At 44.1% G+C, this 72,089-nt stretch overlaps 2 protein-coding genes across 5 annotated transcripts in view; both read left to right on the forward strand.

Moving 5' to 3' along the window:
* The first annotated feature begins 3,168 nt into the window (after nt 1-3,168).
* LOC143296370 (antiviral innate immune response receptor RIG-I-like) lies at nt 3,169-42,511 on the forward strand. 4 transcript variants are annotated; one of them, XM_076608246.1, is made up of 18 exons: nt 3,169-3,323; nt 7,296-7,448; nt 12,394-12,540; nt 15,631-15,987; nt 17,464-17,601; nt 17,984-18,151; nt 19,309-19,503; nt 20,927-21,018; nt 24,065-24,313; nt 25,459-25,624; nt 26,173-26,381; nt 27,931-28,041; nt 29,582-29,729; nt 31,898-32,149; nt 34,970-35,137; nt 36,547-36,704; nt 39,500-39,796; nt 41,479-42,511. In XM_076608246.1, the coding sequence occupies exons 2-18, from the start codon at nt 7,322-7,324 to the stop codon at nt 41,632-41,634; spliced, it is 3,138 nt and encodes a 1,045-aa protein (XP_076464361.1). In that variant the 5' UTR covers nt 3,169-3,323; nt 7,296-7,321; the 3' UTR covers nt 41,635-42,511. The 4 variants fall into 4 exon arrangements, with proteins under 4 accessions (XP_076464361.1, XP_076464368.1, XP_076464377.1 ...); XM_076608253.1 differs by lacking the exon at nt 3,169-3,323 and adding an exon at nt 9,148-9,244 and having other exon boundaries at nt 7,312-7,448; XM_076608262.1 differs by lacking the exon at nt 3,169-3,323 and adding an exon at nt 9,148-9,205 and having other exon boundaries at nt 7,312-7,448.
* Nucleotides 42,512-47,802: 5,291 nt separating this feature from the next.
* The window catches only part of LOC143296389 (eukaryotic peptide chain release factor subunit 1-like), a 25,560-nt gene continuing 1,273 nt past the window's right edge, over nt 47,803-72,089 (forward strand). The window contains exons 1-11 of the mRNA XM_076608283.1: nt 47,803-48,174; nt 54,515-54,690; nt 56,130-56,269; nt 57,402-57,540; nt 58,114-58,304; nt 59,735-59,864; nt 65,074-65,229; nt 66,596-66,660; nt 68,919-68,991; nt 70,404-70,478; nt 71,763-72,089. The exon at nt 71,763-72,089 is cut by the window's right edge and continues 1,273 nt beyond it. Coding sequence (XP_076464398.1) covers nt 48,077-48,174; nt 54,515-54,690; nt 56,130-56,269; nt 57,402-57,540; nt 58,114-58,304; nt 59,735-59,864; nt 65,074-65,229; nt 66,596-66,660; nt 68,919-68,991; nt 70,404-70,478; nt 71,763-71,845 — 1,326 coding nt within the window. The 5' untranslated portion in view covers nt 47,803-48,076 and the 3' untranslated portion in view covers nt 71,846-72,089. The remainder of the gene's footprint in view (nt 48,175-54,514; nt 54,691-56,129; nt 56,270-57,401; nt 57,541-58,113; nt 58,305-59,734; nt 59,865-65,073; nt 65,230-66,595; nt 66,661-68,918; nt 68,992-70,403; nt 70,479-71,762) is intronic.

Below are 72,089 nucleotides of genomic sequence, written 5' to 3' on the forward strand. Positions count from 1 at the left end.
TTTGTCGTCTGTCTGTCGATCTGTCTCTGGCTCCTCTCAGTAGTGAATTTTTTGTTTGTTTGTTTGTTTGTTTTTGTTTTGTTTTTGTTTGTTTTTTAATTCTGTACAAATGCAGTGTAAGGACTTAAGAACACCGGTACTACGTGTGTATATGCTTCCGTCGTAGTAATGCCTTATCTTGACTTCAGTCTCCGTCTGGAGCTCTAAAGAACTTGTTTCGACCATTTTACTTTCGCCAATTTTTGAAGACGCATCTGATTGTTATCTTATGTTGAAAATGTTTTTTTGTGTGTGTCGTCTTTTTTTGTTCTATACAATGATTTCTTACAGATGAAGAGCACTTTTTTCTTTATTTTTTTATTTCTTTATTTTTATTTATTTTTTGTTGTTGTTGTTTGTTTGTTTGTTGTTGTTGTTTGCTACTATAAGTATATCAGTAGATGTGTTAGATTCTGGAATGCTTCATGGTTATATAGATATACAGGCTGCAATTTGAAGCAAAAAGAAAAGACAGGATCTAGGAAGCTTAAAACTCACAACTGTTTGAAAATTTATTTTATTACTTGTTTAGGAATGTGTTATTCTCGTAATTTTGCTCACCAGAACACTTCAGTTCAAGTGCACTGCAGTTTCAAGGCCTGACTAGAAACTGTTGGGTTACGCTGCTGGTCAGGCATCTGCTTGGCAGATGTGGTGTAGCGTATATGGATTTATCCGAACGCAGTGACACCTCCTTGAGCTACTGAAACTGAAACTGCAGTTTCAGTTCCATCTTTGCGGCAAACCCCATAATTATCAGGAAAACCGGGTCGGTTGGAAAACTCAACAGCTCTTCTGCACTAGCTGGTGACGTCACCTCGGCCCCGCGAGCAGTCCGTCCACACCCATGCAGGTGCAGTGTGAACATAGATTTCTTGCTCTCACATATGAGTTCGACCGACAAAGAGAGTGATCAGTGGTAAGGATTTGATTTGAATGTTCAAATCAAATCACTGAATAAATCAAATCAAAAAACGCTTTATTAATCCACATGCATGAAAGTTAACCTGTGCAATCATATAGGGTCGTTATAGCAAGAACACAGACATAATATCGTGTGATCATGTACACCATAAAAAGGAATTAATTCTAGTCACACATAAAATCTACACCTGTCGATCATTATACTGACTCGCGGTAAAAATAACACCGGGACCGTGGCTGAACAACAACCTGACAACAGCAACAACAACATTGCAACCACACACACACACACACACACACACACACATGCACGCACGCACTGACGTGCGCATTCACGCACGCATGTTCGTTCACTTCTTTAATTTCGACGTCTTTCCACTCAGTCTCAGTAGCCGCGTCAGTGTCAGTGCATGCGCGTCAGTGCGCGTGCGCGCGCGCGCGCGTTTGTGTGTAAAAAAAAACAGAAGTGTATTTGTATTTTATGTGTATTTGACTGCGCTTTCATATCTGTGAGTGTGTGTGTGTGGCGGTGTATGTGTGTGTTGGGGGCTCATGTACGTTTATGTGTATTTGACTGTGCTTTCATATCTGTGAAACTGCATGTTTGGTGCATAGGCCTATCTGTTATGCATATGTGTGTGTGTGTGTGTGTGTGTGAATGTGTGTCTGAATTTTTTACATTTATTTGCTTATTTATCATCATTGTTGTCTTTTTTAATTTTTTTTAATTTATTTATTTATTTATTTATTATTTATTGAATTATATTATTATTATTTAGTTATTTTCTTTTTGTTTTGTTTTTTGTATGCTTATAGTTGACTTCATCAAGTTTTTGCGCCTATACATATTATTATTAGTAGTAGTAGTTCTTTTTTTATGTATTTATTTCTTTATTTTTCTCAAGGCCTGACTAAGCGCGTCAGTTGGGTTACGCTGCTGGTCAGGCATCTGCTTGGCAGATGTGGTGTAGCGTATATGGATTTGTCCGAACGCAGTGACGCCTTGAGCTACCGAAACTGAAAGTGAAGACGTGAAAGTTCCCGTGGGAAAACCTGGCGGTAAAGAAGAACAGCAATATTTATAGACCTGTCGTCACCACTGGCATGCAAGTCTTCCTTCCAGCTGGACGTGATTCCCCACGTCTGCTGAACCACACATTTCCCTCCCTTGTCAGTGGTCTGCGCTGACATCATGATTATAGAACTTTTACGGTACCACACACACACACACACACACACACACATACACACGCTCGTACGCACGCCCCCCACCGACCACCCTCCCGGCTCACCCACACACACACACACACACACGCACACACGTAACACTGACATGCACACTGCACGCACACCGGGACACTTCAGTGACACGCACACACACATACGCACACACACACACGTACATGCACACACACACTGACACACACACACACACACACGCGCGCGCGCGCGCGCGCGCACGCACACACACACACACACACACACGTAAGATCGTGAGAAACATCTCACTGACTATTTAAAAGACTCGATGGACAGTAATGCTACTCGCCTGTTGTCTATTAATCTACTGCTTCATTTATAGTATTCAAGTAATGTTGTGTGCATTCTTGCGTTGGCTGTGTAGGTATACTTGTGGTATACGGGTAAATACTATGACGTCCGGTGTTTGCAAAACGTTTTCTTTCTCAGTCTTCCCTTTTTTTTCAGATTCACCTATTTCTTTGCTCGGATGGCTTGATGCTTAAGAGAGAGAGAGAGAGAGAAGTAGCTACTACTTATTCAATGTACGTTGCATTATCCAATAAAATTTTTACTTACACACACACACACACACACACACACACACAGCCAGAGAGAGAGAGGGAATGTGGAGAAAAAAAAAGTAGTGCTAGCTGACTGCTTTGTCCTAAAAAAAAATTTTAAACAGACATTTTGACTCGACTCACTGACTTGATTCACACTCTACAAGTGGAATGTAATTATCCTACTTGCAAATTATACTTTGGTACAAGAAGCAGCGCAGCGGTAATTTCCCTTTGGGATTTTTTTTTTTTTTCCATGCGAAATCGAGAATCAACGTTCTGTTTTTATAGATGGTTGGGGAGGGAGAGGGAATTGGAAGGGGTGGGGAGGGGGGGGGGGGGGGGCAGTCTATACAGACATGATCTCCAATGCGAAACTGAAACCGAAAATAGGCTTCAACCCGAAACAAAAACGGGTTTTCCCGATAACACAAGAAGGTCGACGTGTGCACGAGTATAAATTGTGTCTGTCTCGGCTGTTTGTCATTCTTTTGCTCCGCCTCCCAGCGGAAACAAGGAATTGTGAATGCAGACCTGTTTTGTTTTGTTTTTACACTGGTAAGTTCCCCTTTGGTTTGTCTCTGTGTTGATTTATCATGGCATATGCGAGCAATATACGAAGACAAAGCAACAACATATACGTATGATTTGCACTAATTCGTTTACATTTTTAAGAACCGTTTTTTTGAGAATTGATTTGTTGTTCGTTTACATTTTGTAACAATCTATGCGATGTATATGTACACAACGATCAGTTTCAATTTGTTTAAGAATTAATGCTATTTTGGCCTATCTTCCTGAGTTTCTCCCCCTTTTTCTCTGTCATGCACAGACACACTCACATGATACGATCTTCCTGTCATTTCTCTCTCATGTCCATGGAGAGTGTACTAACTTTGAATGCAAAACAAACAAACTAAACAAACAAAAAAAAAGAAGCAAAAATCTACTTTGTTCACACAGGTTCGTTGTCATTCATCTGTAACCTGCATGGTACTTGAAAGGACCTTTGCTCAATATATAGTAAGCACAGCAGTGCACGCACATGCCAGCAGATATTACAATAGGCCTTTTTTTTTTTTTTTTTTTTTTTTTTTTTAATGACACAAGCCCTTTGACCTTCTGGTCCAATGTCCACAGGGTCGATAGTCTCAACTCTGCACATTTGCTCTGTTGAGGTCAGTGCATGTTAATTGTGTCATATAGCATGTGTGAGCCCACTGATATCCTCACACCAACCCCCAGTTTCTGGGCTCTTCTTCTTCATCTTCTTCTTCATCTTCATCTTCTTCTTCATCATTTTCTTCTTCATCTTCTTCTTCATCTTCTTCTTCATCTTCTTCATCATCATCATCATCTTCTTCTTCTTCTTCTTCTTCTTCTTCTTCTTCTTCTTCTTCTTCTTCATCTTCTTCTTCTTCTTCTTCTTCTTCTTCTCCTTCACCTTCTTCTTCACCTTCTTCTTCATCTTCTTCTTCATCTTCTCCTTCACCTTCTTCTTCACCTTCTTCTTCATCTTCTTCTTCTTCATCTTCTTCTTCATCTTCTTCTTCATCTTCTTCTTCTTCTTCTTCTTCATCTTCTTCTTCTTCTTCTTCTTCTTCTCCTTCACCTTCTTCTTCACCTTCTTCTTCATCATCATGTTCTTCTTCATCTTCTTCTTCTCCCCAACTCTGTGAAGAGTCAGTGGGGCGCCGCACAGAACTGTTCACACCAGATTCTTTCCTCCAGGTCTGTCAGTTGTGCGTCAAAGCCTGGGCCTCTGCCTGGGATGGTCAGTCCCATTCTCTTGTGGCGGGTGTTGATGTCAAACCTGCTTAAAATGAAAAAAAAAAAAACCAACAAAATATAAAATAAAACATGCAGAATTAGTGCACGGTGCCTCTGGAAGTATGATAATCCATACACTGTCCAGTATACATACATGCACATGTATGGGTGTTTGCATAATTATGCACACACAGTTATACACTCATGCACACACAGACACACAGATCATACACCTGTATTTGTGAACATGGCTGTACAGTCACAGAGTTTTTAAAAAATGAAACAACAGCAACAAACCAACAACATCATGTTGTGCTAGCTTCTGCTTTGTATGCCCATTCATGCTAATTTTACAGTTTCAGTCACAAAAAGCTGATATTTTTTTCAACATTTTCTTGTGCAAAGTTCCTTCATTTTCTTCTTCCGTGCAGTTTTCTAACCTCCATTTCCTTCTGCAATCTCTCTCTCTCTATATATATATTGATATATATTGATATATATTGATCTATTTCTCTTTTCTCTATCTGTTCTTCTGGTTTCTTTACCTGGCCGTTAGTTTGGCTTTCCCACAGGCATTGGTAAATGACACACTAGGCTGGACATGGTTGATCCACTTTCCACAGGCATTGGTAAATGACACACTAGGCTGGACATGGTTGATCCACTTTCCACAGGTATTGGTAAATGACACACTAGGCTGGACATGGTTGATCCACTTTCCACAGGTATTGGTAAATGACACACTAGGCTGGACATGGTTGATCCACTTTCCACAGGTATTGGTAAATGACACACTAGGCTGGACATGGTTGATCCACTTTCCACAGGTGTTGGTAAATGATACACTTGGCTTGACATGGATGATCCCCTTTCCACAGGTATTGGTAAATGATACACTAGGCTGGACATGGTTGTTCCACTTTCCACAGGTATTGGTAAATGATACACTAGGCTGGACATGGTTGATCCACTTTCCACAGGTATTGGTGAATGATACACTAGGCTGGACATGGTTGATCCACTTTCCACAGGTATTGGTAAATGATATCCACTTTCCACAGGTATTGGTAAATGATACACTAGGCTGGACATGGTTGATCCACTTTCCACAGGTATTGGTAAATGATGCACTAGGCTGGACATGGTTGATCCACTTTCCACAGGTATTGGTAAATGACACACTAGGCTGGACATGGTTGATCCACTTTCCACAGGTATTGGTAAATGATATACTAGGCTGGACATGGTTGATCCACTTTCCACAGGTATTGGTAAATGATACACTAGGCTGGACATGGTTGATCCACTTTCCACAGGTATTGGTAAATGATATACTAGGCTGGACATGGTTGATCCACTTTCCACAGGTATTGGTAAATGACACACTAGGCTGGACATGGTTGATCCACTTTCCACAGGTATTGGTAAATGATATACTAGGCTGGACATGGTTGATCCACTTTCCACAGGTATTGGTAAATGATACACTAGGCTGGACATGGTTGATCCACTTTCCACAGGTATTGGTAAATGACACACTAGGCTGGACATGGTTGTTCCACTTTCCACAGGTGTTGGTGAATGATACACTGGGCTGGACATGGTTGATCCACTTTCCACAGGTATTGGTAAATGATATCCACTTTCCACAGGTATTGGTGAATGATATACTGGGCTGCACAGGGTTGTTCCACTTTCCACAGGTATTGGTAAATGATACAATAGGCTGGACATGGTTGATCCACTTTCCACAGGTATTGGTAAATGATATACTAGGCTGGACATGGTTGATCCACTTTCAAACGGTTTTCATCTTTAAAATATTGTTCAAGGTTGTTGTTTTTATCATGTTAATTTCTTGTGAAATCCTATATGCATTTGTTTATTGAAACTCTGTGTGTGTGTGTGTGTGTGTGTGTGTGTGAGAGAGAGAGAGAGAGAGACCCCATCCCAAATACAACCACACCCAGACCCATTGATGTTGTCTGCTCCTACCTGCCAGCAGTCCACGAAGAGACATACACTGACACCAGCTGCCATGGGACAGTCCAGCAGGAAGGACCCAGGGCTGTTGTTAGGGAATTGTTATCAAACCAACAGTTATCACAGCAACATGTATTCAGTCTGGATCCACTGCAGTACTCACCACATCAACATTCATCATGACAAGAACTGCATATTTCCCAGACAGGCTGATTGTGGGGTGGGGTGGACTGGGGTGGTGTGGGAGGGGGGGTGGGGGGGCAATGTGCAGCCTTGATGACAGCTAATGGAAAGCTGTAGAAATACTGCTGTATGAACTGCAATGCATTTGGGGTGGAAAGCATCAGACTCTTCATCCAAGCAAAAACTGCACACGCACCAAAAAAAAAAAAAAAAAAAAAAAAATCCCCCCCCCCCCCCCCGAATCCAAAAAAGAGGTGCCAGGTTGCTGTAAACACACTGTGATCAGTACCACTATCTCACATCGCTTGATTTGTGCACAATCTGAAACTCTTGTGTTCACCTATTTTCCACCAGAAAGTTTGACAAAATGACACACAGTGTTTTTAAAAGCAACCTGGTTTGAGTATATCATGCCACTGGTTCAAAAATGGAGCATTATTTTTGTTATTGCCCAGTTATTGATTCAGCTGTAAGGAGGGGTGGGGTTGGGGGCTACATACAGGTGTGTTTAGCAATGTAATGGGATCAAAAGGTAAAGAGAGAAACTCTTATTTCATGGAAACACGTTTTGTCCTGTCGTGCTGACTGCTGCAGTGTCACAGAAGGTGTAGGCAGAGGCAATGGCAAGTCAGGACAACAAGGCCAGCATGAAAGACAAGCTGGACCTCCTGAGGAAAACTGCTCCCCACATCAGCAAGATGCTCATCCCCTCTGCAGTCATTTCTAAACTGGGCAGTCTGCTGAATCGTAAGTACAGTGGAGTCATTTCTAAACTGAATGTTCTGCTGCATCGTAAGTACAGTGTAGTACACTCAGCTGACACTGCCTGCCCCTGTGATGCCATGACTTCAGTGTGTTGCAAGCAGGGCCACACAGAAGGGCTTGCAGGGCTATGTCATGTTCCTCTGGGGTCAATGTTGTTTCACACTGATTAGGGGTTGCCACACAGAAGGGCTTGCAGGGCTATGTCATGTTCCTCTGGGGTCATTGTTGCTTCACACTGATTAGGGGTTGCCACACAGAAGGGCTTGCAGGGCTATGTCATGTTCCTCTGGGGTCATTGTTGCTTCACACTGATTAGGGGTTGCCACACAGAAGGGCTTGCAGGGCTATGTCATGTTCCTCTGGGGTCATTGTTTCACACTGATTAGGGGTTGCCACACAGAAGGGCTAGCAGGGCTATGTCATGTTCCTCTGGGGTCATTGTTTCACACTGATTAGGGGTTGCCACACAGAAGGGCTTGCAGGGCTATGTCATGTTCCTCTGGGGTCATTGTTGCTTCACACTGATTAGGGGTTGCCACACAGAAGGGCTTGCAGGGCTATGTCATGTTCCTCTGGGGTCATTGTTGTTTCACACTGATTAGGGGTTGCCACACAGAAGGGCTTGCAGGGCTATGTCATGTTCCTCTGGGGTCATTGTTGCTTCACACTGATTAGGGGTTGCCACACAGAAGGGCTTGCAGGGCTATGTCATGTTCCTCTGGGGTCATTGTTTCTTCACACTGATTAGGGGTTGCCACACAGAAGGGCTTGCAGGGCTGTGTCATGTTCCTCTGGGGTCATTGTTGTTTCTCACTGATTAGGGGTTGCCACACAGAAGGGCTTGCAGGGCTATGTCATGTTCCTCTGGGGTCATTGTTGCTTCACACTGATTAGGGGTTGCCACACAGAAGGGCTTGCAGGGCTATGTCATGTTCCTCTGGGGTCATTGTTGCTTCACACTGATTAGGGGTTGCCACACAGAAGGGCTTGCAGGGCTATGTCATGTTCCTCTGGGGTCATTGTTGCTTCACACTGATTAGGGGTTGCCACACAGAAGGGCTTGCAGGGCTATGTCATGTTCCTCTGGGGTCATTGTTGCTTCACACTGATAAGGGGTTGCCACACAGAAGGGCTTGCAGGGCTTGTTTTAACACAGCAATAAAGCTGTTTTTGTGTTATGATCAGTCTGATTTCATCAAACACACGAGCCTTTTTTTGTTGTTGTTGTTGTTGTTGTTTAATCCTGCTTCTTTAGTTTCATTTTAAGAACTCAGTTATTTGCAATGATTTAACAGTTTTCCTTTTGTGACTTGCTTTGGGTGTGTGTGTGTGTGCGTTTGCATGTGTGTGTGTGTGTGTGTGTGTGTGTGTGTACATGTGTGTGTGTGTGTGTGTAATGTAAAGATCGGTTTCAGTATCTCAAGGAGACGTCACAGTGTTGGGACAAATCCATATAGGCAACACCACATGAGCAAGGCAGACGGCTGACATCAGCGTGACCCTTGCACCAGTCAGGCCTTCAGTGTGTGCTTATACACAAAGTGAATTCCTTCCATGGAATTTTGCCAGAGGATACTCGTGTTGCCATGGGTTATTTTCCAGTGTGCCAAGTGCATGCTGCACACAGGACCTGGGTTTAACATCACATCGGAATGACATGACACTCATTTTGATTTTCCAGACTTGGGAGAAAGAGCGAGAGTGGGATTTGAACCCAGACCCCATTGGACTCTGTATTGGTAGATGAGCACCTCGACCATTCTGCCAACATCCTCCATGTATCTGTCTATCTGTCTGTCTATCTCTCTATCCCTCTCTCTCTCTCTGTATTGGTAGATAAGCACCTCGACCATTCTGCCAACATCCTCCATGTATCTGTCTATCTGTCTGTCTATCTCTCTATCCCTCTCTCTCTCTCTGTATTGGTAGATAAGCACCTCGACCATTCTGCCAACATCCTCCATGTATCTGTCTATCTGTCTGTCTATCTCTCTATCCCTCTCTCTCTCTCTGTATTGGTAGATGAGCACCTTGACCATTCTGCCAACATCCTCCATGTATCTGTCTGTCTGTCTGTCTATCTCTCTATCCCTCTCTCTCTCTCTGTATTGGTAGATAAGCACCTCGACCATTCTGCCAACATCCTCCATGTATCTGTCTGTCTGTCTGTCTATCTCTCTATCCCTCTCTCTCTCTCTGTATTGGTAGATAAGCACCTTGACCATTCTGCCAACATCCTCCATGTATCTGTCTATCTGTCTGTCTATCTCTCTATCCCTCTCTCTCTCTGTATTGGTAGATAAGCACCTTGACCATTCTGCCAACATCCTCCATGTATCTGTCTATCTGTCTGTCTATCTCTCTATCCCTCTCTCTCTCTGTATTGGTAGATAAGCACCTCGACCATTCTGCCAACATCCTCCATGTATCTGTCTGTCTGTCTGTCTATCTCTCTATCCCTCTCTCTCTCTCTGTATTGGTAGATAAGCACCTTGACCATTCTGCCAACATCCTCCATGTATCTGTCTATCTGTCTGTCTATCTCTCTATCCCTCTCTCTCTCTCTGTATTGGTAGATAAGCACCTCGACCATTCTGCCAACATCCTCCATGTATCTGTCTATCTGTCTGTCTATCTCTCTATCCCTCTCTCTCTCTCTGTATTGGTAGATAAGCACCTCGACCATTCTGCCAACATCCTCCATGTATCTGTCTATCTGTCTGTCTATCTCTCTATCCCTCTCTCTCTCTCTGTATTGGTAGATAAGCACCTCGACCATTCTGCCAACATCCTCCATGTATCTGTCTATCTGTCTGTCTATCTCTCTCTCTCTCTCTGTATTGGTAGATAAGCACCTCGACCATTCTGCCAACATCCTCCATGTATCTGTCTATCTGTCTGTCTATCTCTCTATCCCTCTCTCTCTCTCTGTATTGGTAGATAAGCACCTCGACCATTCTGCCAACATCCTCCATGTATCTGTCTATCTGTCTGTCTATCTCTCTATCCCTCTCTCTCTCTCTGTATTGGTAGATAAGCACCTCGACCATTCTGCCAACATCCTCCATGTATCTGTCTATCTGTCTGTCTATCTCTCTATCCCTCTCTCTCTCTCTGTATTGGTAGATAAGCACCTCGACCATTCTGCCAACATCCTCCATGTATCTGTCTATCTGTCTGTCTATCTCTCTATCCCTCTCTCTCTCTCTGTATTGGTAGATAAGCACCTCGACCATTCTGCCAACATCCTCCATGTATCTGTCTATCTGTCTGTCTATCTCTCTATCCCTCTCTCTCTCTCTGTATTGGTAGATAAGCACCTCGACCATTCTGCCAACATCCTCCATGTATCTGTCTGTCTGTCTGTCTATCTCTCTATCCCTCTCTCTCTCTCTGTATTGGTAGATAAGCACCTCGACCATTCTGCCAACATCCTCCATGTATCTGTCTGTCTGTCTGTCTATCTCTCTATCCCTCTCTCTCTCTCTGTATTGGTAGATAAGCACCTTGACCATTCTGCCAACATCCTCCATGTATCTGTCTATCTGTCTGTCTATCTCTCTATCCCTCTCTCTCTCTCTGTATTGGTAGATAAGCACCTCGACCATTCTGCCAACATCCTCCATGTATCTGTCTATCTGTCTGTCTATCTCTCTATCCCTCTCTCTCTCTCTGTATTGGTAGATAAGCACCTCGACCATTCTGCCAACATCCTCCATGTATCTGTCTATCTGTCTGTCTATCTCTCTATCCCTCTCTCTCTCTCTGTATTGGTAGATAAGCACCTCGACCATTCTGCCAACATCCTCCATGTATCTGTCTATCTGTCTGTCTATCTCTCTATCCCTCTCTCTCTCTCTGTATTGGTAGATAAGCACCTTGACCATTCTGCCAACATCCTCCATGTATCTGTCTATCTGTCTGTCTATCTCTCTATCCCTCTCTCTCTCTCTGTATTGGTAGATAAGCACCTCGACCATTCTGCCAACATCCTCCATGTATCTGTCTATCTGTCTGTCTATCTCTCTATCCCTCTCTCTCTCTCTGTATTGGTAGATAAGCACCTCGACCATTCTGCCAACATCCTCCATGTATCTGTCTATCTGTCTGTCTATCTCTCTATCCCTCTCTCTCTCTCTGTATTGGTAGATAAGCACCTTGACCATTCTGCCAACATCCTCCATGTATCTGTCTATCTGTCTGTCTATCTCTCTATCCCTCTCTCTCTCTCTGTATTGGTAGATAAGCACCTTGACCATTCTGCCAACATCCTCCATGTATCTGTCTATCTGTCTGTCTATCTCTCTATCCCTCTCTCTCTCTGTATTGGTAGATAAGCACCTTAACCATTCTGCCAACATCCTCCTTATATCTGTCTATCTGTCTGTCTATCTCTCTCTCTCTCTCTCTCTCTCTCTCTCTCTCTCTCTGTGTATGTAGATAAGCACCTTAACCATTCTGCCAACATCCTCCTTATATCTGTCTGTCTGTCTGTCTGTCTATCTATCTTTCTCTCTCTCTCTCTCTCTCTCTCTCTCTCTCTCTCTCTCTCTCTCTCTCTCTCTGTGTATGTAGATAAGCACCTTAACCATTCTGCCAACATCCTCCTTATATCTGTCTGTCTGTCTGTCTATCTATCTATCTTTCTTTCTCTCTCTCTCTCTCTCTCTCTCTCTCTCTCTCTCTCTCTCTCTCTCTCTCTCTCTCTCTGTACGTATATATAGAGAAAGAATATGTGAGTGCATATGTGTGAGTATGTGTGTGTGTGTGTGTATGTGTGTGTGTATGTGTTGTGTGTATGTGTGAGTGTGTTGTGTGTGTGTGTGTGTCTGCGCATTTTGTACAACATGTGATTAAGCCACAGCACTAACGTACACCCACATGCTACCTGTGCTGACACCCCCCCCCCCCCCCCCAAACCCCCCAGCTGACCAGAAACGCAGCATTCTGGAGACGGAGGAGGCGGGGCGCAGAGAGGAGGCAGCCCGGGTGTTACTGGACGCCGTCCTCAATGAGGAGGAACGGGGCGTCAGCATCTTTCTGGCTATGCTGCAAGGTGAAGGCGACAACCCAGGTAGGTGGCTTTAATGATGATACCAGTAATGATCAGTTTCAGTAGCTCAAGGAGGCGTCACTGCGTTCGGACAAACCCATAGACGCAGCACCACATCTGCCAAGCAGATGTCTGACCAGCAGCGTAACCCAACGCGCTTAGTCAGGCCTTGAGAAAAAAAAAAAAAAAAAAATAAAATAAAAATAAAATAAAATAAAATAATAAATACATAAAAAGAACTACTTCTAATAATGATAATATGTATAAGGCGCAAACACTTGAAGTCAAATATAAGCGTACAAAAAAAAAAAAAAAAAATATATATATATATATAATTTTAAAGAAAGTAATGATAATCATAATGATAGTCATAATGATCATAATAATAACTAGTATTTATATAGCACTATATCTTGGCAAGAGACAAAGCAAAACACTTTCACGCCGGTCAGTCACACGCATGCATCGCTAAACTTTCACACCGGTCAGTCACACGCATGCATCGCTAAACTTTCACACCGGTCAGTCACACGCATGCCTCACTAAACTTTCACGCCGGTCAGTCACACGCATGCATCGCTAAACTTTCACACCGGTCAGTCACACGCATGCATCGCTAAACTTTCACGCCAGTCAATAACACGCATGCATCACTAAACTTTCACGCCAGTCAATAACACGCATGCATCGCTAAACTTTCACGCCAGTCAGTCACACGCATGCATCGCTAAACTTTCACACTGGTCAGTCACACGCATGCATCACTAAACTTTCACACCGGTCAGTCACACGCATGCATCACTAAACTTTCACGCCAGTCAATAACACGCATGCATCGCTAAACTTTCACGCCAGTCAATAACACGCATGCATCACTAAACTTTCACGCCAGTCAGTCACACGCATGCATCGCTAAACTTTCACACCAGTCAATAACACGCATGCATCGCTAAACTTTCACAAGAGGAAAGTTTCTTCTGGACAGAAAAAAAAGACATTCTCTTTCAGGGTACTGTCCAGCAGCCCTCGCCCCGTGTCATGATGTGTGTTTTTCTGTATGTGTCTTATATGTCTCTGTATCTCCTTTGCCCCCCCTTTTCTCTGCATCTGTCTGTCTATCTCTCTTTGTCTCTTTCTCTCTTCTGTCTCTCCCCCCCCCCTCTCCTCTCTCTTGCTCTCTCCCTCTCTTTCTTTCTGCCCCCACCTCCCTGACTCCTCCATCCACCCCCCCCCCTGCCCCCCCCCCCCCCCCGACCCCCGCCCCCCAAACATTCAGGTCTTTGTTTTGGAGAAATGAAAGTGAAAAATGACAGAACACATGCCGCAAGGTTCAACCTCAAATCAGGGAAACGAGACCACGCACACATTGTGTGCAGTCTAATATCACTTCAAGTGGAAAGACGTTAAACTGAAGACAACATCGTGTGCACACACACACACACACACACACACCGATACGCATGCGCCGTCCAGGCGTGCACAAAGCCCCAGAAGTGAGGCACCATCTGAGGCTGAATGGAGGTGTGGGCAGGTGCTCGGGGCTCCAGGCTTGCGTACAGGTGGAGCTCTTTTGTGTCGCGTTGGGTGTGTGCGGTGGCCGAGTGCTTACAGCACTGGATTTTCAGCCCAGTTTTCTGTGTTCAGTCCTCCAGTTTTGCCACACCTGGTGGGTTAAGGGTGGAGATTTTTTTTCCATCTCCCAGATCAACATATGTGCAGACCTGCTAGTGCCTGAACTGCCTTCATGTACATACATATGCAGGTCATATACACTCGTTTAAGATGCTGTTTGCACAGACCAACAAATCTGTATTGACCGGGAGTTTACTTGTGTAATTCAGTTCCAACTGTGACTGGATTTGTTTCTGCTGTTTCCAAAAGAAACCAGGATGAAAGCGATTCAGCTTTAAGACGCACTTTAATAGCATTGCCAGTTGAACTATAGTCTTGTTTGATAGCACTACCAGTTGAACTGTAGTCTTGTTTGATAGCACTACCAGTTGAATTGTAGTCTTGTTTGATAGCATTGCCAGTTGAACTGTAGTCTTGTTTGATAGCACTACCAGTTGAACTGTAGTCTTGTTTGATAGCACTACCAGTTGAATTGTAGTCTTGTTTGATAGCATTGCCAGTTAAACTGTAGTCTTGATTAATAGCATTGCCAGTTGAACTGTAGTCTTGTTTGATAGCATTGTCAGTTGAACTGTAGTCTTGTTTGATAGCACTACCAGTTGAACTGTAGTCTTGTTTGATAGCATTGCCAGTTGAACTGTAGTCTTGTTTAGTAGCACTGCTAGTTGAACTGTAGTCTTGTTTAGTAGCGCTGCTAGTTGAACTGTAGTCTTGTTTAGTAGCACTGCTAGTTGAACTGTAGTCTTGTTTAGTAGCACTGCTAGTTGAACTGTAGTCTTGTTTAGTAGCACTGCTAGTTGAACTGGTGTTTTGTTTAGTAGCACTGCTAGTTGAACTGGAGTCTTGTTTAGTAGCACAGCTAGTTGAACTGTAGTCTTGTTTGATAGCACTACCAGTTGAACTGTAGTCTTGTTTAGTAGCATTGCCAGTTGAACTGTAGTCTTGTTTAGTAGCACTACCAGTTGAACTGTAGTCTTGTTTAGTAGCACTATCAGTTGAACTGTGGTCTTGTTTAGTAGCACTACCAGTTGAACTGTGGTCTTGTTTAGTAGCACTACCAGTTGAACTGTAGTCTTGTTTAGTAGCACTATCAGTTGAACTGTAGTCTTGTTTAGTAGCACTATCAGTTGAACTGTGGTCTTGTTTAGTAGTATTAGTCCTCGTTAGTGAAGTAGTAGTGGCTGTTAAGAGTAGTAATATGCCAACAGCAACATACCAACATGTTTACCATGATTATTGATTACAGTGCTTTAAAGTGAATTTATGCATGCTTTTACATGAATGTCTGATGTCTATGTTTACTGCTCATTTTAATCAAAGTCATGTTTTGTGTTGAGTAATTGTCAACCTTTGTTTTTGCCACACCCGATGCAATTTCTCTGAACCTAGATACTAAACTTATTGGTATTGTTAGCTTACCCTGTGTTGACTAAGAGCAATGAAGCCCCTGACTAACAACAGGTGGTGACTGACTGACAGGTTGGCCAGCCATTCTCCAGCCCCTGGAGAACAGTGAAGGACTGGGTGCCGATGAGCTGGCAAATGATTACTATAAGTTCATCCTCCACCTGCTGGAAGGTGATATAATTGACAACCTGACTGAGGGAGATCTGCACGACCTCCTCACAGAGCTCTACTCTTCTGACGCTATCTACGACTATGAGGTGGAACTGATTGAAGCTACGCTGCAGCGCAGGGGAAGGCACAGTGCCTGTGTGCAGATGTTCACACTGCTCGGCATGCGGCACCCTCAGTGGCCTCTGAAACTGTTTCTTGCTCTTCGGAATGTCAAGATAAGCCTCTATGAAAAGATAGCTCCCTTTGAGTCAAGTCCAGGTGAGCATGTCCTTACATAAGTACTGACTCTTTTCTTTTTTTTTATTTTAAAGAAGAAAAGAAAAGAAAAGAAAAAAATATAGAGTGTTCAGTTCCATGTTTGTTTTAATCCATGCTTTATTTTTTTTAGGCAAGGCAAGGCAAGGCAAGGCAAGGCAAGGCAATAACTGTATCAAATGTTGCCTTTTGATCAGCATGATGGCACAGCAGTTGGAAAGGGGAATGAATAAAAACTGCCGTCTTTGATTTCAGGAAAGTGATAATCCTGTTGAAAGACATAAGACATAACTGGCTTGAAGAGGTGTGCCTTTGCAGGAGCAGCTCAAGTTGCTTGTTGTCACAGTAAATGTTGCTTGATGTTTGCAGCAACAGGAGTAAAGTGATTGTTGTTCACAGTGAATATTGATGATGTTTGCCATGGAAACAGGAGTAGTCAAGTCTTGTTGTCACAATGAAAAGTGCGCTTTGATGTTGCCAAACAGGTGTCACTGCTTGTGTCCAGTGAAAATGTGCTGCTTTGATGTTTGCCATGGAAAACAGTATTCAGTTCTGTTGTTAGAAAGCGCTTTGATGTTTGCTGAAACGAATATACGGAAGTCCAAACAGGTCACTGACAATTATGCAACAATTGAGATATGCCAGTCCAAAAGACGACTATGCAATTATGACATGATTTAGATATGGCTTCTAAGTCCAAACAGATCACTGACTGTGCCAATTATAGACAACAATGATTTGAAGATATGGCTTCTAAGAGCAACAGTAACTGAACACGTGTTTGTTTGCTATGAAAATGAGAGGGGGAAGACTGCACATTAGCTATGTGAGGGGTTGCTGTTGTGGTGATCACCTCACTGACTCTATGGATGACTGTTGATGTCTGTGAATTGTGGAGTATGTGTCTTATGTGCTTGTTCCCTCTTTCCATTCTATATGCACTCCACCTCACACTGTGCTGCATCTTTTACAGCCTGTACATTTTAGCTTCACGCTGCCCGGCAGTGTTCAGTTTGAAAAGACGTTAAATTGAAGAAAAGTGTTGTCATGTTTGCATGACGGTGGAGCTGAAGTGAAGGACGTGTTGGCAAAGAGCCAGTAAGGTCAAGTCACCCAGGGCTGGGGTCTCGGTCCAGTGAAGGCTGTGTTGTTCAAGAGGGCATGTCCTGTGGCACCAGGGCTGGCAGATAGATAGATGCCTCACCCGTCTTGGCTGCAACCCGCCTCTCAGCCACAGAGGCATCAAGAAGACTGCCCTGCAGCTGGTACGGCACTGAACAGTCTCTGTCTTACACACAGCCATTCTCATTCTGAAAACTGCCCTGCAGCTGGTACGGCACTGAACAGTCTCTGTCTTACACACAGCCATTCTCATTCTGAAAACTGCCCTGCAGCTGGTACGGCACTGAACACAGTCTGTGTCTTACACACAGCCATTCTCTTTCTGACCTTGTCTTGCACATTGATGTTTGTGAGCAGTGGTGGACAAGGAGACCAGTGAGGGTGGTGCGAGTGGCTCCACGGCCTTGGCAGCTCCAAGGAGTCCGCAGCTGGAGAGAGCTGCGCTAGAAGAACAGACGCTGCCAAAGGAACATCTGTCTTCACCAGCCGCTCAAGGTCTTCCTCTTGTTTCATAAATCTGCACTTGTTGTGCACATACAGTGAAAATAAATTGGGCTCCATGTATCAAAAATTGAACTGAAGGGACTGTTTTAGTTTGTTCACACAGTAATTATTGTTCACGGAAATGTAAGGGTAACAGAAGATGCTGGTAATCGTTTAAGATGTTTCTGAAGTCAGTTCATCATTCTGTTTGGCCTGCGTGTAATCAAGAACAAAATTAACTGCAGGTGAAGAAGATCCAACACTTTTATTTTTTGCTCAGTGGTTTTTCCTCTTCATTCTGAAAACTTTCTTTGAAGTTGCATTTTCATGGAATGTGTTGAGGAGAATAAGGAGCAGAGCTGACTGTTCACCAAAGCGTGGTTCAAACCTCCAGGTGCAGAACTGAGAGAAAAGGCGAGGGAATCCGACATCCTGCCCGTGCAGAGTGATCCCTACTCCCAGGACAGCTCTGACAGTTCAGACGAGGCACCCACTGCAGCTGCTGCTGACACTGAGGGCCAAGGGGCGTACTTTTCCGACGAGGAGAAACAGGAGACTGAAGGTTGGTGGGCAGGAAGCCAGGACTCCCTCAGTGACCCTGTAGCTGTCCTGCCCAGGACTCCCTCAGTGACCCTGTAGCTGTCCTGCCCAGGACTTCCTCAGTGACCCTGTAGCTGTCCTGCCCAGGACTCCCTCAGTGACCCTGTAGCTGTCCTGCCCAGGACTCCCTCAGTGACCCTGTAGCTGTCCTGCCCAGGACTCCCTCAGTGACCCTGTAGCTGTCCTGCCCAGGACTCCCTCAGTGACCCTGTAGCTGTCCTGCCCAGGACTCCCTCAGTGACCCTGTAGCTGTCCTGCCCAGGACTCCCTCAGTGACCCTGTAGCTGTCCTGCCCAGGACTCCCTCAATGACCCTGTAAGGACTCCCTCAATGACCCTGCAGGACTCCCTCAGTGACCCTGTAGCCGTCCTGCCCAGGACTCCTTCAGTGACCCTGTAGCTGTCCTGCCCAGGACTCCCTCAGTGACCCTGTAGCTGTCCTGCCCAGGACTCCCTCAGTGACCCTGCAGCCGTCGTCGTTAGTCCCTGACACGTTCCGACATCATCATCATTCTGTCCAAAAACCAGTCAGCTGAACAGTGGACACCGTGTCTAGTCAAGTCATGCCCAGCTGTTGTGTACACAACACTGATGTCAGACACATTCCTGTTGTGTACACAACACTGATGTCAGACACATTCCTGTTGTGTACACAACACTGATGTCAGACACATTCCTGTTGTGTACACAACACTGATATCAGACACATTCCTGTTGTACAGAACACTGATGTCAGACACATTCCTGTTGTGTACACAACACTGATGTCAGACACATTCCTGTTGTGTACAGAACACTGATGTCAGACACATTCCTGTTGTGTACAAAACACTAGACACATTCCTGTTGTGTACAAAACACTAGACACATTCCCATTATGTACAAAACACTAGACACATTCCCATTATGTACAAAACACTAGACACATTCCCATTATGTACAAAACATCAGACTCATTCCCATTATGTACAAAAGACTAATTGTTTTTCAACAGGCCTCCTGAAGCGCTTTACATGTAAGGTCTTTACACTTGAGATGCGTTTGGAATGAATTAAGTTGCACTCGCTCAGATGCTGGGCAGCTTTTAGACTGACCACCGTGTTTTCATCTTTCTATCAAGGTGCAGAGAAAACGAATCGCACAAAGGCAGAAGGGACTGGCACTCCCAAGCGTCTGGAGCTGCGGAAGTATCAGCTGGAGCTGGCCAGGGACGCCCTGAGCGGATCCAACAGCATCATCTGTGCTCCCACAGGGTCTGGCAAAACCAGGGTGGCTCTGCACATCGTGCAGAAACATCTGGAACAACAGCCTGCAGGTATGTTTGAATGTCCTGTCCCATAATGACCGTGTCCCACAATGTCCGTGTCCCACACAGACCTTGTCCCTGTCCCATAATGACTGTGTCCCACAATGACCGTGTCCCACACTGATCTTGTCCCTGTCCCACAATGACCGTGTCCCACACTGATCTTGTCCCTGTCCCACAATGACCGTGTCCCTGTCCCACACTGATCTTGTCCCTGTCCCACAATGACCGTGTCCCACACTGATCTTGTCCCTGTCCCACAATGACCGTGTCCCACACTGATCTTGTCCCTGTCCCACAATGACCGTGTCCCTGTCCAATACTGATCTTGTCCCTGTCCCACAATGACCGAGTCCCAAACTGATCTTGTCCCTGTCCCACAATGACCGTGTCCCACACTGTCCATGTCCCTCTCAGTGTCCCACAATGACCGTGTCCCACACTGATCTTTTACCTATCCCACAATGTCCTTGTCCCTGTCCCACAATGACCGTGTCCCACACTGACTTTGTCTTGTCCCACAATGGCCTTGTCCCTGTCCCACAATGACCATGTCCCTGTCGCACAATGACCATGTCCTACAATGACTGTGCCCCACACTGACCTTATCCCTGTCCCACAATGACCATGGCCCTGTCCCACAATGACCATGGCCCTCTCCCACAATGACCATGGCCCTGTCCCACAATGACCATGGCCCTGTCCCACACTGACCTTGTCCCTGTCCCACAATGACCATGGCCCTGCCCCACAATGACCTTGTCCCTGTCCCACACTCACCTTGTCCCTGTCCCACACTGACCTTGTCCCTATCCCACAATGACCATGGCCCTGTCCCACAATGACCTTGTCCCTGTCCCACACTGACCTTGTCCCTGTCCCACAATGACCATGGCCCTGTCCCACAATGACCATGGCCCTGTCCCACAATGACCATGGCCCTGTCCCACACTGACCTTGTCCCTGTCCCACACTGACCTTGTCCCTATCCCACAATGACCATGGCCCTGTCCCACAATGACCTTGTCCCTGTCCCACACTGACCTTGTCCCTATCCCACAATGACCATGTCCCTGTCCCACAATGACCGTGTCCCTGTCCCACACTGACCTTGTCCCAGTCCCACACTGACCGTGTCCCTGTCCCACACTGACCGTGTCCCTGTCCCACACTGACCTTATTCCAATCCCACAATGACCGTGTCCCCCAATGATGTTCAGAGCAGCGACAATGATAATGTTTTTATTCATTTTTCATGATTGTTAGTTTCACATAAGCTCAGTACAAATCTGAACTCCAGCCGCTTAGCTTGTGAATCTTGTCTGTATGCTGTGTAAACTGCTTGTTCTCTTTCCTCTCTTACTGTGTGGGATTTCTGATTTGCCTTTTGTAATATTAGTTATGATATCAGTTGTTACAACATATGTTGCAGGTTGCCTTCGTAAAGTTGTGTTTTTGGCCCGGACAGTGCCCCTGGTAACGCAGCAACATCGGAACTTCAAGGAATACTTGCCTCAGTACAAGGTCAGGGCTTCTTGCAGGACTGTTCTAGCAGTTCCATGTAGATAAAATGAAGTTTCTTTTCTCATTCCAGATTACAATTTATTTACGTCCAAAAGGGATTGCATTGTTGATCAAGTTCCTGTTACCAGTTCACTGATGGCACTGCAGATGTGTTCATGTGGCTTTGAGATGCTGTAGGTTGTGGTTCTTTTCCAAGGATCCAGCAGCATAGTGTTCTGTAAGCAGGTGTCTTTGTCTGGCATCATGGGACAGGTGTCTGGCATCGTGGGACAGGTGTCTGGCATCGTGGGACAGGTGTCTGTGGGACAGGTGTCTGGCATCATGGGACAGGTGTCTGGCATCATGGGACAGGTGTCTGGCATCGTGGGACAGGTGTCTGGCATTGTGGGACAGGTGTCTGTGGGACAGGTGTCTGTGGGACAGGTGTCTGGCATCGTGGGACAGGTGTCTGGCATCGTGGGACAGGTGTCTGCGGGACAGGTGTCTGGCATCGTGGGACAGGTGTCTGTGGGACAGGTGTCTGGCATTGTGGGACAGGTGTCTGTGGGACAGGTGTCTGGCATCGTGGGACAGGTGTCTGTGGGACAGGTGTCTGTGGGACAGGTGTCTGGCATTGTGGGACAGGTGTCTGTGGGACAGGTGTCTGGCATCGTGGGACAGGTGTCTGTGGGACAGGTGTCTGGCATCATGGGACAGGTGTCTGTGGGACAGGTGTCTGGCATCATGGGACAGGTGTCTGTGGGACAGGTGTCTGGCATCATGGGACAGGTGTCTGTGGGACAGGTGTCTGGCATCATGGGACAGGTGTCTGTGGGACAGGTGTCTGGCATCATGGGACAGGTGTCTGTGGGACAGGTGTCTGGCATCGTGGGACAGGTGTCTGTGGGACAGGTGTCTGGCATTGTGGGACAGGTGTCTGTGGGACAGGTGTCTGGCATTGTGGGACAGGTGTCTGGCATCATGGGACAGGTGTCTGGCATTGTGGGACAGGTGTCTGTGGGACAGGTGTCTGGCATCGTGGGACAGGTGTCTGTGGGACAGGTGTCTGGCATCATGGGACAGGTGTCTGTGGGACAGGTGTCTGGCATCATGGGACAGGTGTCTGTGGGACAGGTGTCTGGCATCATGGGACAGGTGTCTGTGGGACAGGTGTCTGGCATCATGGGACAGGTGTCTGTGGGACAGGTGTCTGGCATCATGGGACAGGTGTCTGTGGGACAGGTGTCTGTGGGACAGGTGTCTGTGGGACAGGTGTCTGGCATTGTGGGACAGGTGTCTGTGGGACAGGTGTCTGTGGGACAGGTGTCTGGCATCGTGGGACAGGTGTTTGCTGCTGTTGCTGGGACATCTAAAATATCTCAACAGACAGATTCTTTTCATCTGCTTTTGTTGGCTTTGCGTCCCCTGTTCACTTCTGTCTGCCAGTGTGTTTTTACAGGTTGGACCATTTCTTATCCTGCCACTTAGGTAGCCATACTACGTTTTCAGGTTGTGCTTGAAGGGTATGTTTGTGTTTCTATAGCGTCTTGTAACACTGACATGAATTTGGGGAACTATAATATGAATTTTAACTCTCTCCATATGAACAGCGAAAGAGACGACGTTAACAGCGTTTCACCCCAATTACCATCATCAAAATATTGCAAGCGGAAGGCTCTTATACTGAAGACGTGAATGTTGACAAAGAATACCACAATTCTGACGACAGAAGCTAAAGGTTGGGTCATTCAGACACCCACTGGACATCCGAGGGGTCTGTGTAGAGGAGAAGAGAGGACTGGCCGTACTGAGTGAGTTAAAGAGTAATGGAAACAGGAATTGACAAACCGTGAACCCACACCAGGGATCGAAGAAAAGAATCCCCGGGAACACTACACCTATAGCAGGGGGAGAAGGGGGTGGGTGGGGAGCGATTCAACAAAGATTGACCGGGATTGAATAGGTAGCGAATAAACTACTGAGCTGATTTCAATCTGGCCATTCAAACCCCACAAGAAATTCGAGGTTTTATTCCTCGGATACCATCCCGTGCTGGCTTCCATTTTAACGACCAAGTAATCAGAGCAGCGAAAAAAGTAGGGCAAAGAATTTGACAGGGAGTGTAAAAAATTTTTTCATGTGCGTTAAGGCACTAGCAGGTCTGCCGATATGTAGAGTGGGGCTTATGTGTATGGCCATCTGTTTCCTCCTTTCTGTGTCTTTTCTGCCTGCTGTTCTGTGCCTGCCTTACTGTGCCTGCAGCCATTCCAAGCCACTGCTCTGGATGGTCAGGACCACAGTCACTAGACACGTTTACACTAACACTTGATTTTCTTCCTTTTTTTTTTTTTTTTTCTTTTTCATTTTTGCTGCAGGTGAGCAATGGAAATCCTCAATGAATGTCACTGTGATGGTGGTGACGGTAATGATGATGACGAAGACGATGGTAGTCATGTTGGTGGTGGTGGTAGTGGTGTATCTGTTGATGATGTTGATGATGATGGTGGTGGTGGTAGTGGTGATGATGATGATGGTGGTGGTGGTGGTGGCGATGATGATGTTAATGATGGTGGTGGTGGTGATGATGATGGTGATTTATGATAATGGTGATGATGATGATGGTGGTTGTGGTGGTGATGATGATAATGGTGATGATGATGATGGTGGTTGTGGTGGCGATGAGGAGGAGGAGGATGGTGGTGGTGGTGAATGGAGATATTGACGAAAATGATGACAGTGACTGCGATGACAATGATGATGGTAGTGGTAGTGATTATGATGATGGTGCTTGTGGTGATGATGATGGTGACGATGACAGTGATGACGATGATGATCACAACAATGACGACGATGACGATGATGATGATGATGATGTTGATGACAACAATGGTGACTATGATAAGGATGTTGATGGTGGGGGTGATGAAGGTGATGACGATGATAATGAGGATGACAATGACAACAACGACGGTGACGACGACGACGACAACGATGATGATGGTCCCGAGTCAAAAGTCCAAGTGGTGCAGAACCCCCTGTCCTCACGCTGCTTCGTGGTGTGTGGCAGTGTGAGCTGGTGACCGGGGAGAGTGAGAACAGCATGACGGTGCACCACCTTCTGGACAAGAACGACATCCTCCTGCTGACGCCCAAGATCCTGGAGAACCACCTGACCCCGGACAAGATCCCCTCACTCAGCGCCTTCAGCCTCATCATCTTTGATGAGTGCCACCACACCCGGAAGGGGGAGCCCTACAACTCTGTGATGAAGAATTACCTCAAGTCCAAGAAGCAGGGGCAGCAGGGCCTTCCCCAGGTTGGTTGCTTCTGTGTGTTGTCCGTCACAGCCGTGGAGTGCTGGCCTACACTAGACCTTGAGTGGTGTTCTGGATGCTAGTCATTCGGATGAGATGATAAACCGAGGTCCCGTGTGCAGCATGCACTTAGTGCACGTAAAAGAACCCACGGCAACAAAAGGGTTGTTCCTGGCAAAATTCTGTAGAAAAATCCACTTTGATAGGAAAAACAAATAAAACTGCACACAGGAAAAAATACAAAAAAAATGGGGGGTGCTGTAGTATAGTGACGCGCTGTCCCTGGGGAGAGCAGCCCGAATTTCACACAGAGAAATCTTTTGTGATAAAAGAAATACAAATACAAATACAAACACATGGGACAATGTGGTGTTGTGCAGTGTGTGTGTGTGTGTGAGAGAGAGAGAGAGAGAGAGAGAACGAACGAACGAATAAACAAACTTTTTCTTTGAATGAGGGAAGTGGAATAAGCATGCATATGCTTTTTTTTTTACATCCAGCCCTCAGGGCAAAGAGAAATGAAATCAAAATGTTCACAGGATATCAAAAGATTAAATAAATACATATATTACATTCAAATACACTCAAATGCACAGTAAACATTTACAGGTACATAATCATAATGCAATGAGAAAAATGTATATAAATATAATAATATAAAAATGCAATATGAGAGAGAGAGAGAGGGGGGGGGGGGCATAAAGACAGGTACTGTGGTAAAAGTGGTTGGATCTATTACACACACCTACAAGGGTCATTGTTCAAACCCTAGAAGTTGACTGGGGTCTCCATCTGATGAAGAAAAAGAAAAAGAAGAAGAAGAAGAGAAAGAAGAAAGCCCAGAGGTTCCCAATAGATCAAGTGTGTTAAATCTGTTGTGATCTTTCAGATCAGGTGATGCTGACGCTTCAGGCGTGTTTGCATGCAGCAAATCAGTACAGTGTGTCCATAGATCAGTGTAATGGAAAAGGGGACTGGTTTATCATGGAAACATTTCTGTCGCATTTTCTGTTTCTTCTTCATCTTCTGCATGTGTGAACTGCAACTCCATCACCAACACTCATGCACCACTTTGATGTGGAGGACCATGCTGTGTAGGCATCCACACTCCGTTTGAATTTCATCTGTTGGAGAACATGCTTTTCAGATTGTTGGACTGACAGCATCCATCGGGGTGGAGAAGGCCACGACCGCTGACGAGGCGAAGGAGAGCATTCTTAGCATCATGGGTAATTTGGATGTGCGCCAAAGAATCTCCGAAGTGACGGAGAACCTGGATGAACTCCGACAGACAGTTCCTTCTCCAATAGAAGGTGAGAGCCTTTTGTATCACCTGGTTTGTGGGCTTGAGTTTCTACTGTGTGTTGGAAATGATCAATAATCCAGTGTAGAATGCATCGCTTTTCAGGTTGTTTCTAGAAGAACAACATTATCTGGTGCAGACTGTATCGCTTTTGAGGTTGTTTGGTTTTTGGCTCACATGGGCACACGTAGACTAGGTAAGTCTCTGTGTGTGTGTGTGTGTGTGTGTGTGTGTGTGTGTGTGTGTGTGTGTGTGTGTGAACAGCCCAGGCTGTAGTTTCATTGTCAGAAATGTGGTATTCTTTGTCTTCATCCATCTCTTCAGTGTGAGAATCTTCCGCTTGTAACATGTACATAATGTCAGAAGCCATGAAATGCTACCAGTGTGGCTTCTGTTGACATTGGTACGAAGAGAGTTAAAACAAAAAATCATCATGTATTACCCCAATACGGTTGGAACAGACAATCTGAACTAAACAAAATCACTTCATGAATACACCCTAAAGGTGTTCCATATCGAGAATATAATGTACCCATTATCCAACGTGGTTGGATGCAGAACTGAGGCCACTGGAGTGGCGTGAGAATGACGAGATCAGCAACAAGATCACCAACGTGATGCAGAAGATCATGGAGGAGCTGGGGCGCCGGGAACAGATGGTGAAGGCTGACAGCGAGGTGGAGGAGGTTCGCCGTCTGCTCATCAAGCGCGAGACCGACCTGAAGAGTCAGAAGTTTGGACAGTGGGCCGTCACCTTGAGGAATCAGGTACTGACTTTGAGACGTGATTGGATAACATTATACACCTTGAGGAGTCAGGTACAGACTTTGAGACATGATTGGATAACATTATACACCTTGAGGAGTCAGGTACTGACTTTGAGACATGATTGGATAACATTATACACCTTGAGGAGTCAGGTACTGACTTTGAGACATGATTGGATAACATTATACACCTTGAAGAGTCAGGTACTGACTTTGAGACATGATTGAATAACATTATACACCTTGAAGAGTCAGGTACTGACTTTGAGACATGATTGGATAACATTATACACCTTGAGGAGTCAGGTACTGACTTTGAGACATGATTGGATAACATTATACACCTTGAGGAGTCAGGTACTGACTTTGAGACATGATTGGATAACATTATACACCTTGAGGAGTCAGGTACTGACTTTGAGACATGATTGAATAACATTATACACCTTGAGGAGTCAGGTACTGACTTTGAGACATGATTGAATAATATTATACACCTTGAGGAGTCAGGTATTGACCTGGTTCTGGGAGACATGATTGGATAACATTATATTATACCTTGAGGAATCGGGTACTGATTAGGTTCTTGAAGACATGATTGAATAACATTATACACCTTGAGGAGTCAGGTATTGACAAGTTCTTGAAGACACAATTGAATAACAGTATATACCTTAAGGAATCGTGTACTGACTAGGTTCTTGAAGACACAATTGAGTAACATTATATACCTTTAGGAATCAGGTACTGACTAGGTTCATGAAGACAATTGGACAACATTATATACCTTGATAGCCCAACACTCGGCTTATATCACAGATTGACATAAGTTTACATTTAGGCCAACAGCAAAGTGAGAGCTGTATTATCAGTGGTTTCTCCAGTCAGTGGGAAACCATTTACAGCTTAGTCTTTTGTGAAAGACTATGACTCTCAAACTAGGAGGCAAAATTGCACTGGCTCTTAGTACTGCAGCCTTGTGAGCTAGTTGGCCTTTGGGAACCATCCCAACGCCGACTGTCCTGAAACCTTCTTGGCCAAGAGAGTGGGGATGTAACTTAGGCAAGACACTCTCCACTACAATCAAATTCTAGCCCAAATAGTCGGAAAGCAGTTGCCTCCTCTGCTGTTCTGATGGTCATAGTTGGGCACGACTGTCATATATACCTTGAGGAATCAAGTACTGACTAGGTTCTTGAAGACACAATTGGACAACATAATATTTCTTCTTTGTGCAAGTGGAGTTAAATTCATAACTAAGATGTGGAATTTAGGCAGACCAGTAAATGTGGATAATGTATACATAATTTTATTCTTGTATGGAACACCTTTAGGATGTATTCATGAAGTGATTTAGTCCACTTGGGATTCTCTTTTCCATTAGAGTGAATTTTCTTCTAATTTTCACCTTTTTTTATGAAAAAGATTTTTTAAAGGACAGTTGGAATACTGTTGATTAAAAAAAAAGGGAGAACAATCAACCAATTTCATCCAGATATTTCAGCCATGCCCCATAATTTGGGTTGTTCTGCTTTCTCACCTGACACAGGCACGTCTGCTGCTGCGAACACACAATCCCCAGAATGAGAGAGAGCTGGAGAAGCTGATGGCACGACAAAAGTTTTCCCGCGATGTGCAGGTCTTGGCTGACTGGCTTGTGGTAAGAACACACATCCTCCGTCATCACTCAGCCACTTGAGCTTGAAATTACGAAAACTGACCCTGCTTGCTGTGTGCTTGTTGTGATTGAACTGACACTTTGACAGTAAGTAATTCTGATGTGTGCTTGTCATAATTAAATTGACCATGGCTGTATGTAATTCTGCTGTGCACTTATCTAAATTAAACTGACTCTGACTGTAAGTCATTCTGCTATGTTTTTGGCTTAATTACTTTGATCCTTACAGTAACTCATTATGCCTGTGCTTGTCTTAATTAAATTGACTATGACAGTAGATTATTCTGTGGTGTGGTTGTCTTAAATGTGTACTTTTTGTTGAACTGAAATTTTGTAATTAAACTGCCAGAGAAGCAGAGCCTTACGAGTTCCTGTTTTCATGCCTGTTGAGAAATGACTCAAAGAAATTGGTAACTAGTGGAAGGGAGTTTCTGATTTTGCCTGGCTATTGCTGTGTTGTATGTTGTATGTTTGGTCTTTGCCAGAAAGGTGTATGAAGTACAGTGATATGTAGGCCTGCTAGCTATTGCTGTGTTGTATGTTGTATGTTTGGTCTTTGCCAGAAAGGTGTATGAAGTACAGTGATATGTAGGCCTGCTAGCTATTGCTGTGTTGTATGTTGTATGTTTGGTCTTTGCCAGAAAGGTGTATGAAGTACAGTGATATGTAGGCCTGCTAGTCATTGCTGTGTTGTATGTTGTATGTTTGGTCTTTGCCAGAAAGGTGTATGAAGTACAGTGATATGTAGGCCTGCTAGCTATTGCTGTGTTGTATGTTGTATGTTTGGTCTTTGCCAGAAAGATGTATGAAATACAGTGATATGTAGGCCTGCTAGCTATTGCTGTGTTGTATGTTGTAGCGTTTGTTCTTTGCCAGAAAGATGTATGAAATACAGTGATATGTAGGCCTGCTAGCTATTGCTGTGTTGTATGTTGTATGTTTGGTCTTTGCCAGAAAGGTGTATGAAGTACAGTGATATGTAGGCCTGCTAGTCATTGCTGTGTTGTATGTTGTAGCGTTTGTTCTTTGCCAGAAAGGTGTATGAAGTACAGTGATATGTAGGCCTGCTAGTCATTGCTGTGTTGTATGTTGTAGCGTTTGTTCTTTGCCAGAAAGGTGTATGAAATACAGTGATATGTAGGCCTGCTAGCTATTGCTGTGTTGTATGTTGTATGTTTGGTCTTTGCCAGAAAGGTGTATGAAGTACAGTGATATGTAGGCCTGCTAGTCATTGCTGTGTTGTATGTTGTAGCGTTTGTTCTTTGCCAGAAAGATGTATGAAATACAGTGATATGTAGGCCTGCTAGCCATTGATGTGTTATATTTTGTATGTTTGTTCTTTGCCAGAAAGATGAATGAAATACAGTGATATGTAGGCCTGCTAGCCATTGCTATGTTGTATGTTTGTTCTTTGCCAGAAAGGTGTATGAAATACAGTGAAATGTAGGCCCGCTAGCCATTGTTCTATGTTGTAGTGTTTGTTCTTTGCCACAAAGGCAAATGAAATGTGTGTCATGTGCAGGCCTATAACGAAGCCTTCGACGTGCATGACCTGACACGCCCTGAAGATGTGATCCACTATCTGGAGCACAAGTCCAGACTCCAGCGGATTAACGAGAAGCCATTCATTTCCACTGAGCTTGATGCACAGCTGCGTGGTTACTTTGAGGGTGAGAGGACAGACTGAATTTCTCCGCACAGGAAGATTTTTTGTGTAGATTTATTTGGTTTGTGCCTTTTTTCCTTTCATTAGTGTAACATCTTTTTACTCAGTTGTGATATTAAACCAAAAAAAACCAAAAATCAACAACAAAATCCAAGAACAGCAACTTTGTGTGCATGTGTATACGTGTGCATGAGGGGGGTGATGGGAGGATTGTTGGAATATGCTGTCAGATAAGTAATTTGTCGCCATGAACTTTTATGAATTAAACTTTTCAGGTTGGCAAGGGGGCAAAGAGGAAAACTCTTATGTCAAATATTGCGTTCATTGCTGACAGGTTCTCAGATCGCTGGATCTCTGGGTGTGTATAGTTGTTAAAATGATATCACGTGTTAGAATAGTGTCATTTGTTCTTAAAATGGTGTCACTTGTTGTTAAAATGGTATCACATGTTAAAATAGTATCATTTACTGTTAAAATTGTATCACATGTTAAAATAGTATTTGTTGTTAAAATGGTATCACTTGTTAAAATAGTATCATTTGTTGTCAAAATGGTATCACTTGTTAAAATAGTATAATTTTTTGTTAAAATGGTATCACATGTTAAAATAATATTAGTCGTTGTTAAAATGGTATCACTTGTTAAAATAGTATCATTTGCTGTTAAAATAGTATCATTTCCATAATCAAAATTACTTTCTCAGTCATGAAAAAAAAAAGTGATTTAATAATTCCCCAGTATATTTTTGCCGTGATCATTGAAAGAGTTTGAAAGTATTGTATGGAAATACCCAAACTGTACCCAGACGAAAAGAGCTCTGTTGGTGTTTTTTATGTTTGTGCGCATTGAGAGGATTTCAAACCATTTGATCTGTCAGAATCAGACAGTGGTTGAGTGTGTTTAAGCACAGGAGGGTCAGATGTGTTGATGGTTTATTTGAGGACAGTGAGAGGAAGGGAGAGAGAGAGAGAGAGCTTGGAGAAAAAAGAGAGACAAGACAAGACAAAATCTTTATTATCGAGGGTAATAGATAAGCAAGTAACATGCTTTTTTTACATCCAGCCCTCACCCTAAAGAGGGAATAAAGCTAAAAAAGCGAAAAATGAGCACAAAATCAAAACACAATCAAAATACACCATTATTTCACCATTCAAAGCCATTCCACAAAAGGAAGAAGAAGAGAAGAAAAAAAAAAAAATCATGAAACACACACCACACACACACACACACACACACACACACACACACACACACACACACACACACAAACGCACACAAATGCACCCACTCAAGAGAGAGTAAGAGGGAACCCACAAATTGTCGAAAGCAATGTTGGATTTCAGGTGACGTCAGTTTTTGTGAATAGGTACATTTTTAGATTTTGCTTAAAGTTGTTGTGGTTAGTTATATTTTTTAAATGTGATGGTAAATTATTCGAATACGTTCCCCCACTGTATGTTAGGCTGGACTTAAAAAGATGAAGATTTGGACGAGGTATATGCAGAGAGAGAGGAGCAGGTTTATGTATAGGAGAGAGAACACCTTGAATAAAACACTGGTAGGTTTTCAGTCCAACATCATGAGGCATGAGGAAATTCAGGGTTGGGAGGAGATCAGAAGCTGTACAGATAGGTTTCAAACTGTTCAATAATTTATTAAAATTACAAGTTTCCTTTCCTGCTCAGAAAGAGTTTAGAAGGTATACAGGCAATATTTAAAGTGATAAAAGTTACAGAAAAAAAAAATCACAAATTTCTTTTCCTTCTGAGGAGGACTTTAGAAGCTACACAGGCAAGTCTCAAACTGTTAACTCAGTACGGCCAGTCCTCTCTTCTCCTCTCCTCGGATGTCCAGTGGGTGTCTGAATGACCCAACCTTTAGCTTCCGTCGTCAGAATTGTGGTATTCTTTGTCCACATTCACGTCTTCAGTATAAGAGCCTTCCGCTTGCAATATTTTGATGATGGTAATTGGGGTGAAACGCTGTTAACGTCGTCTCTTTCGCCGTTCATATGGAGAGAGTTAAACTTATTTTCAAATTCACAGATTTTCTTTCCTTGGCATAAAGAGTAGGCAAGTTTCAAGGTGATAAGAATATATATAAAAAAAATCCATAACATATTTCCTTTCCTTCTCTTTTGTTGTTTTCAAACGTGACTGTTGCCGCGTTCAGATGTGGAGAAACAACTGAAGAGGTTCCGCGGACAGAGGAACCCCAACTTGTGGAAGCTAGGGGAGGTCATCCGGGAACACATCCTGCAGGCAGGAGACAGCGAAACAGGATTCCGTATCCTGGTGTTTGTCAGAACGCGAGCCACCTGCAAGGCGCTGTGTCGCTGGCTGAACAGCATGGACGTGGATGAACAGCTGCGAACTCTGAAAGCCCAGCACTTCACTGGCACTGGTGCTCACCAACAACACGGAGGTAGGTCTCAGGGGTGTGCACAGCTATCTGCTCTTCGCCGTCCTTGTTCAGAGTGGTAAAAGAAATGATACGTGTGTGACAGGTTTTCTTCTGAGTGCTGGAATCGTTTTCCTAAAGTCCTCAGAAATTGGAAGCCTCTTTTGAAGAGGTACTGGTCCTTCTCTCTCCGTCTCCCTTTCTCTCTCTCCGTCTCCCTTTCTCTCTCCCTTTCTCTCTGTCTCCCTTTCTCTCTGTCTCCTTCTTTCTCTGTCTCCCTTTCTCTCTCTCCGTCTCCCTTTCTCTCTGTCTCCTTCTTTCTCTGTCTCCCTTTCTCTCTCTCCGTCTCCCTTTCTCTCTCCCTTTCTCTCTGTCTCCCTTTCTCTCTGTCTCCTTCTTTCTCTGTCTCCCTTTCTCTCTCTCCGTCTCCCTTTCTCTCTCTCTCCGTCTCCCTTTCTCTCTCCCTTTCTCTCTGTCTCCCTTTCTTTCTCTCTGTCTCCCTTTCTCTCTCTCCGTCTCCCTTTCTCTCTCCCTTTCTCTCTGTCTCCCTTTCTTTCTCTCTGTCTCCCTTTCTCTCTCTCCGTCTCCCTTTCTCTCTGTCTCCCTTTCTTTCTCTCTGTCTCCCTTTCTTTCTCTCTGTCTCCCTTTCTCTCTCTCCGTCTCCCTTTCTCTCTCCCTTTCTCTCTGTCTCCCTTTCTCTCTCTCCGTCTCCCTTTCTCTCTCCCTTTCTCTCTGTCTCCCTTTCTTTCTCTCCGTCTCCCTTTCTCTCTCTCCGTCTCCCTTTCTCTCCATCTCCCTCTCTCTCCGTCTCCCTTTCTCTCCATCTCCCTCTCTCTCCGTCTCCCTTTCTCTCTGTCTCCCTCTCTCTCTGTCTCCCTTTCTCTCTCTCCCTCTCCCTACTCTGGGTGTTTTTTTTTCTTTGTGTCTCTGTGACTCCCTGTTTCTCTACAGAGCAGTACCTTCAATGATGATACTACTACTACTACTACTACTACTAATGATAGTAATAATGATGTTGATGATGCTGATGCTGATCATGATCATGATGATGATGCTGATAATGATAATGATGATGATGCTGATAATGATGATGATAATGATGATGATGCTGATAATGATGATGATAATGATGGTGATAATGATGCTGATGATGATGCTGATAATGATAATGATGCTGCTGCTGATGATGATAATGATGATGATGCTGATAATGATAATGATGCTAATGATGATAATGATCATGATCATGATGCTGATAATGATGATGATAATGATGCTGATAATGATGATGATACTGATGCTGATAATGATAATGATGATGATGCTGATAATGATGATGATGCTGATAATGATAATGATGATGATGCTGATAATGATGCTGATAATGATGATGATGATGATGATGATGATGCTGATGCTGATAATGATGATGATGCTGATGCTGATGATGATGATGATGCTGATAATGATGATGATGATGCAGATGCTGATGATGATGATGATGATGCTGATGATGATGATGATGATGATGATGATGATGATGCTGATAATGATGATGATGATGCAGATGCTGATGATGATGATGATGATGCTGATAATGATGATGATGATGATGATGATGCTGATGCTGATGATGATGCTGATGCTGATGATGATGATGCAGATGCTGATGATAATGATGATGCTGATAATGATGATGATGATGATGCTGATAATGATGATGATGCTGATGCTGATGATGATGCTGATGCTGATTATGATGATGCTGATGCTGATAATGATGATGATGCTGATGCTGATAATGATGATGATGATGATGCTGATGATGATGATGATGATGCAGATGCTGATGATAATGATGATGCTGATAATGATGATGATGATAATGATGATGCTGATAATGATGATGATGCTGATAATGATGCTGATGCTGATAATGATGCTGATGCTGATAATGATGATGATGCTGATAATGATGCTGATAATGATGATGATGCTGATGCTGATAATGATGCTGATGCTGATAATGATGATGATGCTGATAATGATGCTGATGCTGATGCTGATAATGATGATGATGATGATGATGATGCTGATGCTGATAATGATGATGATGATGACGCTGATAATGATAATGATGATGATGCTGATAATGATGCTGATGCTGATGATGATGATGATGCTGATGCTGATAATGATGATGATGCTGATGCTGATGATGATGATGATGATGCAGATGCTGATGATAATGATGATGCTGATAATGATGATGATGCTGATAATGATAATGATGATGATGCTGATAATGATGCTGATGCTGATGCTGATGCTGATAATGATGATGATGCTGATAATGATGCTGATAATGATGATGATGCTGATGCTGATAATGATGCTGATGCTGATAATGATGATGATGCTGATAATGATGCTGATGCTGATGCTGATAATGATGATGATGATGATGATGATGCTGATGCTGATAATGATGATGATGATGACGCTGATAATGATAATGATGATGATGCTGATAATGATGCTGATGCTGATGATGATGATGATGCTGATGCTGATAATGATGATGATGCTGATAATGATGCTGATGCTGATGATGATGATGATGCTGATGCTGATTATGATAATGATAATGATGCTGCTGCTGATGCTGATAATGATAATGATGATGATGCTGATAATGATGATGATGCTGATGCTGATAATGATGATGATGCTGATAATGATGATGATGCTGATGCTGATAATGATAATGATAATGATGCTGCTGCTGATGATGATAATGATGCTGATAATGATAACAATATAATAACAAGGTACCGTTGACAGGGATGACTCCCTACGAGCAAGTGGAAACCCTGAAGCAGTTCAAGAGTGGTGAAGTCCGACTGCTGGTGACCACGTCTGTGGGAGAGGAAGGGATCGACATCGCAGAGTGCAACCTGACAATTCGATACAACCACGTGGGCAATGAGGTCACCACCGTGCAGACCAGAGGTACGGCGTTCACAACTTGTCAACGTCTTGTCTTCGCTCTTCACCTGCCTGAACCTTAGGACAGAAAGTGGTTGTAAGATAGTGTTGACATGCTTAGAAAATACAGACGTGTGCATGTGCATGCACGTGCTAACACACACACACACACACACACACACACACACACACACACACACACACACACACACACACACACACACTCACTCACACACCACACACACACACATATGCACAGATGCACGCACGCGCACGCACACACACACACACACACACACACACACACACATCTAAATATGAGGGAGTCTCCCGTCGGACCAACGGATGAGTAGGCAGGCAGGCTTATCTGTCGGTGTGTGTCCTCATATGGGAGAAGAGGCCGATTCTGGATGTGCAGCACTTCCCACAGGTGTTGCAAGGGAAAACGTCTCCAGAAGTTGAGCCCTGCTTCCTTCGCTTACGCTTCTCCTTAATGGCCAGCATTCTCTTGTTTTCAAACATTTTTATGCCACTAGAGCACAGCATCCTCCAACGAGAGCAGCCAAGGGCATCAGTTTCCCAGGAAGCGATGTCTCTGTCACAGGCTTTGAGGTTTGTCTTCAAGGTGTCCTTGAAGCGCTTGCAGGGTCTTCCAAGTTCTCAGTGGCCTTCCTTCAGCTGGCCATACAGTAGCATCTTCGGGATCCTGCTGTCTGTCATGTGGACAAAGTGTCCTGTCCAGCGTAGCTGGCACTGGATCAGCAGGCTTTCGATGCTGGGCAGGCCGCTCCTCTCTAGGACCTGGAGGTTGGAGACCCTGTCTTGCCACTTTATGCCGAGGATCTTTTGTAGGCATCTCTGGTGAAACTGCTCAGGTTGTTGAATGTGACAGCGATACGTCATCCATGTTTCACAGCAGTACAACAAGGTGGTCAGCACAACAGCTCTGAGGATAGGCGCTATATAAGTATGGATATCATTGGTGTCAGACGGAGGATAGGCGCTATATAAGTGTGGATATCATTGGTGTCAGACGGTGGATAGGCGCTATATAAGTATGGATATCATTGGTGTCAGACTGAGGATAGGCGCTATATAAGTATGGATATCATTGGTGTCAGGCTGAGGGTAGGCGCTATATAAGTGTGGATATCATTGGTCTCAGACTGAGGATAGGCGCTATATAAGTGTGGATATCATTGGTGTCAGACTGAGGATAGGCGCTATATAAGTGTGGATATCATTGGTGTCAGACTGAGGATAGGCGCTATATAAGTGTGGATATCATTGGTGTCAGACTGAGGATAGGCGCTATATAAGTGTGGATATCATTGGTGTCAGGCTGAGGATAGGCACTATATAAGTGTGGATATCATTGGTCTCAGACTGAGGATAGGCGCTATATAAGTGTGGATATCATATCATTGCTTCAGGGAGGAGTCGCAAGGAGGGTGGGCGCTCCATTCTGATGGCCATGCCCAAGATCATTGAGCAGGAGGAGCTCAACAGGAAGCGGGAACAGCTCATGCACGCAGCTCTCAGACTGATCAGGCAGATGCCTGAAGGGGACATCATCGACTTTGTTGAAAAGGTTGGTGGAGTGGTGGCCATGTGGCGACACGTTCACTAGGTTGGTGGAGTGGTGGCCATGTGGCCATGTGGCGACACGTTCACTAGGTTGGTGGAGTGGTGGCCATGTGGCAACACATTCACTAGGTTGGTGGAGTGGTGGCCATGTGGCAACACGTTCACTAGGTTGGTGGAGTGGTGGCCATGTGGCGACATGTTCACTAGGTTGGTGGAGTGGTGGCCATGTGGCGACACGTTCACTAGGTTGGTGGAGTGGTGGCCATGTGGCAACACATTCACTAGGTTGGTGGAGTGGTGGCCATGTGGCGACACGTTCACTAGGTTGGTGGAGTGGTGGCCATGTGGCGACACGTTCACTAGGTTGGTGGCCATGTGGCGACACGTTCACTAGGTTGGTGGGGTGGTGGCCATGTGGCGACACGTTCACTAGGTTGGTGGAGTGGTGGCCATGTGGCGACATGTTCACTAGGTTGGTGGAGTGGTGGCCATGTGGCCATGTGGCGACACGTTCACTAGGTTGGTGGAGATGTGGCCATGTGGCGACACGTTCACTAGGTTGGTGGAGTGGTGGCCATGTGGCGACACGTTCACTAGGTTGGTGGAGTGGTGGCCATGTGGCGACACGTTCACTAGGTTGGTGGAGTGGTGGCCATGTGGCGACACATTCACTAGGTTGGTGGAGTGGTGGCCATGTGGCGACACGTTCACTAGGTTGGTGGAGATGTGGCCATGTGGCGACACGTTCACTAGGTTGGTGGAGTGGTGGCCATGTGGCGACACGTTCACTAGGTTGGTGGAGATGTGGCCATGTGGCGACACGTTCACTAGGTTGGTGGAGTGGTGGCCATGTGGCCATGTGGCGACACATTCACTAGGTTGGTGGAGTGGTGGCCATGTGGCCATGTGGCGACATGTTCACTAGGTTGGTGGAGTGGTGGCCATGTGGCGACATGTTCACTAGGTTGGTGGAGTGGTGGCCATGTGGCGACATGTTCACTAGGTTGGTGGAGTGGTGGCCATGTGGCCATGTGGCGACACGTTCACTAGGTTGGTGGAGTGGTGGCCATGTGGCGACACGTTCACTAGGTTGGTGGCCATGTGGCGACACGTTCACTAGGTTGGTGGAGTGGTGGCCATGTGGCGACATGTTCACTAGGTTGGTGGAGTGGTGGCCATGTGGCGACACGTTCACTAGGTTGGTGGAGTGGTGGCCATGTGGCAACACGTTCACTAGGTTGGTGGAGTGGTGGCCATGTGGCGACACGTTCACTAGGTTGGTGGAGTGGTGGCCATGTGGCGACACGTTCACTAGGTTGGTGGAGTGGTGGCCATGTGGCGACACGTTCACTAGGTTGGTGGAGATGTGGCCATGTGGCGACATGTTCACTAGGTTGGTGGAGTGGTGGCCATGTGGCCATGTGGCGACACGTTCACTAGGTTGGTGGAGTGGTGGCCATGTGGCGACACGTTCACTAGGTTGGTGGAGATGTGGCCATGTGGCGACATGTTCACTAGGTTGGTGGAGTGGTGGCCATGTGGCCATGTGGCGACACGTTCACTAGGTTGGTGGAGTGGTGGCCATGTGGCCATGTGGCGACACGTTCACTAGGTTGGTGGAGTGGTGGCCATGTGGCGACACGTTCACTAGGTTGGTGGAGATGTGGCCATGTGGCGACATGTTCACTAGGTTGGTGGAGTGGTGGCCATGTGGCCATGTGGCGACACGTTCACTAGGTTGGTGGAGTGGTGGCCATGTGGCAACACGTTCACTAGGTTGGTGGAGTGGTGGCCATGTGGCGACACGTTCACTAGGTTGGTGGAGTGGTGGCCATGTGGCGACACGTTCACTAGGTTGGTGGAGATGTGGCCATGTGGCGACACGTTCACTAGGTTGGTGGAGTGGTGGCCATGTGGCCATGTGGCGACACGTTCACTGGCCATGTGGCCATGTGGTAACACGTTCACTAGCCATGTGGTGACACGTTCACCTGGGGAGCGAGAGAATTGGAGCATGCAGGATCAAATCCCACACTCACTAAAATTGTTTCCCAATTCACCATACTTCAAGGGGTGGTCTGGATGCTAGTCATTCAGATGAGACGATAAAGTGAGGCCCTGTGTGTAGCGTGCATATAAAAGAGCCTGTAGTAACAAGAGTGAGAGAGAGAGTGTGTGTGTGTGTTTGTGTGTGTATATGTTTTCATGTGGTGTGTCTGCATATGCTTGTGTGTATGTGTTTGTGTGCATGTAGTGTGTGTATGAGTGTGTGTGAGAAAAAAGAAAAAAAATGAGAGAGAGAGAGAGAAGACAAGACAATACAAGACAATACAAGACAAATGGTTTATTGTACATCAGCCTCATATGGGAAGGGGGTTGGGGGGGGGGGGGGTCTGGAGAGAGAGAGAGAGACTGAGATGATTTATTCACTTAAGGCCATAGCCCCATATGAATGAAGGGCGATAATACAGTATGCAGATGTCACCATAACCATCAGTAAACATTCACCATTTTCACAGTTAGTTAAAGAAATTATGATCATACCGTTTCTCTTAACTTAAAAGCTCTGTGTAAATACAGTGCGAGATTACGTATGGCACCATTGAGAGAGAGAGAGAGAGAGAGAGAGAGAGAGAGAGATGGCATGTAGTGTGTATGTGTGCGAACCTATGCATGCCTACCTGTGAATTCCATCATTAGTCACAGTACCCCCAACAGAGAGTTCCCCCCCCCCCCCCCCGAACCCCCTACCCCCATCAACCACACACACACTCACTTCGCTGTCGGTTGTTGCTACAGGTGCAGACCAAGGTACTGGAAGTGGATGAAATTGACCAGATCATGAAGCAGGTGAAGAAGCTGAAGAAGGAGGCAGACTTTTCCATTGCCTGCCCAAAGTGCTACAAAGTGAAGGTGGACGGTTCCAAGATCCGAACCATCAACAACGCACACCACGTCATTGTTGGCCATGAGATTGACAAGGATGTGGTCAAACTCCAGGGCAAGGCCTTCCTCAAGAAAGACGACTGGGAAATGAAAGGGTCTGTCAACTGCAAATGCAGAAACCGCCTTGGACAGATCCTTACCTACAAAAAGGTGAGACCTGTTGACAGGAATGTGTGTTTTCATCATTGTTGTGCTTCAAGTGGGTGGTATAGCTTGCTGACAAGCAGTTGATGCTGTAATGTGGTGGTATAGCTTGCTGACAAGCAGTTGATGCTGTCATGTGGTGGTATAGCTTGCTGACAAGCAGTTGATGCTGTAGTGTGGTGGTATAGCTTGCTGACAAGCAGTTGATGCTGTAGTGTGGTGGTATAGCTTGCTGACAAGCAGTTGATGCTGTCATGTGCTAGTATAGTTTGCTGACAAGCAGTTGATGCTGTCATGTGCTAGTATAGTTTGCTGACAAGCAGTTGATGCTGTCATGTGCTAGTATAGTTTGCTGACAAGCAGTTGATGCTGTAATGTGGTAGAGGTCCTGTCCTCCCCAACTCTCCAAGAAGGGAGGAGAAAAACCTCTACCAACGCAAAGGGTCACTGGCAAAAGGCCAAAACGCTCGCAGATAGAAACACACCACAATAAACAAACTTTCATTTCTTTCACCTGGTGCGAGACATACACAACTTTTTAAGAGACGAAAGTGATGGTGATGGCCTACTATTTAAACCCCCTCCGCCTAAAAAAAAAAAAAAAAAAGCAGATATATTCCACCTGACCTCCATTCCCAGCCAGAATGAATGGAGAGAACTGGTTGCCAGGTTGCACGTGGTGCCCCTGCAGACCTGAGACTACAGGACAGAAGAAGGAGAAGGAGAAGAAGAAAGAATGGATCGTGTTTTGCTGACACCAGGGCCCCTATCCCCAACAGAACCAGCTCTAGTGTGGTCGTGCGTGAGGGAGCTGAATGAAGGAATGAGTGAACTTGCTTCGTTCAGTTGCATGTGATTGTGGCAGAAAAACTCACAGCATCCTTAAACAGCTCCTTCACCCAAGAAATACTGCAGTATATTCTGCAGAGGTAGCAGGCACAAGACAGGGAAGCAACGTCCAAGCAACAGTTTCTCACGGTCCCTTTACTTTCCAGGTCTGAGTGTGAGGACAGCATCTGTGCATGAGTCATGTAAATGATTTGCTCACAGCTTGTGGGATCTTATTTTTAATGCATGTCTATGAGAGAAAAAAAAAACATAATCAATTCAAACTGGCAGCTAATATGTTGTTGTAGTGAACATGGGCCACAGGCCACAGGTTGATACAGGGAAAGGGGAGGGAATTGTGCAAGGGAAGTATGGGTGTGGGGGAGGTGGGGAAAAGGGGGCAGTGAAGATGGGCAACACACAGACACGCACACACACACGCACGCACGCATGCACGCACGCACGCACGCACACACACGCGCACACACACACACACACACACACACACACTCACAAACTTGCACACTTACAAACACACACACACACTCACGCAGGCACACACACACACACACACACAAAAAACACACACTCAGCAGTTTCCCAACAGTGCATAAACCCAATTTGCTGGTAACCATGACTGCCTTCATCTCATGACCTGTGAGTGGTGCAATGTGTGTGTGTGTGTGCGTGCGTGCGTGTGTGCGTGCGCGCACGTGTGTGTATGTGTGTGTGTGCGTGTGTGCATGCGTGCACGTGTGTGTGTCTGTGTCTGTGTCTGTGTGTGTGTGTGGGTGGGTGGTTCGGTTTGGTTATGTGTTATTTGAACCAAAGATGTGATGATGAATTATTGTTCTTCCCAGGCCGACTTCATCCTGGTGTCCCCCAAGTACTGGGTGTTTCTGGACAAGGAGGGCGTGCCCTCTGCCTACAAGAAATGGACACAGGTGCCCCATCAGATTGCTGAGGTCAGCCCTGCCGACATCAAGGAGCACCTGGGACAGACAGACAGTGACTGAGGGCTGACATCAAGGAACACCTGGAACAGACAGACAGACAGACAGTGACTGAGGGCTGACATCAAGGAACATCTGGAACAGACAGACAGACAGACAGACAGTGACTGAGGGCTGACATCAAGGAACACCTGGGGCAGACAGACAGACAGTGACTGAGGGCTGACACCAAGGAACACCTGGGGCAGACAGACAGACAGACAGACAGTGACTGAGGGCTGACATCAAGGAACACCTGGGGCAGACAGACAGACAGTGACTGAGGGCTGACATCAAGGAAAACCTGGGACAGACAGACAGACAGACAGACAGTGACTGAGGGCTGACATCAAGGAACATCTGGAACAGACAGACAGACAGACAGACAGTGACTGAGGGCTGACATCAAGGAACACCTGGGGCAGACAGACAGACAGACAGACAGTGACTGAGGGCTGACATCAAGGAACACCTGGGACAGACAGACAGACAGACAGACAGTGACTGAGGGCTGACATCAAGGAACATCTGGAACAGACAGACAGACAGACAGACAGTGACTGAGGGCTGACATCAAGGAACACCTGGGGCAGACAGACAGACAGACAGTGACTGAGGGCTGACATCAAGGAACACCTGGGACAGACAGACAGACAGACAGACAGTGACTGAGGGCTGACACCAAGGAACACCTGGGGCAGACAGACAGACAGACAGTGACTGAGGGCTGACATCAAGGAACACCTGGGACAGACAGACAGACAGACAGACAGTGACTGAGGGCTGACACCAAGGAACACCTGGGGCAGACAGACAGACAGACAGTGACTGAGGGCTGACATCAAGGAACACCTGGGACAGACAGACAGACAGACAGTGACTGAGGGCTGACATCAAGGAACACCTGGGGCAGACAGACAGACAGACAGTGACTGAGGGCTGACATCAAGGAACACCTGGGGCAGACAGACAGTGACTGAGGGCTGACATCAAGGAACACCTGGGGCAGACAGACAGTGACTGAGGGCTGACATCAAGGAACACCTGGGACAGACAGACAGTGACTGAGGGCTGACATCAAGGAACACCTGGGACAGACAGACAGACAGACAGTGACTGAGGGCTGACACCAAGGAACACCTGGGGCAGACAGACAGACAGTGACTGAGGGCTGACATCAAGGAACACCTGGGGCAGACAGACAGACAGACAGACAGACAGTGACTGAGGGCTGACATCAAGGAACACCTGGGGCAGACAGACAGACAGTGACTGAGGGCTGACATCAAGGAACACCTGAGACAGACAGACAGACAGACAGTGACTGAGGGCTGACATCAAGGAACACCTGAGACAGACAGACAGACAGACAGTGACTGAGGGCTGACATCAAGGAACATCTGGAACAGACAGACAGACAGACAGACAGTGACTGAGGGCTGACATCAAGGAACACCTGGGGCAGACAGACAGACAGACAGACAGTGACTGAGGGCTGACATCAAGGAACACCTGGGGCAGACAGACAGACAGTGACTGAGGGCTGACATCAAGGAACACCTGGGGCAGACAGACAGACAGACAGACAGTGACTGAGGGCTGACATCAAGGAACATCTGGAACAGACAGACAGACAGACAGACAGTGACTGAGGGCTGACATCAAGGAACACCTGGGGCAGACAGACAGACAGACAGACAGTGACTGAGGGCTGACATCAAGGAACACCTGGGGCAGACAGACAGACAGTGACTGAGGGCTGACACCAAGGAACACCTGGGGCAGACAGACAGACAGTGACTGAGGGCTGACACCAAGGAACACCTGGGACAGACAGACAGACAGACAGACAGTGACTGAGGGCTGACACCAAGGAACACCTGGGGCAGACAGACAGACAGTGACTGAGGGCTGACACCAAGGAACACCTGGGGCAGACAGACAGACAGTGACTGAGGGCTGACATCAAGGAACACCTGGGGCAGACAGACAGACAGACAGACAGTGACTGAGGGCTGACACCAAGGAACACCTGGGGCAGACAGACAGACAGACAGACAGTGACTGAGGGCTGACATCAAGGAACACCTGGGACAGACAGACAGACAGACAGACAGTGACTGAGGGCTGACACCAAGGAACACCTGGGGCAGACAGACAGACAGACAGACAGTGACTGAGGGCTGACATCAAGGAACACCTGGGACAGACAGACAGACAGTGACTGAGGGCTGACACCAAGGAACACCTGGGACAGACAGACAGACAGACAGTGACTGAGGGCTGACACCAAGGAACACCTGGGGCAGACAGACAGACAGACAGACAGACAGACAGTGACTGAGGGCTGACACCAAGGAACACCTGGGGCAGACAGACAGACAGACAGACAGTGACTGAGGGCTGACATCAAGGAACACCTGGGGCAGACAGACAGACAGACAGACAGTGACTGAGGGCTGACACCAAGGAACACCTGGGGCAGACAGACAGACAGACAGTGACTGAGGGCTGACACCAAGGAACACCTGGGGCAGACAGACAGACAGTGACTGAGGGCTGACATCAAGGAACACCTGGGACAGACAGACAGACAGACAGTGACTGAGGGCTGACATCAAGGAAAACCTGGGACAGACAGACAGACAGTGACTGAGGGCTGACATCAAGGAACACCTGGGGCAGACAGACAGACAGTGACTGAGGGCTGACATCAAGGAACACCTGGGACAGACAGACAGACAGTGACTGAGGGCTGACATCAAGGAACACCTGGGACAGACAGACAGACAGACAGACAGACAGTGATTCCTGAAACGAAATGCTCGCTACCACCGCTGCTGTGAACTGTCTGTGGGATGTTACAGTTTGTTTTGTTGAGTTATTTTGTTTCGTTCTTGTTTTACACGAAGAAACTTACAGTAGGCTTTCATGGCCTGACCAGCATATTTGGTTTATACATCTGCTTCTTTTTTTCTTTTTTCTTTTTTTTTCCTCATTTCAAAAACATTCTCCCTGTATTGTACATGTGCACACTGTGATGGTGGTGTGATTTTTCTCTTCGGAAAAGGGGACTTAATTCCTCGCATGAAAAGACGTTTGTCCATTTTCTAGTATGTAATTGTATTTAGTTGTTGTTGGGTTTGTTTTTTTTCCTGTTCAGTCATAAGTGGTCAGATGATATAAGTCTTGATGTAAACAACCCAAGTTCCAGTCATTTGACTGTGAAACAAAAAGCATGATCGTTTTGTTTCATTGTTGTTGCAGGTTTTGTTTTACGTTCTGCAGATGTGTGTGCTTTGATGCAGATTTCCAGTCTGTCAAAGACTGAGTTCTTTTGAATTCACATTCAACACTATCCCCACCCCACCCCCCCAGCCCCTACCCCCAACAACCCCACCCCTGCACCTCGTGCCCATGGTGTCTGACAGAAATATGTCTTTGAAGCCTAGAAAAGTAATTTACTAAACCTGTTCTCTTCCCCCCCTTTTTTTTTCTATTATAGTTCTGTGATATTTGTTCACTTTATTGATGAGGTTGCACTCGGCTTATATCACAGATTGACGTAAGTTTACATTTGAGCTAACAGCAAAGTGAGAGCTGTATCATCAGTGGTTTCTCCAGTCATTGGGAAACCATTTACAGCTTAGTCTTTTGTGAAGGACTATGACTCTCAAACCAGGCGGCAAAATTGCACTGGCTCTTAGTGCTGCAGCCTTGTGGGCTAGCTGGCCTTTGGTAACCATCCCAAAGCCGACTGTTCTAAAACCCTCTTGGCCGAGAGTGGGGATGTAACTTGGGCAAGACACTCTCCACTATAATCAAATTCTAGCCCAAATAGTCGGAACAGCAGTTGCCTCCTCTGCTGTTCTGATGGTCATAGTCGGACACGACTGACTATCATATATTGATGAGATTGGTACTTTCGTGTGTGTGTGTGTGTGTGTGTGTGATGTTAATGTATGATTTCGTTGTCATAATTGTTCGAAGGACAAATTTTACAGGCCATCTTTCTGTTAGGATGTTTAGTATTTTAACCTGATGCAGGTTTTAAAAGAAAAGAATCTGTATCATTTTTTATGCTGCAATATTTTTTTGCTCTTCCCTTGTTGTGTGCCTGTTGCATGTGAATGCTTTCTTGGTCACACAGAAATAAAACATGCTGTGATCATTTTTTTTAATAAATAAAAGCTAGCTTGCGGGACAAAGGGGAGGTTACCTACTTCCGGGAGGTTATCGGCCATAGTTGCTTTCATTTTCTCCACATCGGTGGATAGTAGTTTGCACAGGACAGGAATGTCAGACCCCTGCCGGAGTCTGCACTAGCTGGGTCACGGTAAGTATGTTATTTAAACGTAATTTTAATAGAAAATTTCCTTTATTATATTCTTTTTCTTTTGTTATCAGTGTTTTTTGTTGGTTATTTATTTACTTTTATTTATGTATTCATTCAAGCATTTACTGATTCATATATTTATTTATCTATTATGGTTATTTATTCATGTTCTTATTCTACTTTATATAAAAGATGTTTTGACCATCATTTTTTTATTTTTTATGTGAACGTTTTACACAAAGCTGCAGCAAAGGCTTTCAAAGCCTGATAGGACGTTGTCTTCATGTGAAGATGAAGCCTCCTCTGTTTTTTTCAGCACATGTGGTGCAGTACATGTATACGGATTAGAATGTTGTCTTTATGTGAAGATGAGACATCCTCTCTTTTTTCAGCACACGTGGTGCAGTACATGTATACGGATTAGAACGTTGTCCTTATGTGAAGATGAGGCATCCTCTCTTTTTTCAGCACATGTGGTGCAGTACATGTATACGGATTAGAATGTTGTCCTTATGTGAAGATGAGGCATCTTCTCTTTTTTCAGCACATGTGGTGCAGTACATGTATATGGATTAGTCCACACACTTTGACATCTTGAAACTGAACCTGTGAGATTCTACAAGCATCACACCCAAACAAACAACAACATGCTTTTACACAATAGCTGTGATATTTCATTTGCATTTGGACAAGTTTCCATGAGTCTTATGCGTCTTTGATGTACATATGTGTGTTTTCAGCCTTTGTCACATTTCAGAGTTTCGTTTTGATGGTAAAATTCTACCTTTAATCAAATGGCTTATGTATAATCAGTAAATTTATTCGGATGCCATATTTTACCAGTATATGTGAATGCTTTTAAAAAAATAATAACTCCTGCATGCTTCTGCTAGATTTATTCTTTTTGTTTTACTGGCGTTCAGTTGGTGGTTTTGTTTTGATTTGTATTCTCAGTTGTTGTTGTTTTTTTTGTTGTTGTTTTTTTTTGTTTCCACCCAGCTGTAACAAAAAAGGTTTTATGCAAGCAAAACATTCTGTTGGATGAAATAAATCATTGTGAACCACTCACAGTTAGTGAAATGTTTCATGTCTGTTGCACTGATGTCACGGACCAACAGTCAACATGCAATGAGAAGAGAGGAAAGGAATTTGGCATGAATGGACGTGTTGGGTTGATAGCAAGTAAAATTATAAAGCAAAAATATGCCTGCTCTGCACTAATGTGCCTCTCATTTGGTGGATCCATCTTTTCTAAAATCGTGGCATGCACAGTTTCTTTCAAGCTTATTACATGCACACACACACACACACACACACACACACACTCACACGCATGCACAAGTACATACACAATTGCATATACACATATGCACACACGTGAGCGTGCAGACACATGCTCACACTCACATACATGCAAACACGGAGACACGTGCGCGCACGCACGCACACTCACACACACACACACACACGTACGTACTCACACACACGCGCGCGTGCGCTCGCGCTCTCTCTCTCTCATACACACACAAAACCTGTAGTTGTAGTAGTATAAGGACTGGCATTTTTGCCTTCAGGCCTCGCGGCCTATAAACGTCTCCTCTTTACAAAGGGTGTCTTTCAACCTTTCTCTGGCATGCACACACCACATAAACATACTCAAAAGTGCACACATGCATTTATCATGGCATTGACATTCAAGTTTCTTTTGAACATGCGCTTTCATGTGTTGTGTGCAACACTGATCTAACCGGCTAAACAGAAATTCTTGTGTGCAACACTGCTGGGGATTGGCCAATTGCAACTTGTCTTGCTAGTGCCCTTCGGCAGCCACGAATCAATGACGTCACGATTTTCACATGGTTCCCTACATGGCGACATGCGATCAGCTTGGATTGCGGCATCGTGAAGACAAACTTCTGTGTTCTCAGGGAAGTTATCTTCAGAAAACATAAACAGATTGTTGTGTGACATTTTTGCTGACATTTGGCAGCTTGTTACATACAGAGAATCTGTTAAAAACACCCGGAAACACCGGCAAGATCCTTCGGCATTCGAACTCCGGCATCCAAGCAGACGAACATCTGCTGATTATCTGGAGCCGTTGAAAAGTGAAATTGTCGTTTTATTGGGATGGCGACCAATGGAATTGACGGCGAGTCCAGTGCGGATAGAAATGTGGAAATATGGAAAATAAAAAAACTTATCAAGAGTCTTGAAGCAGCCAGAGGGTAAGTTATGGAAGTGATTTCAAACGGATATTTGATCTTCTCTCAAATCTTTTGATCTTGAAAATAAAGCTAACAGCGAAAGCGCTTCTTCTTCTTTCTTCTTCTTCTTCTTTCCGTTACACGACCAATATCGACTTGCCGATGACGATGAAAACTTTTTATTTATTTATTTATTTGTTTAGAATTGATAGAAAACGCAAGAACAAGCATCCGGTGCGCAGTTTTAATGTGTTTGATAGTATGCCAGAGGGGAAAGAAAGTGGCTGATATTAGTGAAAAACGGATTTGTCGGTAACCACTATTTCATTTTTATTTGGAACATCAGCTGATCAGACTTATAAGGGAGGGCAGACCAGACTGAAGAGACATCACATGAACACAATAACACTAATAAAGGTCTCGGGTCTGTTGTTTGTCATCATGACCAGACTATTAATTTTATAAACTTTTATATTGACAGTATGAATATGTTTAAGAAAAAAATCATATTTTATGTTAGAGTTTTAACAACTAGTTGTATCTTAATAGTTAAACTTTATAGAACTTTCATCATGTCAAACTTTACTTTAGTGTAAAGTCAGTCTTAGATTGACATGAGACTGTTGCAAGCACTCTATAGATGTGCAGCCGCAACCAATGTGTTCTGACACAATATGCTTGATTAAAGTTTTTATTTATTTTTTTTTTTTTTATACAAGTCTGTACAGCTACAAAGTACAAGCATGTGTTGATGTACACGGGTGCACATGTACAGACACACACACACACACACACACACACATGCTCCCAGTCTGACTGATATTCACTTGTTAAGAGTTGCAAAAAATGAGAAAAAAAATCAAACATTTAATTATCTTAATATTGATAATAGTGGTGAAAAAAAATAATGCAGTTATTACATTACAGTGCAGCTATCAGCAATTTTTAAGAGTTTATTTGGAGAACTGACTTACTGCCAAGAGCAAATGTGCCTCAGTTGCTATCATTTTCTTCTATACTTTTGGCTTAGAAATTTATGTCAAATAGTATATTGATAGAACGCTGTTTAGATTATGCATTGTGACTCCAGTGAGCATGTTTGATTCTGATGCAGTGATTTTATGGTGCCTAAAATGTTCTCAAAAAAGAGTAAACTCTATCACATTTTTTGGTTGAAATTAAACAGAGATTAGAGAAGGTTTATAATTTCCATCCCCAAAACCTCTGTCATGACTATCATAATTTCATTCTGTGAGAGGCACAGTGACCATCACCATACCATGCATATTGTTTTCATGGGGCTGTCAGTATAGATGGATCCACTATAAATAGTATAATTAACAGTAAAAATTTGTCTTTAAATTCCTGAAATCACAGTGACTTAGTTAACACTATGAAAAAATATTGAATACCTTCAGAGATACCCCCCCCCCTCCCCCAACACACACACACACAAACACACACATATGATGCACATACTCCCTCCCTTACACATTGTATGTTCCAGTGAAATGCGCAATACAACCAGTACATCATGTTAGTCAAGCCTCTTGGAATCATACAGTATTGGCACCATGGCAGATTGGAAACAGTGTGTGATTTTGCACACTGATATGATACTGCACGCAGCTTAAAAAAATGCATTATAAGTTTAACAACATACACTAATAGAGTTAGTAACTCACCAAGTACTGTTTTAAGCTTTGAGAAATGTCATTTATTCAGTGACCCTGAGTAATCAATGGTCTGATTTCAAGTACTCTTAATCAGCAGCTTAAAAATTTTTTTAAAAAACATTGAGAGGAAGTGGCCGCTATGTGTGTATTTGTGTATGGATGCACGCATGGGCGTGTGAGTGCATGTGCCCACGTGTGTGTGTGTGTGTGTGTGTGTGTGCACGTGTGTGACTGTGTCACTGTGTCAGTGTGTGTGTGCCACCTGTATGTGTGTGCCACTGTGTGTGTGTGCATGTGCATGCATGCGTGTGTGTGTGTGTGTGTGTGTGTGTGATACATTTGTCTGGTAAAAGCAGTTTATAAAACATGCTTGCACTATTGCAGAAAACTGATTTTACCTACAAAAGCAGAAAATACAGTCTCTCAAGTCCTTGTCTTGCAATTTATTATGTTTTCAGTAAACTGAAATAATAAAAGACATGTGATCATGTCATGTCTGTCAGTCCATCTGTGCTATTAACCCCTTGACCACCGACTGGTAAAACGAGGTCAGTGTGGCAGGAGTTTGAAGTGCAGTTACTGCTCTTTGTCTATTTAGTTTAAGACTACTTTTGAAGGGTGAAATTTAAATTCATTTACAAAAGGGAACAGCCCCAAGAGGAAAATGTTCAAATAAAGAATAATTGATGACCAGCATCATGATCTGTAATTGTAAGCTCAGTTTTATCACAATGACTGAAAGAGGTAACACTAACAGCCCTTCACCGATGAGCATACTCGTCACCAGCAGCCATGGAGTATATATTTTTGCCTTCTTCCCTCTGCACCCAGCCCACTGACTACTGACGAAGGGAACCCATTCACTGTATTGACAAGACAGCAGTAAGGTGAAGTACTGTGAACCGGCCCACTTACTACTGACGAAGGGAACCCATTCACTGTATTGACTCAGTGACTGAACAAGACAGCAGTAAGGTGAAGTACTGTGAACCGGCCCACTTACTACTGACGAAGGGAACCCATTCACTGTATTGACTCAGTGACTGAACAAGACAGCAGTAAGGTGAAGTACTGTGAACCGGTCCACTGACTACTGACGAAGGGAACCCATTCACTGTATTGACTCAATGACTGAACAAGACAGCAGTAAGGTGAAGTACTGTGAACCGGTCCACTGACTACTGACGAAGGGAACCCATTCACTGTATTGACTCAGTGACTGAACAAGACAGCAGTAAGGTGAAGTACTGTGAACCGGCCCACTGACTACTGACGAAGGGAACCCATTCACTGTATTGACTCAGTGACTGAACAAGACAGCAGTAAGGTGAAGTACTGTGAACCGGTCCACTGACTACTGACGAAGGGAACCCATTCACTGTATTGACTCAATGACTGAACAAGACAGCAGTAAGGTGAAGTACTGTGAACCGGCCCACTGACTACTGACGAAGGGAACCCATTCACTGTATTGACTCAATGACTGAACAAGACAGCAGTAAGGTGAAATACTGTGAACCATCCCACTGACTACTGACGAAGGGAACTCATTCACTGTATTGACTCAATGACTGAACAAGACAGCAGTAAGGTGAAGTACTGTGAACCGGTCCACTGACTACTGATGAAGGGAACCCATTCACTGTATTGACTCAATGACTGAACAAGACAGCAGTAAGGTGAAATACTGTGAACAGGTCCACTGACTACTGACAAAGGGAACCCATTCACTGTATTGACTCAATGACTGAACAAGACAGCAGTAAGGTGAAGTACTGTGAACCGGTCCACTGACTACTGACGAAGGGAACCCATTCACTGTATTGACTCAATGACTGAACAAGACAGCAAAGGTGAAGTACTGTGAACCGGCCCACTGACTACTGAGGGAACCCATTCACTGTATTGACTCAGTGACTGAACAAGACAGCAGTAAGGTGAAGTACTGTGAACCGGTCGAGTACAAGTCCACTGACTACTGATGAAGGGAACCCATTCACTGTATTGACTCAGTGACTGAACAAGACAGCAGTAAGGTGAAGTACTGTGAACCGGTCCACTGACTACTGACGAAGGGAACCCATTCACTGTATTGACTCAATGACTGAACAAGACAGCAGTAAGGTGAAGTACTGTGAACCAGTCCACTTACTACTGACGAAGGGAACCCATTCACTGTATTGACTCAATGACTGAACAAGACAGCAGTAAGGTGAAGTACTGTGGACCGGTCCACTGACTACTGACGAAGGGAACCCATTCACTGTATTGACTCAATGACTGAACAAGACAGCAGTAAGGTGAAGTACTGTGAACCGGCCCACTGACTACTGACGAAGGGAACCCATTCACTGTATTGACTCAATGACTGAACAAGACAGCAGTAAGGTGAAATACTGTGAACCGGTCCACTGACTACTGACGAAGGGAACCCATTCACTGTATTGACTCAATGACTGAACAAGACAGCAGTAAGGTGAAGTACTGTGAACCGGCCCACTGACTACTGACGAAGGGAACCCATTCACTGTATTGACTCAATGACTGAACAAGACAGCAGTAAGGTGAAGTACTGTGAACCGGTCCACTGACTACTGACGAAGGGAACCCATTCACTGTATTGACTCAATGACTGAACAAGACAGCAGTAAGGTGAAGTACTGTGAACCAGTCCACTGACTACTGACGAAGGGAACCCATTCACTGTATTGACTCAATGACTGAACAAGACAGCAGTAAGGTGAAGTACTGTGAACCGGCCCACTGACTACTGAGGGAACCCATTCACTGTATTGACTCAATGACTGAACAAGACAGCAGTAAGGTGAAGTACTGTGAACCATCCCACTGACTACTGATGAAGGGAACCCATTCACTGTATTGACTCAATGACTGAACAAGACAGCAGTAAGGTGAAGTACTGTGAACCATCCCACTGACTACTGATGAAGGGAACCCATTCACTGTATTGACTCAATGACTGAACAAGACAGCAGTAAGGTGAAGTACTGTGAACCATCCCACTGACTACTGATGAAGGGAACCCATTCACTGTATTGACTCAATGACTGAACAAGACAGCAGTAAGGTGAAATACTGTGAACCGGTCCACTGACTACTGACGAAGGGAACCCATTCACTGTATTGACTCAATGACTGAACAAGACAGCAGTAAGGTGAAGTACTGTGAACCGGCCCACTTACTACTGACGAAGGGAACCCATTCACTGTATTGACTCAATGACTGAACAAGACAGCAGTAAGGTGAAGTACTGTGAACCGGCCCACTGACTACTGACCAAGGGAACCCATTCACTGTATTGACTCAATGACTGAACAAGACAGCAGTAAGGTGAAGTACTGTGAACCGGCCCACTGACTACTGACGAAGGGAACCCATTCACTGTATTGACTCAGTGACTGAACAAGACAGCAGTAAGGTGAAGTACTGTGAACCGGCCCACTGACTACTGACGAAGGGAACCCATTCACTGTATTGACTCAATGACTGAACAAGACAGCAGTAAGGTGAAGTACTGTAGACCAGTCCAGACTGGTGGTTCTGTGTGTTGATTATAAATATCAGTGTACAGCCAGACTGTGCATTACAGCAGCACTAGAAATAGCACTGCTGCAAAGTTTACATAGTTTGCAAAGTTTGTGGTTAGAGTGGGGTGGTGGAGGTGGTGGAACTGGAAGGAAGACTGTGTGACATGAGACTATAGATAATATTGTAGAGAGAGTGTGTGTGTCACTGTGTGTGTGTGTGTGTTCAGATCTCAAGTCACTTTATGTTTTTACAGAGGTTGAAATGAAAGGGTTGAATTAACAGGATTTACCCTCATAAGCAGACAGATGTGTGGCATAGAGGGAATCGTTTGAACTGAAAGCAGACACTGAGAGTAAGACAGTATAAAAGTGGAATTTTCTACAGAATTTTGCCAGGGACAATCTGTTTGCTCCATTGGGTTCTTTGACATGTTGCACATTGTCATGGACCTTGGTTTTTCATCTCATCTGGAAGACTAGCACTTGGACCATCACCCACGGTCTACTGGAAGGAGACAAATTACACACAACATGTTTGTTCATAAGTTATTATGGGACGCAAACCTGTGGACACATGCTTCTTAGTCAGGTGTGTTACCACTTGGCCACCACTTCACTGTTCTTACTTTAGTACAGATTAGATCTATTTTCATTAATTCTGAGAAAAAAAAGGAACATTAAAAAAAAAATATATATATATTACTTACAAATTCCCCATATCATGTATCATACCACACAAGAGCACATGATAGAACTGGAAGAGGAAAAACAACATATATATATATATATATATATATATAATACTACAAATTGGAGATATGTATATTTGAAAGAAAAAGGCACAACACACACACACACACACACACACACACACACACACACACACACGCACACAGAGCAAACACTGAGCCACAAGCACACACACTAGAGGAATACACCAATAGAGGGCGGACATAGGGGGAGTGCAGAGGGTGGGAGGAGACATACAACTACAAGGGACTATGCTTTGTCACATCCAAAGGCCATTTTTTGAACAGGTGGCTTTTAAGTTTTCCTTTGAAAGAGGACAGAGTTGATGAGTGCCGGAGTTCCAGACATGTACATGTTGCTAATACATATACATTTTATCTGTGTAGGAATGGCACAAGTATGATCTCGCTCATCATTCCACCCAAAGACCAGATTGCTCGAGTCAACAAAATGCTAGCTGATGAGTTTGGAACAGCGTCCAACATCAAAAGTCGTGTCAATAGACTGTCTGTGTTAGGTGCCATCACGTCTGTACAGCAGAGACTGAAACTGTACAGCAAAGGTGAGTGTGTGCCATCACGTCTGTACAGCAGAGTCTGAAACTATACAGCAAAGGTGAGTGTGTGCCATCACGTCTGTACAGCAGAGTCTGAAACTATACAGCAAAGGTGAGTGTGTGCCATCACGTCTGTACAGCAGAGTCTGAAACTATACAGCAAAGGTGAGTGTGTGCCATCACGTCTGTACAGCAGAGTCTGAAACTATACAACAAAGGTGAGTGTGTGCCATCACGTCTGTACAGCAGAGACTGAAACTATACAGCAAAGGTGAGTGTGTGCCATCACGTCTGTACAGCAGAGTCTGAAACTATACAACAAAGGTGAGTGTGTGCCATCACGTCTGTACAGCAGAGTCTGAAACTATACAACAAAGGTGAGTGTGTGCCATCACGTCTGTACAGCAGAGTCTGAAACTATACAACAAAGGTGAGTGTGTGCCATCACGTCTGTACAGCAGAGACTGAAACTATACAGCAAAGGTGAGTGTGTGCCATCACGTCTGTACAGCAGAGTCTGAAACTATACAACAAAGGTGAGTGTGTGCCATCACGTCTGTACAGCAGAGTCTGAAACTATACAGCAAAGGTGAGTGTGTGCCATCACGTCTGTACAGCAGAGTCTGAAACTATACAACAAAGGTGAGTGTGTGCCATCACGTCTGTACAGCAGAGTCTGAAACTATACAGCAAAGGTGAGTGTGTGCCATCACGTCTGTACAGCAGAGTCTGAAACTATACAGCAAAGGTGAGTGTGTGCCATCACGTCTGTACAGCAGAGTCTGAAACTATACAACAAAGGTGAGTGTGTGCCATCACGTCTGTACAGCAGAGTCTGAAACTATACAGCAAAGGTGAGTGTGTGCCATCACGTCTGTACAGCAGAGTCTGAAACTGTACAGCAAAGGTGAGTGTGTGCCATCACGTCTGTACAGCAGAGTCTGAAACTATACAGCAAAGGTGAGTGTGTGCCATCACGTCTGTACAGCAGAGTCTGAAACTATACAGCAAAGGTGAGTGTGTGCCAGCTTGTGCGCATGTCACTTTGTGAAATTGTTAACAGGGTGCACTTGACTTGTCAGTTGTGATATGTATGGTGTGTGTATGTGTATGTTTGTGTGTGTGTGTATGTGTGTGTGTGTGTGTGTGTATGCAAGTGCATAGGTAACACAGTCACTATGGAAAGTCCATGAATATTATGATTGTTAATATTGTTGTCGAGTACAGGACTTGTCAGTCTGTTAATTTTCAAAGAATCTCTCTTTTATTGTGTGTTTTTTGTTTTATTTATTTATTTATTTTTTGATGCTGTTGCTTTTAAATGACAGTGGAAAAATACTGTTTTTGTTATTTGTGAATTATTCTGATTCATTTTCCATAGTGTAGTTTATGCATATTTATTTCTAAGTGAGTTGTGCATTTGAACATGTTTGATTTGTGTGCAGTTCCACCCAACGGCCTTGTGATATACTGCGGCACCATCATCACGGAGGAGGGGAAGGAGAAGAAGGTGAACATTGACTTTGAGCCCTTCAGACCCATCAACACCTCCCTCTACCTGTGTGACAACAAGTTCCACACAGAGGTAATGCTGTGCACACACACACACACACACACACGCACGCACACGCACACACGCACATGCACACCCTTCCCATCCCCACCCCCACCCACACACACGCACACAGCACACTGTTGCTTTAGCTGCTTTGAGCATTTGTTTTTAAAACTGAACTATAATTAGATAGAGTTTAATTCCCTGTTTACTGAAATGAGATCAGTGTACTATGTTTTCATTAGTGTTATATATGACACATTATTACATGTGGATTTAAAATGGACTGAACACATGCAACTTTTCTCATCGGAATGAACATGCATTGGCCCACATGCATACTGTGTTTGTTTATATATTCATGTTTGCTTTTTTGTATGCTTGCACCATATTTGAAACAGTTATCCTTGACAGTATGAATGATGGAATGTGTTGCTCCTGTTTTTGACAGTATTAATGATGAAATGTGTTGCTCCTGATGTTTTGGACAGTATTCATAATGAAATGTGTTGCTCCTGATGTTTTGGACAGTATTCATAATGAAATGTGTTGCTCCTGATGTTTTGGACAGTATTCATAATGAAATGTGTTGCTCCTGTTGTTTTTGACAGTATTCATAATGAAATGTGTTGCTCCTGATGTTTTGGACAGTATTCATGATGAAATGTGTTGCTCCTGATGTTTTGGACAGTATTCATGATGAAATGTGTTGCTCCTGATGTTTTGGACAGTATTCATAATGAAATGTGTTGCTCCTGATGTTTTGGACAGTATTCATGATGAAATGTGTTGCTCCTGATGTTTTGGACAGTATTCATGATGAAATGTGTTGCTCCTGATGTTTTTGACAGCATTCATAATGAAATGTGTTGCTCCTGATGTTTTGGACAGTATTCATAATGAAATGTGTTGCTCCTGATGTTTTGGACAGTATTCATAATGAAATGTGTTGCTCCTGATGTTTTTGACAGCATTCATAATGAAATGTGTTGCTCCTGATGTTTTGGACAGTATTCGTAATGAAATGTGTTGCTCCTGATGTTTTGGACAGTATTCATAATGAAATGTGTTGCTCCTGACGTTATTGTTTTATTGACTGATTTAAATCAACCTGTTAATGATTAATTTACGACAGTGAATTTTGTTTTCAATTTTCTTCCAGGCCCTCACAGCGCTGTTAGCAGATGACAGCAAGTTTGGTTTCATAGTGATGGATGGAAACGGTGCCTTGTTTGGAAACTTATCAGGAAACACACGTGAAGTTTTACACAAGTTTACAGTTGATCTACCCAAGAAACATGGTATGCACAAAAGCAAAAAGAAGAGAGAAAAAAAAAAGAAGAAGAAGCAAAAGCAAACAAACCAAAAATAGTCTGTGGATCAGATGGGTGCAAGTCTGTTCTTGAGCTTTACTGCTGTAAACTGTATGTGTGTTAAAAAAAAAAAGGTCCGTAGAGTGGTTGAATGAATGCTGGGTGTTTGTGTGTGTGTGACTGCGCTTAAGTTTGCAAAGCATGGCACACTTTTGCTCTTGTTTTAATTCTTTTATACTTTTTAAAAACTTCAACCATTTTGCCTTGTACGTATCTTACTCATATTTCAATGCATTCATATTTGGTTGTTTTGTTTTATTTGATTTGTTTAATTTTATGTTAATGTTTTTACTTAAACCTAGGATAGGCTGTGAAGGCCTGACTAGTGAATTGAGTCTGTGCACAGGCCAGGCATTCCTGGTCATTCTGTCTCTTTCTTTTCTTTTTTTATGAAGCAGATGTGGTGTAGTGTATATGTATATCTATAGAGAGAGAGAGAGAGAGGAAGAGAGATCAATACGACCGCTTTGACCCCTCTTCTGGTGACACTCTTTGCCACAGGAAGAGGAGGGCAGTCGGCGCTGCGTTTTGCCCGGCTGCGCATGGAGAAACGGCACAACTATGTACGCAAGGTGGCGGAGGTGGCGGTGCAGCTGTTCATCACCAACGACAAGCCCAACATCTCCGGCCTGGTTCTGGCCGGCTCCGCTGACTTCAAGACGGAGCTCAGCCAGTCCGACATGTTCGATCCCGTCAGTTGGGGGGGCTCCCTTTGTTTTGTTTTGTTTTCCTTGGCTAAACGCAGTCATGTGTATGCACATGCACACGTGTGTGCGCGTGCACACAAACACACACACACACACACACGTGTCCGCACATGCACATTCATGCACACATGCCATAAAAACGTGCTCCTGCCCCCCCCACACACATGCACACATGCACTCTCATACACGCACACTCACACACATGCACATGCACACACACACACAATCACTCACTCACTCACACACACACACACACACACACACACACACACACACACACACACACACACACACTCACTCACTCACACTCATTCTCCCCCCTCTCTCACTGACACTACAGCAAACTGGGTATCTCCAGTCTCTGGATCTGGTGGAGCTCAGTCAGTCTGATATGTTTGACCTGGTCATTCGACTCGGTGGAACTGGAAAGTCCTGTTTCTTTCATTCTTTCCCAGACACATTGATGCGTGTGCACATGCACCCACGAGCATGTATACACACTCACACAGGCATGTACATGTGCGCACACATACTCAGACACACACGCGAACAAACAATACACTCACACGAATAGGTACAAGCACTCACTTGTGCTCACACACACAGAGTAAAATGACACACATCAGTGATTCCCACATACACACATGCACACTCACATTCACATACACACACTTTCACATGTGCACAAACACACACACTCAAACACACACACACACACACTCACACTCACACTCTTCACTTATGCTGAATAATGTATGGGATGTTGTACCTGTTGTAGTTGTAATTACAATTACTTGTATATGTGTACATGCTAGTCTTAGAAAAAAACCCAAACTTTTTGTACTCGCAGTACTTATTTATTGGTAAAAACCCAGTCATTTCACTTATACCAAGTACAGATATTTCCATACTGAACTGGGCACATTCATTTTCAACTTCTCATTCAGTTGCATTTTGGGGGGGCATGGGTGGGGGGTTATGCCTCGTGTTTTAGCGTGTTGGCTATAGGCTCTTCATTCTTCACAGGTATTTTCAAGGGGATTTAGCATGTTTTTGATGATGTGTGCATTTTGTGTGAACTGAAGTATGACTTTGACAATGCACTCAGCTTTTGTAGGGCGGGTCCCCAGACACTGTTGTGCAGCTGCAATGATGGCGTTCAAAAGTGTCCAATTTTGTGTGTCCAGATTGAATTCTGCCCTTGTTTAAATCAAAGGTTAATTTTCTGTCTGCTTCAGGAAACAGATTGAGTTTGTATAAATTTGTGCCTCTCTCTGTTCCACTCTCATCTCAGTTCTGATTGTAAATTCTGGATGTTGCCAGTTTTGTATGGTGTTTTTTATGGCGTTGATGATCAGCACATAGTAACATTTTTCTGTAATATTGACCATGTTGTATTGATGATGTGTGAACAGCGGCTACAAGCCAAAGTCATCAAGATCGTGGATGTATCGTACGGGGGGGAGAACGGATTCAACCAGGCCATTGAACTAGCTGCAGACAGCTTGGCCAACGTCAAGTTCATTCAAGAGAAAAAACTTATAGGTCAGTGTTCACTGGGCTTGATAGTAACTATTTGTTGGATATTTTCAGAGGCTTTGTTTTTCATTCTTTGAAATTATAATTCAATCACCTGTGAACTAATGTTATCATCTGACTCCATTTGACATCAGTGTGTGTGGTGTGTATAAAGAATGCCTGTGTGTAAAGTTTGAATGCCCCTGGTTGGTGCATGAAATAAACGCCTTGCCTTGCCTTGATTCGTGGTCACTTTGACAGGCAGTATCTTTTCTAAAAGCGCCTAACTGGCAAATGGTTGCCTTGCTATTGAGCCTCACTGAGTCGGCATTCCCTAGAGTGGAGACTACTGTTATATGTCATTTCAGCAACTTTCCCTCTGAATTATTATTTTATTTGTTTGTTTAACCCATTCAACCCTGGGCAGTTTACAGCCTCAGCAGGCTTCCATGTTGTATTGATGCAGAAACCCCCCCAGAAAATACAATCTTTTTCCTTCAGAGTACGTGTGCACACACCTAGAAATACTGTAATTAATTCCTCCCCATGCGGTTTGTGCATAATATATGTATGAATGTCAAAATTGTTTTGAAGAGACAAATTTTGATGCCAGAGCAATGCTTGAGTGTAGGGCTCAGTGAGTTAAACTTTTCAGTTTGTTCCAGAAAGCCTGATTAGATTTGGTTTGGTTTGCTGAAGAGTGCATAAGCGCTTGCACATATGTATGCAAAACTCCTACAACAAAAAACACAAACAGCAAAAACACAGTGGGTCAGAAATTACAGCTAATTAATGCACATATTATTTGATAAATTCATGTGCAAATAATCCAACAAGTTGAAAAAATAGAAAAAAATATTACTAACATTGACAGAAAAAAAAAATCATCGTTGAATAACATTAAAGAACAAGTGAGAACTTTTTTTAATTAAAAAAAAAAAAAATGTGTGCAGTAGTTTTCTAAGACAAAAACAGCTACAGTTATATGTCAGATGATAACGTGAATGTGTTGCTAATGCTTTGAAGCTTATTAATCAAGACTGGAAAATTCATTTATAGGTGCATTAAGAATAGTCTTAGGGATAGTTGATACCAGAACTGTTGTGTCTAGCTCAGTAGAAACCTTGTTACAGCTTTTTTTCTCTCCGCATTATTTGCTGTGTGCACCAGTAAAAACTCAGGGATAGATGCACACAATTTAGCATCTGTTAAAAACAGGGTTAGTGTGGAGTAGCTGAACATTGGTACCTGGATATCCACCACTCTCCCTTTTCAGCAGTCCAGCACATGAATTTTAAAAAGAATTCAGTTTGGCGGTGTGTTTTGCATGGACATTTTTTCAGTCTGGGAGAAAAAAAAAAGGAATTTTGTTTGGTTGCAGCTGTGGGAACCCTGTGAAAAGTGTACTTTGTGTCACACAGTTTGACCACCATGCTATACATCCCTTGTCTGATGGATTGGTTACTGAGGATTGTTAGATCCGTTGACCGTTGTGTGCAGGGCGGTACTTTGATACAGTTTGACCACCAAGCCATACATCTGTTGTCTGATGGATTGGTTACTGAGGATTGTTAGATCCGTTGACCGTTGTGTGCAGGGCGGTACTTTGATACAGTTTGACCACCATGCTATACATCTGTTGTCTGATTGATGGATTGGTTACTGAGGATTGTTAGATCTGTTGACTGTTGTGTGCAGGGCGGTACTTTGATACAGTTTGACCACCATGCTATACATCCCTTGTCTGATTGATTGGTTACTGAGGATTGTTAGATCTGTTGACGGTTGTGTGCAGGGTGGTACTTTGATACAGTTTGACCACCATGCTATACATCTGTTGTCTGATGGATTGGTTACTGAGGATTGTTAGATCCGTTGACCGTTGTGTGCAGGGCGGTACTTTGATACAGTTTGACCACCATGCTATACATCTGTTGTCTGATGGATTGGTTACTGAGGATTGTTAGATCTGTTGACCGTTGTGTGCAGGGCGGTACTTTGATACAGTTTGACCACCATGCTATACATCTGTTGTCTGATTGATGGATTGGTTACTGAGGATTGTTAGATCTGTTGACGGTTGTGTGCAGGGCGGTACTTTGATACAGTTTGACCACCATGCCATACATCTGTTGTCTGATTGATGGATTGGTTACTGAGGATTGTTAGATCTGTTGACCGTTGTGTGCAGGGCGGTACTTTGATACAGTTTGACCACCATGCTATACATCCCTTGTCTGATGGATTGGTTACTGAGGATTGTTAGATCTGTTGACTGTTGTGTGCAGGGCGGTACTTTGATACAGTTTGACCACCATGCTATACATCTGTTGTCTGATGGATTGGTTACTGAGGATTGTTAGATCCGTTGACTGTTGTGTGCAGGGCGGTACTTTGATACAGTTTGACCACCATGCTATACATCTGTTGTCTGATGGATTGGTTACTGAGGATTGTTAGATCCGTTGACCGTTGTGTGCAGGGCGGTACTTTGATACAGTTTGACCACCATGTCATACATCTGTTGTCTGATGGATTGGTTACTGAGGATTGTTAGATCTGTTGACTGTTGTGTGCAGGGTGGTACTTTGATACAGTTTGACCACCATGCTATACATCTGTTGTCTGATGGATTGGTTACTGAGGATTGTTAGATCTGTTGACTGTTGTGTGCAGGGCGGTACTTTGATACAGTTTGACCACCATGCTATACATCTGTTGTCTGATGGATTGGTTACTGAGGATTGTTAGATCCGTTGACTGTTGTGTGCAGGGTGGTACTTTGATACAGTTTGACCACCATGCCATACATCTGTTGTCTGATTAATGGATTGGTTACTGAGGATTGTTAGATCTGTTGACTGTTGTGTGCAGGGCGGTACTTTGATACAGTTTGACCACAATGTCATACATCTGTTGTCTGATTGATGGATTGGTTACTGAGGATTGTTAGATCTGTTGACTGTTGTGTGCAGGGCGGTACTTTGATACAGTTTGACCACCATGCTATACATCCCTTGTCTGATGGATTGGTTACTGAGGATTGTTAGATCTGTTGACTGTTGTGTGCAGGGCGGTACTTTGATACAGTTTGACCATGCTATACATCTGTTGTCTGATTGATGGATTGGTTACTGAGGATTGTTAGATCTGTTGACGGTTGTGTGCAGGGCAGTACTTTGACACAGTTTGACCATGCTATACATCTGTTGTCTGATTGATGGATTGGTTACTGAGGATTGTTAGATCTGTTGACGGTTGTGTGCAGGGCAGTACTTTGACACAGTTTGACCACCATGCTATACATCTGTTGTCTGATGGATTGGTTACTGAGGATTGTTAGATCTGTTGACTGTTGTGTGCAGGGCGGTACTTTGACACAGTTTGACCACCATGCCATACATCTGTTGTCTGATTGATGGATTGGTTACTGAGGATTGTTAGATCTGTTGACTGTTGTGTGCAGGGTGGTACTTTGATACAGTTTGACCACCATGCTATACATCTGTTGTCTGATGGATTGGTTACTGAGGATTGTTAGATCTGTTGACTGTTGTGTGCAGGGTGGTACTTTGATACAGTTTGACCACAATGTCATACATCTGTTGTCTGATTGATGGATTGGTTACTGAGGATTGTTAGATCTGTTGACTGTTGTGTGCAGGGTGGTACTTTGATACAGTTTGACCACCATGCTATACATCTGTTGTCTGATGGATTGGTTACTGAGGATTGTTAGATCTGTTGACGGTTGTGTGCAGGGCGGTACTTTGATACAGTTTGACCACCATGATATACATCTGTTGTCTGATGGATTGGTTACTGAGGATTGTTAGATCCGTTGACTGTTGTGTGCAGGGTGGTACTTTGATACAGTTTGACCACCATGCCATACATCTGTTGTCTGATGGATTGGTTACTGAGGATTGTTAGATCTGTTGACTGTTGTGTGCAGGGCGGTACTTTGATACAGTTTGACCACCATGCTATACATCTGTTGTCTGATGGATTGGTTACTGAGGATTGTTAGATCTGTTGACTGTTGTGTGCAGGGCGGTACTTTGATACAGTTTGACCACAATGTCATACATCTGTTGTCTGATTGATGGATTGGTTACTGAGGATTGTTAGATCTGTTGACTGTTGTGTGCAGGGTGGTACTTTGATACAGTTTGACCACCATGCTATACATCTGTTGTCTGATGGATTGGTTACTGAGGATTGTTAGATCTGTTGACTGTTGTGTGCAGGGCGGTACTTTGATACAGTTTGACCACCATGCTATACATCTGTTGTCTGATTGATGGATTGGTTACTGAGGATTGTTAGATCCGTTGACTGTTGTGTGCAGGGTGGTACTTTGATACAGTTTGACCACCATGCTATACATCTGTTGTCTGATGGATTGGTTACTGAGGATTGTTAGATCCGTTGACTGTTGTGTGCAGGGTGGTACTTTGATACAGTTTGACCACCATGCTATACATCTGTTGTCTGATGGATTGGTTACTGAGGATTGTTAGATCTGTTGACTGTTGTGTGCAGGGTGGTACTTTGATACAGTTTGACCACCATGCTATACATCTGTTGTCTGATGGATTGGTTACTGAGGATTGTTAGATCTGTTGACTGTTGTGTGCAGGGTGGTACTTTGATACAGTTTGACCACAATGCCATACATCTGTTGTCTGATTGATGGATTGGTTACTGAGGATTGTTAGATCTGTTGACGGTTGTGTGCAGGGCGGTACTTTGATACAGTTTGACCACAAAGCCATACATCTGTTGTCTGATTGATGGATTGGTTACTGAGGATTGTTAGATCTGTTGACGGTTGTGTGCAGGGCGGTACTTTGATACAGTTTGACCACCATGCTATACATCTGTTGTCTGATGGATTGGTTACTGAGAATTGTTAGATCTGTTGACTGTTGTGTGCAGGGTGGTACTTTGATACAGTTTGACCACAATGTCATACATCTGTTGTCTGATTGATGGATTGGTTACTGAGGATTGTTAGATCTGTTGACCGTTGTGTGCAGGGCGGTACTTTGATACAGTTTGACCACCATGCTATACATCTGTTGTCTGATGGATTGGTTACTGAGAATTGTTAGATCTGTTGACTGTTGTGTGCAGGGCGGTACTTTGACACAGTTTGACCACCATGCTATACATCTGTTGTCTGATGGATTGGTTACTGAGGATTGTTAGATCTGTTGACGGTTGTGTGCAGGGCGGTACTTTGATGAGATCAGTCAGGACACAGGAAAGTACTGCTTTGGGGTGGATGACACCCTGAGGGCCCTGGAGATGGGGGCTGTGGACACACTGATTGTGTGGGAGAACATGGACATCCAGCGATTCATCCTCAAGAACCACACCACCGACGGTGAGTGGACTGACGGGGATTTTAGTCTTGATGTTGATTGGTCATCAGATTTTGGTCTTGTTACCGATTTGTAGTGTCAGAGAAATATAACCTGCATCTTTTTGTATATTATCAGATTTCAGCTATCCTGATAACGTTTTTAGAGAAATCTATCCGTAACAAGAATGTGTTTTGCTGGTTTTACATTTGTGGCAGCTGTAAAAACCAGTGTTGAGCAGGAAAAGTTTGATAACAAATCAGCCCCTTGACTGCTGTTGACGAGTCAGCTGGTTAGCCAAGGGCTACAGCCTCACTGGTCATACTGGACAGGATATCAGTCACCAGCCTTTATTGGGAATATTTCCTCTGGGCTTCATATTACTTTTGTTCACCAAAATCAAAGACTCTGCTTCAGAATGCACAAAGAGTAGTATGTGTACTTATAAATAAGTCATGCCATGCTGGCCTCTTTTCACCAAGGTGCAGCACACACACACACACACACACACACACACACACACATTTCGTGGGAAATGAGCGGGTGGATCATTGTGGGAAAGAAGGCGCAATGAACATTTACATTGCCATAGAAATCATATTCCATATTCTTTACAAGGTTATTCTGTGCTGGAGAAAACTTGCTGGAACCATGTCAATAAACTAAAACAGGAGTCTGACCCTGACAGAGAAAATACTGACAATAGCTCGCGAAAAATTGATCGCATATTTTCTTTCAAAACAAAAGGAATCACAATAGCAGAAGGCTCACCAGTCTAATATACAGACTACGACTGGATGCTATGAAAACAAAATATACTTCAAATGTGACTTGCATTTGCCACAATGAAATTATCCCTGTGCATATCATCCATAAATGTGAACAGTTAAAACCATATTTACCTGTGTCATTTACAAAATCTGCAGTTCCATCTGCTTCCATTAGAAATGTCTTATATGATAATCAAAATGTGTTTGAAATAGTTTAGTGTTTAATTTGGAGCCCAATTGGCTCTTTGTTGTGATTCTGCTGGTTGACTAGTTTATTTTATTTCATTAATATTTTTCTTCCTTTTCTTTTTCTTCCTTTTTTTTTATTTTTATTTTTTTTTTAATGCTAATTGAGAAGAGAGGAACAGGGAAAGTAGTGATGATTTAAGACATGGGTGGGGTGGGGGAGATGATGGATTTCTGTCTAAAATCACAAATGTGGATAGACATTAAGCAAAAGAACAAATGAACGAGCACAAACGCACACACACACACGCTTGATCCACCGAATGCAGATATGGAATGCCTTAATGATTGTAGAGACCACTTGAAAAGGTCTGTTTTTAGATTTGTAACAAGAATATAGCGGAAATGGAGTGTGCCTGTGGGGTGTGTGCAGAGGAACGCATCTTGTTCTTGAGGCCTGAGCAGGAAAAGGACAGAACGCATTTCACAGACAAAGAGGTAACTGGGATGCTGATGTGGCACAGCACACAGTGTTCTGTTTGTGGCTCACTGTGTGTGTGCTTGTGTCACTGTGTGTGTGTGTGTGTGGCACTGTGTGTGTGTGTGTGTGTGTGTGTGTGTGTGTGTGGCACTGTGTGTGTGTGTGTGTGGCACTGTGTGTGTGTGGCACTGTGTGTGTGTGTGTGTGGACTGTGTGTGTGTGTGTGTGGCACTGTGTGTGTGTGTGTGTGGCACTGTGTGTGTGTGTGTGTGGCACTGTGTGTGTGTGGCACTGTGTGTGTGTGTGTGTGGCACTGTGTGTGTGTGTGTGTGGCACTGTGTGTGTGTGTGTGTGGCACTGTGTGTGTGTGTGTGTGGCACTGTGTGTGTGTGTGTGTGGCACTGTGTGTGTGTGTGTGTGGCACTGTGTGTGTGTGTGTGTGGCACTGTGTGTGTGTGTGTGTGGCACTGTGTGTGTGTGTGTGTGGCACTGTGTGTGTGTGGCACTGTGTGTGTGTGTGTGTGGCACTGTGTGTGTGTGTGTGTGGCACTGTGTGTGTGCTTGTGTCACTGTGTGTGTGTGGACTGTGTGTGTGTGTGTGTGTGTGTGTGAGAAAGAGAGATTCTGTGTGATGTGTGTGTCATTTTGTGTGTGTGTGTGTGTGATGGTGTGTATATTTTATTTTATTTATTTATTTATTTATTTTATTTATTTATTTTTATTTATTTATTTAATTATTTATTTATTCTTCTCAAGGCCTGACTAAGCGTGTTGGGTTCCGCTGCTGGTCAGGCATCTGCTTGGCAGATGTGGTGTAGCGTATATGGATTTGTCCAAACGCAGTGACGCCGGCTCCTTGAGCTACTGATACTGATACTGAATAATCACTAGTGTGTATATGTTTGTGTGTATACATTTGTGTGAGTTACTGTCATGTGTATGTGTGTTTTGTGCACTCTGATCATGGTAATCAGTACAAGGGAGGGGCACTCAGTATCTGAACAGAGAAAAACTACTGGAACAACAGAATGACAGTGTATGTCATACAAAATAGCAACCACATACCAGCTGCGATTTCACATATCGTTCAATTCTGATCATTCCAGTTAATGTGTTCTCCACAGATAGGCAATCTGTAGGGTGAGAATGATGTCCCTTCTGCAGGAAACGTGGCCCTTCTAGAGCCTGATTTTCGTGCTATGATCCATTATGACTTGTGCCGGAGAAAATCATTCTTTTAAACATTTTGAAGTTTGTCACATTGCTTTGTCACACAAGCTCCATGCAGAACAACTGTTTTAAACAAAAATATTCAACAGCTGAACCTGTGCTTATAGAGAGTTGAAATATTTCTTCACAGTGAATGTTTGTTTTATTACAAAAGATGCAGTAAATTTGCCCATGTTGTTTCAGGGGGCAGACTTTAACTGTCAGGCTTTTTCTTTTGGATTTTGTTAGTAATGATCAGGAAATAGAGCTGTTAAACATACATGCTTATGCAAGTTCATTTCATGTGCAAGTGTGCTTGTGTGCACACTCACACACACACACACACACACACACACACACATGTACACACAAATATGCACGCATGCACACACACTTTCAGCCTTGAATGCTCTTTTGTATGCTAACATGCTGATACATCCTGAGGTTCTGAGAATCTGATGTTCCTAATGGGGTTGGACACTGTTCAGTTTATCAAAACTGAACGTTATGGATCTGTTGTTTATCCATGTGGTTTGATCACAAAGCCAGTTTTGACAGATTATAAATAGAGTAAGGAATGTTTTTTGTTTACATAGTTTTTAGTTGTTTTTGCTTTTTTTTTGTTTTTTGTTTTTTTGTTTTGTTTTTTTGGTGGGGGGAGGGTGGTAACAAATTTGTGTTTGATCTTGATTTCTTGGGTCTGCAAAAAATTGGAAAAATGTTTTGCCCTTCAGAGCCTGGAAAAGTCTTGGAGTTTGAACAAAACTCTTGACCAGTACTGTTCACCAAAGAGCTCAGTGCATTATTTAAAAAACAACAACAAAAACCCAAAAGCCCCTGAAATGTGACAAGAAATGAATATGGATACCAGGATATCCACTGATCTCTTTCATCAGCAGGGTGTCAGGCAAATCTTTTATTCACTTTGGCTTTGTGTTTGGTTGGGGGGGTTCGGGGGTGGGGGAGTGAAGTCTTGTCTGGAAAAGGCCTGGATTTTGGCTTGGTCTCCTGTGTGGGAACCTCGGCAGTTTTCTAAATGAGCAGTATGTCTTTTGGTGATGTGCAGACTGGTGTGGAGATGGAGTTGATGGAGCAGATGCCCTTGTTGGAGTGGTTTGCCAACAACTACAAAAACTTTGGTGGGTTTTCTCTCTCTCCACTCCCTGCACTGTCTGCAGTCCTGTTGTCGACTTTTGTGTGTTGACTGAAGTGTGTTGTCTTGTGTCAGCTGTGGTGTGTTGTGTGTCGACTGTGGTGTGTTGTCATGTGTGTCGACTGTGGTGTGTTGTCTTGTGTGTCAACTGTTGTCTTGTGTATCGACTGTGGTGTGTGTGTGTCGACTGTGGTGTGTTGTTATGTGTGTCGACTGTGGTGTGTTGTCTTGTGTGTCAGCTGTTGTCTTGTGTATCGACTGTGGTGTGTGTGTGTCAACTGTGGTGTGTTGTCTTGTATGTCGACTGTGGTGTGTTGTCTTGTGTGTCAACTGTTGTCTTGTGTATCGACTGTGGTGTGTGTGTGTCAGCTGTGGTGTGTTGTCATGTGTGTCGACTGTGGTGTGTTGTCTTGTGTGTCAACTGTTGTCTTGTGTATCGACTGTGGTGTGTGTGTGTCAGCTGTGGTGTGTTGTCTTGTATGTCGACTGTGGTGTGTGTGTCAGCTGTGGTGTATTGTCTTGTGTGTCAGTTGTGGTGTGTTGCTTCGACTGTGGCAAGTTCTCTTGTGTGTCAACTGTGGTGTGTTGTGTTGTGTGTCAACTGTAGTGCGTTGTCTAGTGTGTGTGGACTGTGGTGTGTTGTCTAGTGTGTGTGGACTGTGGTGTGTTGTCTAGTGTGTGTGGACTGTGGTGTGTTGTCTAGTGTGTGTGGACTGTGGTGTGTTGTCTTATATGTTGTGTGTCAACTGTGGTGTGTTGTCTAGTGTGTGTGGACTGTGGTGTGTTGTCTAGTGTGTGTGGACTGTGGTGTGTTGTCTTATATGTTGTGTGTCAACTGTGGTGCGTTGTCTAGTGTGTGTCAACTGTGGTGTGTTGTCTAGTGTGTGTCAACTGTGGTGTGTTGTCTTTTGTGTGTTAGCTGTGGTGTGTTGTCTAGTGTGTGTCAAATGTGGTGTGTTGTCTTATGTGTTGTGTGTTGACTGTGGTGCATTGTCCAGTGTGTGTCAACTGTGGTGTGTTGTGTTGTGAGTTGTGTGTTAGCTGTGGTGCTATGTCTAGTGTGTGTCAACTGTGGTGTGTTATGTTGTGAGTTGTGTGTTGTCTTGATTTGAATCTTATGTGTGCTGAAACATAGGTTGGTGAATTGGTCTTTTACTGTTACTTTCAATATTTTTAATGCGATTTAGATATACATGAATTTTACATGGAATGAGCAAGACATGGATGAATTGGTCTTTGTAACGTTGACAGCATTGACCTTTAAACGTTAGTTTGTGTTCTCTTCCACGGGTTTGAACAGCTGACGGGTGTTCAGTTCTGGAATGGCCGTTAGGCTGTGGGCCAGGCTATACGCAGCATGGTTTGATTTGATTTGAGTTACCTGCCCTTTGTGTGCAGGTGCTACTCTTGAAATCATCACAGACAAATCCCAGGAAGGGGCCCAGTTTGTGAAAGGATTCGGGGGAATTGGAGGTTGGTTGTATTCTTTGTTTGTTGTTGATTTTGTTTCTTTTCACTCGTATATATTTGGTTATGTTATCAGTGGCATGTATGTTAATGGAATTAAACATCATATTAGTTGGTGGTGTGTGACTTTAATTGAAAATCACAATTGGAAGGTTGAACTCTAATTGAAAATCACAACTGGAGCGATGAACTCTTATTGAGAATCACAACTGGAGCGATGAACTCTTATTGAAAATCACAGTTGTAGCCATGAACATTATGATAATGGTTTGTTTATTATATGTATGTATCTATAACTGATCTTTTCATGAATATTTTTATTATTATTATTTTTTGTTGCATTTACTTGTGTGGTGAAAATTGTTGAAAAAGTTTCTGTTTTTAGATGTGTTTCTTTCTGTTTCCTAATTTGGAAGAATAAATGAAATAACTTTCAAGTTTAGCTTCTTCATGTTTTTTTCTCTGTAAGAAAGCAGAAGTAGAAATATAAATACTTTGAATATAGTATTTATCTTCTTGATTCTGTTCAAGAAGCGAAAGAAGTAGAAATATAAATACTTTGAATATAGTATTTATCTTCATGATTCTGTTCAAGAATGGCGTTGATAAATCATAATGTTCGTTATCTCCTCCAGGTGATTATCCTAATATTTGAGTTCACTACAAAAAAAAATTAAATTAAATTAAAAAAAAAAAAAAGAAAGAAGGGAAAAAAAAGATACAGGACATTGTGTGTTATCTCACCAAGGTGGTGAAGCTTGGTTGATGGTCAAGTCCTTGTGAGTGAAAGGAAAAGCAGCAGAGAGAAGGTGTGTGTATCAGTGTCACCTGTTGTGCAGGACGTTCTGCACGGCTCACAGCACACTGCACAGCAGGAAATGACCACCTTGTGGGCAGCACTGTGTCGGTCAGTCAGAGACACAGCTTTTACAGGGGAAGAGATCATCAAAGCTGAGGCCTTCTTGATGGCTGTGTACCGTCCTTTCTTGTCAAATTCACACCGACACTGGAACTGCTATGCGTTGCTAGAGGGTCATGTCGTTGATACCATCATATCTGTGTTGTCCTCACCCGTGTTGTGTTGATGAACTGGTTTCTGTCCTTCCAAGGCCCTTTGGTTGGAGCAGCATTGAAATGTTGTGGAATCTTGCAGGTTGCTGTGAATGATGCCTGCTGCGTCCTTCCACTGGGCGTTGTAGGGACAGCTGAATGTTATCAGTGACTCGAGTATTTTGGTCAGTTGCTTCAGCAGTTAACTGTGTTTTCCTGTTCTTCTCTCGGTCTCTTCAGGCATTCTACGATACCAGGTGGACTTTCAGTTGATGGAGCCCATGATCAGTGACTTTGATGACTTTGATCTGGACGACTATTGAAGGGCCCTGCCGGCTGGACGTGGCAACACTGACCGCTCCTGGCTTGGGGGGACCGTTGAGCTCCAGGCATAGGCACAGACGTCTCCAGCAGAAGGTTTGACTGTGTCTGCCAGATGGGTAGATGGGGGCCGTGTCATGCCTCGCACATCGGAGCACAGCCAGGACATGAGAGGGTGGTGGTTGGAGAAAAACAAAACATCAAGAAACTCTGAGAGTAGTCAGTGTGATAGGATATTCAGGGAAG

This window comes from Babylonia areolata, chromosome 2 (genome assembly GCF_041734735.1).
Source record: "Babylonia areolata isolate BAREFJ2019XMU chromosome 2, ASM4173473v1, whole genome shotgun sequence".
Taxonomy (NCBI): Eukaryota; Metazoa; Mollusca; class Gastropoda; order Neogastropoda; family Buccinidae; genus Babylonia; species Babylonia areolata.

Excerpts from the sequence above, each read along its gene's own strand:
- LOC143296370 (XM_076608246.1), top strand. The coding sequence starts at position 7,322 with ATGGCAAGTCAGGACAACAAGGCCAGCATGAAAGACAAGCTGGACCTC. Across the intron at positions 26,382-27,930 it reads CCGTCACCTTGAGGAATCAG|GCACGTCTGCTGCTGCGAAC; the intron begins GTACTGACTTTG and ends CACCTGACACAG. Across the intron at positions 28,042-29,581 it reads TCTTGGCTGACTGGCTTGTG|GCCTATAACGAAGCCTTCGA; the intron begins GTAAGAACACAC and ends TGTCATGTGCAG.